The 72,089-nt window shown below is 37.7% G+C and overlaps 3 protein-coding genes and 2 long non-coding RNA genes across 6 annotated transcripts; 4 read left to right on the plus strand and 1 right to left on the minus strand.

Annotated features, from left to right (window-relative positions):
- Nucleotides 1-226: 226 nt before the first annotated feature.
- arhgap19 (Rho GTPase activating protein 19) lies at nt 227-9,740 on the minus strand. Of its 2 annotated transcripts, none has more exons than XM_067585478.1 (12): nt 9,669-9,740; nt 8,430-8,704; nt 7,507-7,587; nt 7,029-7,238; nt 6,548-6,774; nt 6,190-6,276; nt 5,991-6,056; nt 5,004-5,210; nt 4,765-4,872; nt 4,379-4,492; nt 4,056-4,157; nt 227-3,547 (listed from the first exon to the last, which is right to left on the minus strand). In XM_067585478.1, the coding sequence occupies exons 1-12, from the start codon at nt 9,710-9,712 to the stop codon at nt 3,491-3,493; spliced, it is 1,578 nt and encodes a 525-aa protein (XP_067441579.1). In that variant the 5' UTR covers nt 9,713-9,740; the 3' UTR covers nt 227-3,490. The 2 variants fall into 2 exon arrangements, with proteins under 2 accessions (XP_067441579.1, XP_067441580.1); XM_067585479.1 differs by having other exon boundaries at nt 227-3,550.
- Nucleotides 9,741-14,777: 5,037 nt separating this feature from the next.
- LOC137180192 (B-cell receptor CD22-like) lies at nt 14,778-22,303 on the plus strand. The gene is made up of 12 exons (XM_067585480.1): nt 14,778-15,128; nt 15,245-15,466; nt 16,180-16,533; nt 16,752-16,985; nt 17,157-17,426; nt 17,762-18,022; nt 18,783-19,052; nt 19,755-20,015; nt 20,764-21,024; nt 21,147-21,234; nt 21,352-21,409; nt 21,799-22,303. The coding sequence occupies exons 4-12, from the start codon at nt 16,886-16,888 to the stop codon at nt 21,877-21,879; spliced, it is 1,650 nt and encodes a 549-aa protein (XP_067441581.1). The 5' UTR covers nt 14,778-15,128; nt 15,245-15,466; nt 16,180-16,533; nt 16,752-16,885; the 3' UTR covers nt 21,880-22,303.
- A 1,300-nt stretch (nt 22,304-23,603) lies between these two features.
- LOC137180485 (B-cell receptor CD22-like) lies at nt 23,604-30,930 on the plus strand. The gene is made up of 8 exons (XM_067585876.1): nt 23,604-23,661; nt 26,642-26,998; nt 27,115-27,336; nt 28,042-28,395; nt 28,615-28,845; nt 29,026-29,295; nt 29,632-29,892; nt 30,653-30,930. The coding sequence occupies exons 1-8, from the start codon at nt 23,604-23,606 to the stop codon at nt 30,928-30,930; spliced, it is 2,031 nt and encodes a 676-aa protein (XP_067441977.1).
- A 6,111-nt stretch (nt 30,931-37,041) lies between these two features.
- LOC137180603 (uncharacterized) lies at nt 37,042-38,146 on the plus strand. The gene is made up of 3 exons (XR_010928019.1): nt 37,042-37,125; nt 37,243-37,300; nt 37,701-38,146. It is a non-coding gene; the product is annotated as an uncharacterized lncRNA (long non-coding RNA).
- Nucleotides 38,147-52,987: 14,841 nt separating this feature from the next.
- On the plus strand, nt 52,988-54,725 carry LOC137180193 (uncharacterized). The gene is made up of 3 exons (XR_010927923.1): nt 52,988-53,525; nt 54,180-54,449; nt 54,653-54,725. It is a non-coding gene; the product is annotated as an uncharacterized lncRNA (long non-coding RNA).
- Nucleotides 54,726-72,089: the final 17,364 nt, after the last annotated feature.

Consider the following 72,089-nt stretch of genomic DNA (forward strand, 5'->3'; position numbering starts at 1 on the left):
ATGCTTATCATCAGTCAGATCGTACCAGCTGCACACACACCTCTCATTAATCATATACCGCCCTCTAGTGAACAAACACAAGCACTACATTGATGTGTCAGTTACAGTATACGGCTGCTGATTGGCAATTAATTCCTCCTACTGACTACATACTGTACTGTAAACAATGGGGGAAAAAATGTAAACATTCATTAAAACACGACAACAGGCTTTCTGTAAGAAACATAAGAAAGTTTTAATCCAAAGCGGACAGTTCGCCAAGGAATCCAATGTACAGGGTTAACTTATTTTACACTAAAATACAAAAAAAAAAAAACAAAACGAACAAGTTACCACAGTTTAAACCAGATGATACAACAGATGAGTTCACCGTCACACTGGAAAAGCGTGTTCTGAGAAGGAGTTAAGACGTTTTAATACATCATCTTAAAATAATAAAAATTCAGTGTAAAAGCATTTCTCATTGACCTTCAGTAACAAAAAGATAAGGTGCAACCAACCATTTTCAGATAAGTTTAAAAGGGACTGAAATTCCCATCAACTGGTCGTATTTAACTTTATGTTTCTGTCATTCTCACAGTGTCCAGAAGAACTCATCAGTGACCATGCATAGAGAAAATAGAGATCAGTAACAAAATGTTTCACATGTAACATGAGAATACAAATGAAAGAAAACAGAAGTGCAACAAATAAAACAATAAGGGTCTTTTAACGGGCTTTTTTGTGTTTCAAATATTCAGACATGCTTTCATTTGAATCACAAAAGTAAACCTCAAAAAAAATAAATAAATAAATGTACCTTAAATTTAGCTCAGTTTGACATTTTTGTAACCAATTTTTGCAGCCGCTAACCAGCAATAAATAAAACAGAATCCAATTTAGCTCCCCCTTAAAAACAATTAAAAAAAAAAGTCCCATGTGGTCCATTGTACAAAATGACCTTTAAAATATGAGTATACATCAAAAGGAGGTAAGGTCATTTACTGTCCATGTCAGTCATGTTCAACATATCACGTCCCACAAACCCGTCAACAACATCCACAATACTTTCAAAACACGATACACCGAGAGCAGATTCCCAACAACAGGCTGAAGCAAGAGAAACATAGAAGGTCTCCCAAAACCAAATGTTGTGCATCATAAATAAAAGTATCTAGTAGAGAGCTAGTTTGAGTTAAAGCCCTTATTGGTGAGCGAGGCGGTGGATCCACCCAGCAGGGGGATTAATCAAGTATATCGCTGCCCATGTCTTAGATTTGTTCAGTGATTTAAACAAATTAATGAATCAAGTGAAACAAAAACGGCAATTCAGACCGATTATCAGGCTAAGTCAACAGTCAACACTGTTTGAGATGAGCCTAGACACTTGGTATCTGACAATAATAATTTAGTTGTCAGTACTGAACATTGGGAAACTGGTACTGGTGCATCTCTTCTTTCTACACAACAAGTTGAGCAGACGTCAGTTCAGTCAGGCCGTAAAGAACTGTGTGAGAAAAAGGAACAAATCCACAGTAATTCACAGTCCAAGTCTTTAAGCTAGCTTGTGGAATTTACATGTCAAACAAAATATTGTTTTGAAAAGGTATGATATTGGTGTGTAACCTCTTCATTAGATGTTTTGATTGGTGCTCTATCAGAAACCGGTTGATATTTACTGGTTCCTTTAATTTACACTCATCTTTCATCGTATCTGTATGGCTGGTTTGGAACAATGCACATTAAATCCAACTTACATAACAGATTTATGTCATTGAACCGACAGCTGAAGGCAGAACAGGTTACATTGTCTGAGTTGTGACCATGTTAAGTTCCTTTGTTACTTCAACTCAAACACGTCTTACCAAGAGGACATCCGTACGTACACACCGTTATGAGAAGAGAGGACCTGACTGTAAGACAAAACTGCTCATCGCCACCTGACAAAACATACATAAATACACTCCTTCAACTTTCATTTAAACCATCAACATAAAGTCTCTCAACCACTTTGAAAAAAATAATAAAGAGAAACGACCCTTCTCTTGTCCAGTTGAAGAAAAAAAAAAAAAAAAAAAAATCAAATCCCATTGAGCATCTGGGACTGTCATTTCACATTTGACAGATTCACAAATATGGATCCAACTAGTTGATGGTTTCATTATGACAAAGACTGTGAGAAAAGTAAAGGCGGTTTAAAATTAAAATCATATTTTTCACATCAGGATGAGAAATGTTCACCCAGCTATCATCCAGTACACAAAGTTACCAACGTAACGTACCAAAAAACCACACATCACCGTTCCCAATTAGACCAAAACACACACACACAAACACACACATACATACTGTACAACATGTATACTGTAAGCTCGTCTAGCTAGTGGTCATAAATTCTGATACAGTAGCTAACAAAACATGTTTCAAGTGATAACTGGCACACAAGCGGGTCAGAGTCAGCGCAACCGAACCAAAGCAAAGACCCTGATCAACTGTTTTGATTATCATTAGAGGTAGAGCTAGGTAATAAGTTTAGACAGTGTTTATTCAAAACAGAGCACCATGCAACATGATGAGTATTAATGCTTACGCGTGAATAGTTTAGCATGTTTTAAAACATGATCTTTAAGCAGATCATGTCATGCAGACTTGTGGTTGTGCCAGATGTGGGAGTTTTTCCTCACTTTTATTCAAATATCTCAACCTTAAACTTTATCAAGGTAAACGCATGAAATTCTTATGATTTTGGTCATTTCTGAATACCGAAACAAAACAAACATAAATAAATTTTAAAAAAATATATAGTCTCAGCTTACCTGAATCAGTCAGATTCAATCCCAAAGTACTGTTGCACCAATCTGTTGGCCATTAGTGGTGCATTGTGTGGTCTAAAAATAAAATTTAATAGATTTCAAAGAGTTTTAAAGAGTTAAAAGAGTAAAAATGGAACGCAGACTTCATTTGGTCCCAAAGATTTCCATACTTGTACAAACCCAATGTCTGTGGGGCCCGTTGAAGTCAAGTGTGGCTGATCAATAATGCAATATTTTTCATATTTTGCAGCATAAGCGAATCATGCTACGCTTCATACACAGTTTCATCATCTAAATGTTAAAATGTGTAAAATCACTAATGAAGACAACTGAAAGAAATTAGGGATTTTTTTAAAACTGTTAATGAAATTATAACGTGATTTTTTTGTGTGTTTTATCAGATATATATTGAATTAAAAATGCATTTTGTATGATTTTAATTAGATTTATTTTTATCACCGTCACGCAAAGCTACAGCGGAGCATTTTATTTAATTGTCAGTCCAGCAGTGGACAGAAGACAGAGGTCCTGGCTTTGGTTTGGCTGGTCTGACTGAGGCTAAAGCAGCTGTATATTAGTCACAGTTAAAATAACGGTAGACTTACTACGATGATAACACAATGATAAAAAAAAAACAAGGAATAATAATATTAATACTGCCTCAAGTCCTGTCCGAGACGAGGAGGAGGTGTCAGGTTCTACACCGAGACGTCCTGAGCAGGAGAGAAACACATCCTGGAGATGGAGGGAGTGTCCTACTGAGAGACGGATGGAGGGATAGATGGATGGATGGAGAGAGGTATTCATAAATTACAACACTGACAGCACGGATATTTGTCCAGAATATCATGCAATTAAAAAAAAATTATAAAAATCATTCAAAAATACAAATAAATGATATAAATGACCAAACACTACAACCCAAAATTTCCCATTTGACTTGATTTGCATGTTTATGTAATTTAATAAACTATGGAGTACATGCAATGTGAGCTTATGTCCTATGCAAGAAAAATTGTGGTCTACAGGTTTCCAAAACTCTCTTCAATTAAAAAAAGAAAAAAAAAAGCAACTTGTGAGTCACTGTGGATTCTGTTTTTAAGTCTTGATTTGCTTGCAAAGAGTCAATTTACAGAACTGCAATGCAAAAAATATGTTTTTTCACATTGGTTGGAACTGTTGTGTTAAAATGTACTGTTGTGTGTGTGTTTGCCTCTAAATGTATGAATAGCTTTGGACAGTGATTTTTCCGGTGTGTCATACCTTGGACACCTTCAGAGCTTTGTTCTCATTAAAAGAGAAATCTGGGTTTTTTACTACCAGCCCCGCCTTCCCCATCACGGGACCATTCAATGGGCTATTCACCTGTGTACACACACACACACACACACACACACACACACACACACCAAAATTATATTATTTTTGACATCAAGCTCAAACAGAAATTGTCAGTTATCAGGTAATTTTGTGAAATAGACATTACACAAAGCCAAAAAAGGTGTGCAGTCACTCAGTCGCAAAACAAAATATATGAAGTACATTAGATATTATTTGTCTAAAAATCAGTGATAAAAACAGCTAACCTGCTGCAGGATGATGTTCTCTTTGCCAGGTTTTCTTCCTGTCCTGGTGACGGTATCCGGTGAGACGTGCCTAAGTCGCCTCTCTGCTGTCAGCTGCTCGCCACGAGCCTTGCGCTGGTACCAGAGCATTAAGTGGACAAACAAGTTGAGAAAGGCCAGTTTAACTCAGATTATGTAGGATTGGGTGAAAATATTCATCAAAATATCAATGTGAAATCTTGATCTTGATGAAACGTCCTGTTTAAACAAACCCTAACTAACAAAATTAGGGCCACTAGGGACGTCCTGGTGGCCTTAGTCCAGTTGGGGACCTTTGCTACATATCATCTTTAATCTCACTTCACTCATTTCTTGTCAGACAATATGTGTGTATATCGTTTCTGTACCTTGATGAGTCCACCAAAGGAGCGTGAACGGAGATGTTTCTTGCTGGGACCTGGGGGGACTTGGCAGCGCTCATTGGTAGGCGTGCCTGAGGTGGTCTGTTTGACTAACTGCATGTAGGAAACAGAGGACAACCCTTACATTGTATATTTAAGATATTTAACACACCAAGTGTTTTGCACTCGGGACGTTCAACAGTAGAAATGAGCTCAGCTCCTAGAGTTATGTGTTCAAAACGAACCTGTCGGACAAGTTTCTTCTTCTTGGCGGAGTCCGGCATGTTGTGGTGGACGTGTCTGAAGAGCTCCTTCAGGGCCTCCTCTGTGTATTGTTGAGCTGGTGACTGGCACTGGTCCTGAGAGCTGGGGCCCAGAACAGCCGTCCTCTTCTGGGGCAACACCGTCCGCTGAGCAGGAGAGCCGTTTACTGGCAGCAGCTCAAGATCATCCTGTCAGAGTAAAGGACGAGTTAGGCTGCCTGTTTACTTTAAAGAGGTCATATTACGCCCCTTTCCAGTCGTGGTCTGTTTACAAAATTTTTTTTTTATTGTCAAAAAGGACCGAGTTACAGCTATACAAGCCACAGATGCCCTGAAACGAGCTGCATCTTTTCACTGCCCCTCTCTTCTGATTGGCTGACTGTTTCCTGAGAGACGCATACCCAGGCCAACCACAGGTAAAGGATTGTGAAACACAGAGAGCAGAGCAGAGGAGATAAACTAGCGCTGCCATAAATGACAGCAAAACACACTAGAAACTCTCACACTGAGTTGAAACAAGTGCATATAAATTAGGTAAATAGCATTAATAAACATATTTTGTTTCTTTCAGGAAGGGCAGGCGGCCGCTCCAAGGCAATGGTTGGGGAAACGCTGAGTGTATAGTTGTGACATCACAACCTTACAGAGGTCCAAACGGCTCGTTTAAAAGGCACAGTTTCTGAATACAGGCTGTGTGCGTTTCTCCATGGACTGAGCGTTTTGATACTTTCACAGTATTTATATAGCACCTAGATCTGCTTTATAATGAAAAAGAAATGGAAATGTCCCTTTCTGCAATATGTCCCCTTTAAATGGCAACAATGTCACAAATGACAGATTATGCTAGCACCACATTTGGGTTTGATCTTCACATTATTTGCTGTTGTTTAATTTATTGATTTATTTATTTCATTTAGATCTCTAAAGCAGGAAAAAATGGGTAACCTAATGTGAACTCCCTCCACTAACCTTGGTCTGCAGAGCTTTGGACCCAGTGAAGTGCACTCTGGCATATTCCCGCAGGTAGACTGGAGCCTGAATAACACACAACACACACAAAACCTTTTGCATATTATGTGGATAGAGCTCACTTTGTTTATGTGCTTGAAACTTACTAGATTATCAACCAAGGTTCAATTTATAATTGTTTGATTGTTCGTTTGCGTACCCTGAAGAGTTTCTGTGAGTGTTTGATGAGGAAGGCCATGCTGTTGTTCAGTTTCTTCAGATTGTCTTTCAGGTCACCGGCTGTCATCTGGAGCAAGACACAACACAAGTCACTTAATTAACTCTAACACCTGAAGCTGAAAATATTTGTATTACACTTCTACACATAGTGTAATGTGTGAGCAGTTTCTGGCAATTTAAAAATTTCAACTGCAATTAAACTATTATTTCCTCAAAAGGTGGATGACTATTTGCGGTAATTCGCTCACAAATTAAACAAAATTATCTTGATTCATGACTTTAGCTGTACTCATGCAGCCTCTGGTCCTTGAACCTCTGTTATACGGTACAAATCTTACGTGTCTAGGCCAGAGAACATGCGGGGCAAACATGAGAGCCAGGTTAAAGGCAGACATCTTGTTCTTGTCCTGCTGTTTAGCGGTGTGGTAGAGCAGGTCCAGCAACAGTTTGAGCAGTGAGCGGTTGGCTTGAGGTAACAGCAGGAAGAGAAGCTGCAGGGCTTCGATTTGACGCTCCTTGTTGGGTATCGCAGTTTTGTTGCCGTGTTCATCAAACAGAGTCATGTCTGGGAAAAGGATGAGGGTGAAGGGATGAAATCCACAAATATATTTATTCTGTATTAGCCTGGAAATTCAGCATTTTTTTTTTTTACAGACACTCATTTCATGAATGAATATGAGGCGTTGTAGCCGCCTGTGTTCAAGTAGAAATATGACAGAATAATCAAGTATCACAAAAAGTTTGTATTGTCCAATATTTATGTCCTAAAATGAGAAGATAAAGTGTAGTATTTAAAAGTATGAGTGCGTGTGTCCCTACCAGCTATCTTCAGGTGTGCGTGGAAGTGTTTATGTGTGAGCAAGGGCTCGGGCAGCTCTCCCAGGAAAGTCTTGAGCAGCGTGGCAACGTCGTTGGGGTGGAAGTCTCCCGAGTCCAGGTCAACATCCACTCCACTGTTGAGGAGCTCCTTAAGGGCCTGCTGCCGAATACTATTCCCCGGCACCCGAAACAGACCCTCCACATGCAGATCTGAGCAGAGCATAGCAGGCGGGGATGAGATGGTGAAAACTCTTGTTTGTGTGTGCGCTCACTAATTCTTGACATTTATCTTACAAATAGTAAAAAAATCTGCAAATAATTTAAATTTTGCAAATTTACTTGCATTCCCAGAGAAAATGCCATCGATATTATTCTAATTTAAAAGAGCAAGAAGCTGTTAGCTTCTGAAAGGCAGAGCGGTGAGGATGTCAAATCAACTGTGAAGGAGGGATCTGTTCATTTTATTTAGATGACTTACTTTTGCTGAGGTACTCAATGAGCTGGTAGATCTGTGCAATGCTGCTCTCGGTCAGCGGAGTCCCAAACACAACACCTTTATCTGTGAAAGTAATGGGAAGGATGACTGTGTGTGACAATCTCAAGACAAACGAGCAGGTAAACATGGGTTGGCAGCTGAATTAACATTAAAGGCCAAAACATACTCTCTCAGACATCCTATTCAACACATCAAAGAACACATTAGCACATGAGATGAATAAACAGGCGACAGGAAATTAAAATGCATTAACGGGTAGTTATCGGTGTGTGTTTAATGCCAGCTGTTAAATTCCATTGTGATTTAAAAATGTGAAGTGGAGGAATAGATGGAGCCCCTCTATCAGCAGAACCTAGCAGATCTGTCTGAGCCGTTGTTCCCAATGTTATTCGCACTTGTCCTGTTTCTATTCTCTGACAGCACAATGCATCCCTCGCTTACAAAAGTGATCTCTGTGGTTCATCAGAGCACACTGACAATGAAGAAATTAGGAATGTGGTGAAACAGGATCTTGGAAAGGGCTCGAAAGCTCACACAAAGACCTGAAGATTCTTTTACTCACTTACCACAGCGACTGTTGGACTGCAAAATTAGCGACTAGCCATGTATTTACTTTTATGACACGCTGATTTTACAATAAAACTAATCCTACAAACAATTATTAGTTTACAGCCGCATATCTGGAGGGAATTTTTTTGTAAAACACTATCTCATACATTAACTCACACACACATATGGTCAACTGTTCACAGGGATGATTGCTGCCCAATGTTCGGTCTAAATCATGAATGACGGACAGTACTGCTGCTCTGCCAAATGTTTTTAATGTCAATGTAGAGAATGACATTCACTGTAGCTATTGCTGAGGGTAATTTCTAAATGATGTCACTAAGTTGACCTCTCACCTTTGCGTTTGAGGAAGTTGAAAGAGCGAAAGAAGCCTCCGTTTCCACCTGTTGGGGTCTTAGGACCCTCCTCACCCAGGAGCTGGGAAAACTCTGTCCCAGGAAGATCAATAAGGCGAGTGATGTTACTTAACACCAGCTCCAGAAAAACGTCAGGGTTCTCATGGCGGAGTTTCTCCACAAAAAAGTCCGGGTTGAAGATGACGGGTGGTCGGCCGGCACGTGAGCCCCCCGGAGATTCGTCACGATTGGTCACCATACTGCTCACTGTACCTCTGAGGGGGGAGAGACAGGAATATAGTAAACCAGCTCTATCTTTGTATGCGAGAGGGCATCAAACTCAGGTTATGATTAGGAAAAAAAACACAAGTTGATAAGTGCTGCTTAATGGATTTACATATGCTTTAAACACTAGAAAAACTACTGTGTTTGTTTGGGTACTGTGGCTGCTCAGTGCTCCTATATAGTTAACATTAGCCAAAGAGGGAAATATTGTACTTTCTACTCCACTACATTTATTTGACAGCTTAAGCTAAGTTAAGCCCGACCCCTAGGTTAGGAACCACTGGACTAAACTAGCTAATTGTATATAAAGTAGATCAAACTAGCTTCACCTCCAGCAGCTACAACAATAACATGCTGCTCTAACACTGATGCTTCAGTATTAATAATCTAATGATGTCATATATAATAATATATCAGTGAGAAGCACCACACCACTACTTTTACTGCAATACTCCAAGTACATCAAGCTGATAATACTTATGTACTTTTAGTACATGGTGGGATTTTTCATGCAGGACTTTTACTTGCAACGGAGTATTTATACATCGTTGTGTTGATACTTTTACTTAATACTTCTTCCACCACTGAGCTTGCTTAATGGGCAGTTAGCCCAAACAAATAGCAACACAAGACCCCTCAGCTAGCAATTCTAACATTAGCAAATGCAAGCTAAGGATTCCCACTATTACCTCCGAAATAAACATTTAAATTGTTTCCAACAATGTCAATTCATTAAATTATAACCGGTAAGTTAACTACAGTTACGGAAACGTTATTGTTAAACAGCTAACGCTAACGTAACTACGTCGTTGTCACTCAGTTTTATCAACGTACCTCGTGATTTTAACCAGTTTAAAGTCTCACAAGTTTAGCTTTAGCCGTAAGTATTACTAACTCTACGTCTGTGTAAATACCAATGAAAACATATCGATGTTAGACTCAAGTCATTCTTACCTTTTATTTTGTGTGTTTTCATCGACATCTTTACCCGCAGCCATGTTCAGTTTGAATCCTCCGCTGTTCTCCTCCAAGCCCCGCCTACCTCGTCAACCATTGGTGGTTTGTCAAAGGTGGGTGTGACATAGTGACGCTGATTTGCATGTCCCTCACTGTGATTGGTCGGTTTGAATTCCCCAGCTTTGTCAAGAGGAAAACAACCTCTATGCGGAGTTGTAGGTAGATTGCATACATTTCTACAGTATATACTACAAATACAGTATTTCAGTTTGGTTGTATTGACATGATATACAGTGTATGCAACTGATTAGCTTGTAAGGATCATTTTTATTGATCAGTAAGCCACAACAGGCTGTGTTGTATGTCTACTTTTCATATAGATTGTTTTGTATACATAGTGTAGCTTGCTCTCTGTTAACCTACCTAGTGCCTCTGGTCAGGCATTTCTTACATACCACCTATGAGTTCAACAGCCATAACAAAACAAGGAAGTAAAACAGAGGCTATTTGCATTTAAGGAACAGAAAAAATCAACTCCTCTTTCTTCTATCAGTATAACTGAAAGAAGAAAGAGGAGTAGATGAACTGACTATATGGTAACAGCATATGGAGCATATTTCTGTGTAATAATCAAATGGACCCAGATATCAGTGTTCATCCACAAAAGTTGTTGATGTGAATTTCACCAGAGAGATGACTTTACCGTACTGTCAACTCAGCAAATTCAATCCTCTCTTTAAAAGTGTCTGCATCTAATCTAATCTAATTTTTTCAGTGTTAAAACTATAACTTGGTATGTTTTGTAACATTGTTAGCACATACCTTTATTAAATTGGAAACAGAAAAACCCACCAGCCCACTTAACTTTGCTGAAAGATGTGATGAAGCAGTTATAGTTAGAAAAAAGTTAATTTTCTCTGAGAAGGAATGTTAATAGGTTCTATTTGATTTTGGTAACCTGTCATAGACTATTTTAATAAGACAAACCCATCATTGGTATCTGAGAGAGAGACCTTATTGACAAAACTTACCCTATAATACGGTTATGATTTTTTTAGCTTATAAGTTCAAAAGAACACATTTTATTATCAATATGAAATCATAAAGTGAATTTAAATGTAAAGAACAACTTGCTGAGTAGAAGTCAGTAATGTTTTAGGCCTTAAAGGTCAACACAGAATTTAGTCTGAAGCATTTTTATTAAAAATATTTTAAAAATGTCTAACTCTATGTAAATTGCATTAATGAGGTTCATTGAGTCTTATATTGTCATCTCTCTCCATCAGTTGGACTCTTCTGTGTATGAGAACGTCTCAGACTTGCAGGTCGTCGCTGCAGCACAAACAGAAGACACAGAGGAGCAGGAAGATGTGGAGTAAAGTCCAGTCAGGTTGGAGCATCATGAAAGGAAAAAAAACAGGCCAACATCAGTTTCATAGTTACAGTTATGAGAAGTAACTCATCGAAATGTCATGTGATTTTGTTGTGATGCAGTTGAAGCAGAGGCTGGACTCACCTGATGGAAGCAGAAAGTGAAATATGACAGTGGAGAGAGAGGCTGTAGAGGATGATGTGGACGTTTTCATGTTCAGTTTTCAGCAGCAGCAGCAGGTAGAAGTGAGCAGCACAGACAGTCAGTAACAGCATGTAGCAGAAGGTTTGAGAGGAACGTGCTGATGGCAGCTTGAACTGAATCATGTCGAAGTTAGAGCTGTTATTTGAAATGTTATTTTAAATGTAAAAATGCTGTAATTAATCCTGATTATCTTCTTGTGCAGTATACTGTATATTTGCACACATGAAACATGATCTCAGTTCTATCACACTTTGTTGAATGTCACATTATCCAGATATTGCAGTGGCTGATTCACAATAAACAGACAGCTTCCACAACAACTCTGTAGTTGGAAACATGATTCCAGTTCCCTCTCACGGCTGCAGAGGGCGACAGCGTGCAGAAAGTTTCAGCTTAAAACAAAAAACAAATCGTTTATGTTTATTTTTCAGAATATGAATGTATTTACCAGCAATGAAGACAAATAAAAATCAAATCTCTTATTTTAGGCTCACTAATTTCTAACTTTCTCTCTATTTTAGGATGAAATTTATCACAGTGTAATCCTTTATTATGATTAAGGATGTTGCTAAAATGAAGATGCACAAACACAGTTTGTATTGAAGGAGACCTTAATTGTCATGTGAGCTGTTTATATCTGAAACTGAAGCTCTAACTGTAATGTTTAATGAATTTAATGTCAAGCGTAAACAGATTAAGATGCAACTCAATCATAAAAAGTGAAAAGTACTAAAAGTAATTTTAAATGTGTGTAAACAATCAGTGATTGATGGTAAAATGTTGTTTCAGGGTTGTGATTCAGTATCTTTGATGTTTCACTGTCCTCTAGTGGTGAAGGTTCAGTGTTGCAGATTCAGGCTTCATCACTGATGATGTGCTCTGTGTTACAGTCAGAATGATGGTGAATGAGTGAGTTTCCAACTGCAGATGTAAAACATTTTGTCATCTGATTTACACATAGATTTCTGTATCATGTTTTGATGTACTTTGCTTTTTTACTTGTTTCTTAATACTTACAATAAACATTGTGCTCAGCATGTGACTTCTTACATCCCATACTGATGCAGTACATCTCTTTGAACTCATGGTGGCGTATTCAGTGTCTTAACATGCACTAGAAGTGTGAAGAGATGCATCAAACCAAATGTCACACATCTGTCACGTGTCATGTTTTTTCTTTAGACACTGAACTGTGCCCACACTTAATAAGGGTAAGTAAAAATGAACTGCAGTGACACTTACACTTGACTTCAATGAGGAGAGAGACAAATCTCAATATAGTATTGTTACACTTTCTTTAACGCTCAGAGCATGACACACTCACACTCGATACAGACATACGAGCTGCTGTAGAGGAGTGAGACCTGAAGAGTGGGGTGAATACTTCTTAATCTGTATCACACCAACCTGTAGGAGTTGTTGTGATGACTCTATGCATGATTAAACCCAGACAGACATGGCAGGATGTGTTTCAGAATAAGTAGATGTTCTTTATTTCTCTTTAACACAGGGACAAACTGTTTTCATGCACAAACATGATTTCTATGACTGTCACTAAGCATTCTAACCTTTCACAAGTTCATACAAACATTTATACATATTCATACAATAATTTCCACGCAGTGCTCAAACATAAAAAGAGTAAGTAAAAAATAAAAATGTCCCACTATTTCTCTCCTCTATTACTAATATGCCAGAACACTGGTCTGTTATTCTCTCTAACATAGATTATATTAAGTCTTTAGAAAACAGTAAAACTTGTATTTATCTTATGTGTTTACTGTCATTTGGCTCCTCACGCATATTCATAAAATAACAAAGAGGAAGTAAAACAAGTCTTTTAACATCCTGATATCTGACTTCTGCTCACAGATCACAGAGGACGAGTATCTTAACAGACAACGTCCTTCTCTGTTGTAAGTAGAATAGTTTACTGATATGATTATTACATGTTTTGTACATTATTTGATGTATTTTATTGTCTCTGAAGCCTCACAGAGAGATGAGAGGAGCAGCTATGACTTTAACAGCAGCAGCGAGTGGATTTGTTGTCTTCCTTCTCTCCGTGTCAGGTACTGTATATCTACATTTACATTGTAGGACATTTAGCTCACTTATTCAGAGCAGCATGAAGTCATTTTAAGAAAGTAAATATAAAATATCCTAGATCAGCACTTTTCTAGGTTTGATGTATGTGTGATACAGTACGATGAATGACTTTTAAACTCTACAACACCAAACATTCATTTCTGTTTATTTCTGTGTAAACTATAGCTGTTGAATGAAGGCAAAATGGTAAAAAATAATAACATCAATATTTACTGCTGAACACTTTAATGAAATGATATTAAGATGTTCAGCTGTGTCTGCGTCATGGGTGGTGGTGGTGGGGGTGTCTAGCTAATAAGGTTTGTCCACCCTCCCTCCATGGATTGTAAGAATCATATATTTTTATACATGCATATGCATATATACATAGTTCTATGATGGTACAGCAATGCACTGAGAATTTCATCTCATCATGATTTTTTAAATCTGCTTGGTAATTTCTGCACTCTCTACTGCAAAACTGGACAACTGTTTTAGCTGTTACAGTTATAACAGTTGCCCCTTCCTGTGAAAACTTATTGTCAGCTATTTTATTTTAGCTGCTTTCAATAGTTTCCCTCACTTCATGTTCTGCATTTCTCTGTGGTTTTCATACTTACCTCAGCTGCAACTTGACCAAAGAACTAACAGAGAGGAAACTAACCAAGACAACCACAGACTTTCTAATGTTTCATTTCCTTCTTCTCATCCTGTTCAGTAAAACTGCATTAATGTTCACATGTTCAATACATTCTTGTTTCTTCACTGCACCTTCAGACTGTACGATGTTCTGTCTCAGTGCACAGAGAGATTAACTGTAAACTGCATCTAAAACTGTTTCTTTATACTGTCAATTCAAAGTATGTATAAATATCTTAGGACTTTTAGACTTTTCTATACCTGTGTTCACCCAGGCATAATTTAGAAATAACATAATGAAAGCTGGTTCTACTTGAGGTTTCTTCCCGTTAAAGGGGAGTTTTTCCTTGCTGTTATCGCCAAGTGGTGAGTTTAATGAAATGAAAACAACATTCATGTACCACTGATCTGCTGCTCCACTCAAAAAACATTAGTTAAATGTCTTTTTACTCATTTCATGTTTGAAGGACTTGTTTGATAACACATTAGAGACACATTTCAGGTGTTCAGCTTTAACTTTTTTAAAACTATGACAAACAAGCAGAATAACAGTACAAACTTGCAGAATGAATGGACTAAAGCTGAAACACTCAGCAGTAACAAATGATAGAATATGATAAACTGATAAAATACTGTATTCCAGTTCAGTTCTAGTTAGATTGATGCACGATGAGGAGCTTTGAATGACAATGACTGCAGATAAAATCATATTGGTACCATGATCGACTTTGTATTATTCACTGATACTGAACTTGTTATGAATCTGATTGTGGTTTCTGATGTGCTCTGTGTTACAGTGGTACAGGGTCAGAATGACTGGGGAGTGACTTACACTTCTACTCAGATCTGTGTCTTAAAAGGATCAACAGTGGACATAAACTGCACCTACAGATACCCATCCAGAATAAATGACCATGATACTGAAGTCGAGAGAACATTCTGGTTCACTAAATTGAGTAATAATGAACCTGTGGATCTGAGAACAGACTCAGAGTATGCAGGTCGTGTTCAGTATCACTGTGATAAGAACAACTGCACTCTGAGAATCACAGACCTGAGAGAGAGCGACTCAGCTGAATACAAGTTCAGGTTCATAACAAACCAACCGGGAGGGAGATTTACTGGTTCACCTGGAGTCACTTTGACTGTCACAGGTAACATTTTCATCTGAAGACTTATGTGAATTTCAAATGATTAATATCTTGGAATTGTCAATGTTTGTGTGTGTATGAGCATAAATAATATTTCTGTTCTTTCTTCACATATACAGATTTCCAGGTGCAGGTGAGCGGATCAGTATTCTATCCTACCTGGAGAGAGCTGGCGTGTCACAGCAGTTGTCATCTACTTGATGGTTCTTCCTACATCTGGTACACAAATGGACAGGAAATTCAGAATGCAACATCTTCTACTTATAAAAAGTACTTTTCTCCTGAAGACAGCTATTCCTGTGCGTTAAAAGGATTTGAGCATCATCCCGCTCCTTCAGTGTGTGAGTTTACAACACAGTCTCTGTTCAACCACGTCTAGTGGAGCCTTTAACCTCTTGTACTATAGCTTGTATGTACATGTTTGTGTACCCACCTAGAGCCCGGTTCTACTTGAGGTTTCTTCCCATTAAAGAGGAGTTTTTCCTTGCCGTTGTCGCCAAGTGCTTGCTCATGGGGGAATTGTTGGGTCTCTGTAAATTAACAGAGTACAGTCTTGACCTGCTCTATGTGGAAAGTGCCCCGAGATAACTTTTGCTGTGATTTGGTGCTATATAAATAAAATTGAATTGAGTGTTTTGTGGTGCAGCATGTCATACAAACATTGCATAGACGTGGATCAAAACCAAACTACAGCCCCATGAGATTTTAGACATGTTGTTGTCATGAAAATAGCAGAAGGTGGACCCAAATGCAGAATGCTGGAGGCAGCAGTTACTCGAGAAAACTCTTTATTCCAAACACTATAGCTGGCAAAACACAACTGAAACTGAACAGACCGGAATAAAACAGAGAAAAACTGAAAAATGAATCCACATATATCTTCATGTATAGACACCACAAATAAGAGAGAAAATTGGGTTTTTTTGGGTGAACCAACATTATGCATGTGAAAAACAAGATTTCCTGTTGAGCCTTGTATAGGATTATTACTAAAACAATAGGTACAATAGTACTTTAATCATAGTACTGTTTTGAACTAATTTTTATCTTTCAGGTATCTTTCCTGAGTCCTGCCACAGAGTGACTTATACTGAAAGAAGCATCTGTGCCTTCAGAGGCTCATCAGTGGACATTTCCTGCACATATAGCAGTTATGAATCTATCACATCAACATTCTGGTTCAGTCCTGAACGTAGTCATCAGTGGCAGAATTACTCACAGCCTGAGGACCTTAGTGAAGACTCCCAGTATGCAGGTCGTGTTCAGTTCCTTGAAACAGAGGGAGGACGCTCCACTCTGAGAATCTCTGACCTGAGAGAGAGCGATTCAGCCCAGTATCACTTCACATTCAAAACACAAAGCTTTGAATGGAGGAGTAGTTTACCTGGAACAACTCTGAATGTCACAGGTACTGATGAAAACAAACTGATGACTAGTGAAAGTGGTGAATAGTTATTGTTGAAGAGTTTCACATAAAATTCTTTGGATTATATTGAGTACTTTCCCCCATTTACACTTTTGATTGGATGATCCCAAATTATTTTACCCACAAGAACTACAAAGGTTATTTTGACTTCATGTGTGTATTTTACTGGTAACAAATGCCATTTTGATCCTTCCTCAAAGATCTAGCTCTCCAGGTGCAGGTGATCACAATAACAGTCCATCAGTCTTATACAGAGGCAAAGCTGAAATGTCTCAGCAGCTGCAGTCTAGCAGGTCGTATTTCTTACGTCTGGTTCAAGAACGGACAGAAAGTTATGAAGGAGGAAACTTCTCTTTATTCAGGGCAGTTTAATCCTGGTGACAACGTCTCCTGTGCTTTGAAAGGACATGAGGATTACAGCTCTCCTTCAGTGTGTGAGTTTACCTAAATATGTCACGAACACAATGTCAAAATGTAACCGACAGTTGATTTTAATATGAGCAGCAACAAGGGAATCAACTTTCACTCCTCACTTTGTGTCTAACATTTGCTTCTTACATTGTGTCAGTTATTCAACTGTTGAATAACTATGTTTTCTCCTCCAGATGCTCCAATGCCTCCCTCTGTGTCAATGAGTCCATCTGGTGAAATCACTGAGGGCAGTTCAGTGACTCTGAACTGTAGCAGTGATGCTAACATAGCAGCTAAACACACCTGGTACAAGAAGAATATAAATCCAGACCTTCAACCTATCAGTAAAGAACCACAGCTTGTCTTCAGCTCCATCCAGTCCTCTGACTCTGGAGAGTATTACTGTACAGCTGAGAATCAGCTTGGGAAGAGGACATCTGAATACATTGTTATTGATGTGAAATGTGAGTGAAACAGCTTATTTAAAGGATTATACCAGTGGTTTATATATAATTTATAGTAAATTGACTAAAACTGCAATATTATTGTACAGCACTTTGCAAGCCATGCTGCATTTTTTCTTTTTTGTTTGAATATGTTTTACTACCATCCAGGCAGCCATTGTTTTTTCTATTCATTTCAGTTTTGTTAAATGTTAACATTTGGGTTTTAGAATGGAACTGTCAGACATCCAGTTTGACATGCTGCGCCATTTAACTACTTACAACTAAATATTTACCTACAATATGTGTTACTGTTGTAATACACCCCAATTTGTTCTGTGTAAATACATTTCCAGATGCGCCAAAGCTTCCCTCTGTGTCAGTGAGTCCCTCCGGTGAGATAGTGGAAGGCAGTTCAGTGAATCTGACCTGTAGCAGTGATGCTAACCCACCAACTAATTATACCTGGTACAAGGAGAACCAAACAGTGCTTCAGGGGCAACAAGGAAGTTTTCATTTCACCTCCATCAGCTCTGAGGACAGAGGGATCTACTACTGCAAGTCTGAGAATCAATATGGGCAGATCAACTCTTCATTTCTATTTATTGATGTCCAGTGTAAGTACAAAACATCGACACATCTTTTAAGCAAAGGGTGGATTTACAAGTTGCTAGGAGTAGGATGATTTGAGCTAAAGGGGACATTCAACCAACTACTGTATGGTTTCTAGGAAAGCAAAGACAAGATTGGTCATGTGACCATAAATAGCAACAACAGGCAGGTTTACTAACACTACGATGGCAAGAAAATTATAGTTTAGAAAGCTACAGGTTCAACACACAGTAGACTGACTTTAGCTGTAAATTGATTTGTGATGCAAGTTGTTGGAAATGATAAGACATAGTTGAGTTGAACCTCTCACCACAGCTGTGGTTTGTTTGCAACAATGGAGCGAGCATCAGTAATAACAATAGTTAAACCTTAATATTTTACAGAGGGTAATGAATGAAAGCCACTTCATTTTCTAAAAAGCCTCAATGTGCAACATGTGGATTTTTTCTTTCTTTCTTACTGTGTATGTTAAATGTTGAACCCACACTGCAAAGCATTTTCCATCTGGGATAATAATGATAAAGTTGGTTTGTTATATGACTTTTGCACCTCCTGCTGGTAGTTCAAAAGAATGTGGCAGACATCAATTTGTCAACAATTTCAACAAAAACGTGTGTCACCAGAGTTATTTGAAAGATGCTATGATCACATTAAAAGCATCTTCACATACACAACACATTTTTCTACGTAGTTTTCTTCATTATTCCTCCAACATTATGCATAATAATATTAATGAGATGCATCTCCATACATATTGTCCTCCAGATGGTCCAAAGCTTCCCTCTGTGTCAGTGAGTCCCTCTGGTGAGATACTGGAGGGCAGCTCAGTGAATCTGACCTGTAGCAGTGATGCTAACCCAGCATCTAATTACACCTGGTACAAGAAGAATGTAAATCCAGACCTTCAATCTCTCAGTAAAGAACCACAGCTTGTCTTCAGCTCCATCCAGTCCTCTGACTCTGGAGAGTATTACTGTACAGCTGAGAACCAGCTGGGGAAGAGGACATCTGAATACATCTTTATTGATGTGAAATGTGAGTGAAACCGCTTACTTAAAGGATCATACAAGTGGTTTATATATAATTTGTAGTAAAATGACTAAAACTTACATATTGTTGCACAGCACTTTCCAAATCATGCTGCATACTTTCTTTTTTGTTTGAATATGTTTTATTACCACCCAGGCAGCCATTCTTTTTCTATTCATTTCATTACAGAAAAAAATCAGCCTCTGTCCATTAAACTATTAAAAAAACTGATTTGTGGAAAAACAAACCAGTGGACTTCCTTCCACAGCATTTCTTCTGCAGCTCATGAAGCCACATACGAGGAAATGTGGAAACTTCATTTGTTTCCGTGTAATGCATCGTAATATATATACTGATGAATTGAATAGTTAACTATAGAATCCATAAATATACATCAAAGTGTCTTGATTTCAAAATGGAGTATTGCAGGTCAAATCCAGTGAATCCTACTTTCTCTTCAAAAGGTTCATTGGCTTCTACCAGTAATTTGGGATTGAAATCCGAGTCTTTCCCTTTTCCAAACATTTATGCTGAAGAACCTGTAATGAATTGTTTTGTTAAATGTTAACATTTGGGTTTTGCAATGTAACTGTCAGACATCCAGTTTGACATGCTGCCCCATTTAACTACTAACAACTAAATATTTACCTACAATATGTGTTACTGTTGTAATACACCCCAATTTGTTCTGTGTAAATACATCTCCAGATGCTCCAAAGCTTCCCTCTGTGTCAGTGAGTCCCTGTGGTGAGATAGTGGAGGGCAGTTCAGTGAATCTGACCTGTAGCGGTGATGCTAACCCACCAGCTAATTATACCTGGTACAATGAGGACCAAACAGTGCTTCAAGGGCAAGGAGGACGTTCTCATTTCACCTCCATCAGCTCTGAGGACAGAGGGGACTACTACTGCACATCTGAGAATCAATATGGACAGATCAGCTCTTCATTTCTATTCATTAATGTCCAGTGTAAGTACAAAACATCAACACATCTTTTAGTTAAAGGGCGGATTTACAAGTTGCTTAGAGTAGGATGATTTGAGCCAAATGGGACATTCAACCAATTACTGTATTGTTTCTGAGAAAGCAAAGACAAAATTGGTCATGTGACCATAAATAGCAACAACAGGCAGGTTTACTAACACTACGATGGCAAGAAAATTATAGTTTAGAAGGCTACAGGTTCAACATACAGTAGACTGACTTTAGCTCTAAATTGGTTTGTGATGCAAGTTGTTGGAAATGATAAGACATAGTTGAGTTGAACCTCTCACCACAGCTGTGGTTTGTTTGCAACAATGGAGCAAGCATCAGTTAACAATAGTTAAAATTTATATTTTACAGAGGATAATGAATGAAAGTCACACCATTTTCTAAAAAGCCTCAATGTGCAACATGTGTCTTTTTTCTTTCTTTCTTACTGTGTATGCTAAATGTTGAACCCACACTGCAAAGCATTTTCCTTCTGGGATAATAATGATAAAGTTGGTTTGTTATACATGGGTTTGGCACCTCCTGCTGGTAGTTCAAAAGAATGTGGCAGACATCAATTTGTCAACAATTTCAACAAAAACGTGTGCCACCAGAGTTATTTGAAAGATGCTATGATCACATTAAAAGCATCTACACATAGACAACACAGTTTTCTTCATTATTCCTCCAACATTATTCATAAAATATAATAAAAAGATCCATCTCTATACATATTGTCCTCCAGATGCTCCAAAGCTTCCCTCTGTGTCAGTGATTCCCACTGGTGAGATAGTGGAGGGCAGTTCAGTGACTCTGACCTGTAGCAGTGATGCTAACCCAGCAGCTAATTATACCTGGTACAAGGAGAATGAAGACTCACCAAAAGCATCAGGACAGATCTTCACCATCCATGATGTCAGACCTGAACACAGTGGGAATTATTACTGTGAAGCCCAGAACAGAAGAGGACGTCATAACTCCACCTTAAATCTGACTGTTGTAGCAGGTAAGTTATGTTCATTGACCTTCACACACACACACACACACACACAGACACGCCCATACACATACCTGTATACTACATTTATTGATAAGCCATATCTTATTACTGTCAGTCTCAATTTTTAGGGAAATCAGTAATTACAATTAATATCATCGTGGTGATTCTGGTGGTCCTGATGCTGATTCCTCTGCTTCTCTTGAGTCTGTGTATAAGGTAAAACAATAAAGGAAACATCCCTTCTTTTATTTTCTAATTAAAACATTTTCATGATTTTTAAGTCAGGAATTCTATTTAGTTAAGTATTTCTTGATTTTGTTGTATTCAATCCAGGAAGAAGAAAACTCTGAGCTCCACCACTGAACTGAATGAACCTGTAGAGACTATAGAGGTGAGAGAGAGACCTTATCGACAGAACTTACCCTAAAATACAGTTATGATAATTTGGCTTATAAATGCACGAGAACACATTTTATTATTAACATGAAGCTGTAAAGTGAATTTAAATGTAAATGTAAATGTAAATGTTTTAGGCCTTAAAGGTCAGCATAGCATTGAGTCTAAAGCAATAATTTTAAATATATCAATAATTCAACAATTATTGATTAATAATTATTGTAAAAAAAGGCTGATATCAGGGGAGCCTCACACGGGGCACCAATCTGTTGGGACTGAGGAATGAGGCCGCATTATTATTAAAAATATTTTGAAATTTCTAACAGTATGCAAATTGCATGAATGAGGCTCATTGAGTCTTATATTGTCATCTCTATCCATCAGCTGGACTCTTCTCTTGTGTGTGAGAACGTCTCAGACTTGCAGGTCGTCGCAGTTGCAGATGGAAGACACAGAGGAGCATGAAGACGTGGAGTAAAGTCCAGTCAGGTTGGAGCCTCCTGAAACGGGAAAAAACAGGCCAACATCAGATTCATAGTTACAGTTATGAGAAGTAACTCATCTAAATTTCATGTGATTTTGTTGTGATGCAGTAGAACCAGAGGCTGGACTCACCTGATGGATGCAGAAAGTAGTACAACAGTGAAATATGACAGTGGAGAGAGAGGCTCTAGAGGATGATGTGGACGTTTTCATGTTCAGTTTTCAGTAGCAGCAGGTGTGTGTGACTCATAACTGTGTTTATGTATATTGAGTGTTCTGTCTGAGGTAATGCAGGCTATATTATTGTACTTTACACCTTTATCCTTTCCCATATTACTGACATTTAGGATTAGAGCTGTTATGTTAAATGTTATTTTAATTGTATACATAATAAATCACTTTTGAAGAATCCTGATTGGCTTCCTGGTTTGCACCTGTCCTGGTTCACAAAGCTCATTAAGTCTGTTCAGAACAGAGGTATCAAACTAGAAGCATCACATTCACACCATGTGCAGTATACTGTATATTTTCACACATCAAATTCAAACATAATCTCGGTTCGATTACATTTTGCTGAATGACACGTTATCCAGGTATCGCTGTGGCTGAATAAACAGCCAGTTTCCACAAAAACTGTAATTAGAAACTTAATTTCAGTTCCCTTTCACTGCTGCAGAGGGCGACAGTGTGAACAAAGTTTCAGCTTTAAAGGGCAGGTTCACATTTTTTCAAGTCTGTCTTAAAACAACAGTCAGATGCCTATATGAACATTGAAACAGGTGTTGCTCACTGTAATCATTATTCCTGTTCATACTGACCATTAGAAGATCTCGTCCTAATGCTCTTACAATGTAAGTGATGGGGGACAAAATCCAGTCTTCATTTTGACCAAAAATATTTAAAAGTTCATATGAAGATAATATGAGGCTTCAAACATCTGAGTCAGTCCAAAAAAAGTGGATATGTTTTCCTGTTCAGCTGCAGTGGAGGTATTGTAAGAAAAAGAGGAAACTTGGCACTAAAACACAATAACAAAGATATTGACTCAATATGACTAGTTTGGATGGCTGAAGCTTCATAATGGCTTCAAATAAACTTTTAAATACATTTTTTCACAGAAAGAGGACTGTGGATTTTATCCTCTATAAGTTACAGTGAACGTGCATTATGAAGGGATCTTTATGGTTGATATGAACAGGATGAATGATTACAGCAAGAAAATGATGATTTGGGATGTTGCTAAAAAATTCAAACATAATCTCGGTTCTATCACACTTTACTGAATGTCACATTATCCAGGTATCGCTGTGGCTGAATAAACAGCCAGTTTCCACAAAAAATGTAATTAGAAACTTAATTTCAGTTCTCTGTCACTGCTGCAGAGGGCGACAGTATGCAGAAAGTTTCAGCTTTATAGGACAAGTTCACATTTTTTCAAGTCTGTCTTAAAACAGCAGTCAGGTGCCCATATGAACAGTGAAACAGGTGTTGCTCGCTGTAATCATTCTTCCCGTTCATACTGACCATTAGAAGATCTCGTCCTAATGCTCTTACAATGTAAGTGATGGGGGACAAAATCCACAGTCCTCGTTTTGACCAAAAATATATTTAAAAGTTTATCTGAAGATAATATGAGGCTTCAGACATCTGAGTTAGTCCAAAAAAAGTGGATATAATCTACACTTACAGTTTTTTTTTAGTGAGAAATGTCCGCTTTGTGTCTAGATGGACAGTGTTTCCCTGTTCAGCTGCAGTGGAGGGATCGTAAGAAAAAGAGGAAATTTTACACTAAAACACAATAACAAAAGATATTGACTCAATATGACTAGTTTGGATGGCTGAAGCTTCATAATGGCTTCAAATAAACTTATAAATACATTTTTTCACAGAAGGAGGACTGTGGATTTTGTCCCCCATCACTTACATTGTGAGTGCATTATGAAGGAATCTTTATGGTTAATATGAACAGGATGAATGATTACAGCAAGAAAATGATGATCTGGGATGTTGCTAAAATGAAGATGTACAGACACAGTTTGTATTAAAGAAGACCTTAATTGTCATGTGAGCTGTTTCTCTCCTTTTCAGTCCATTTAAACTCTTTGGGGTCACTCAGGGAAGCAGAATGTGTGGCAGTTTACTGAGTATGAAGCCTTTTCAGTATAACAGTCCATATTTGTTAGTGACAACTGTAGATCACTGAATCATTTTCATACTTAGACACCTCAACTGTGAGTGTTTGTTCAACTACTGAACAACAAAGTCACCAATGTGAACAAATAAACACTTCTGAAACTGAACCTCTAACTGTAATGTTTAATGAATTCAATTGCAAGAGTAAACAGATTAAGATGCAACTCAATCATAAAAAGTGAAAAGTACTAAAAGTACATTTAAATGTGTGTAAACAATCAGTGATTGATGGTAAAATGTTGTTTCAGGGTTGTGATTCAGTATCTCTGATGTTTCACTGTCCTCTAGTGGTGAAGCTTCAGTGTTGCAGATTCAGGCTTCATCACTGATATGCTCTGTGTTACAGTCAGAATGATTGTGAATGAGTGAGTTTCCAACTGCAGATGTAAAACATTTTGTCATCTGATTTACACATACATTTCTGTATCATGTTTTGATGTACTTTGCTTTTTACTTGTTTCTTAATACTTACAATAAACATTGTGCTCAGCATGTGACTTCTTACATCCCATACTGATACAGTACATCTCTTTGAACTCATGGTGGTGTATTCAGTGTCTTAACATGCACTAGAAGTGTGAGGAGATGCATCAAACCAAATGTCACACATCCATCACCTGTCATCTTTTTTTTCTTTAGACACTGAACTGTGTCCACACTTAATAAGAGTAAGATAATGACAATGTCTCATTATTTCTTTTTTCTGTTTAAATTACTAACAGGTCAGAACACTGGTCTATTATTCTCTCTAACATAGATTATATTAAGTCTTTAGAAAACAGTAAAACTCGGTTTTAACTTATGTGTTCACTGTCATTTGGCTCCTCATACATATTCATAATACTAAGAAAGAGGAAGTTAATCAAGTTATTTAACATCCTGATATCTGACTTCTGCTCACAGATCACAGAGGACGAGCACCTTAACAGACGTCCTTCTCTGTTGTAAGTAGAATAGTTTACCGATATGACTATTACATGTTGTTTACATTATTTGATGTATTTTATTGTCTCTGAAGCCTCACAGAGAGATGAGAGGAGCAGCTATGAGTTTAACAACAGCAGCGAGTGGATTTGTTGTCTTCCTTCTCTCTGTGTCAGGTACTGTATATCTACATTTACATTGTAGGACATTTAGCTCACTTATTCAGAGCAGCATGAAGTCATTTTAAGAAAGTAAATATAAAATATCCCAGATCAGCACTTTTCTAAGTTTGATGTATGTGTGATGCAGTATGATGAATAACTTTTAAACTCTACAACACCAAACATTCACTTCTGTTTATTTCTGTGTAAACTATAGCTGTTGAATGAAGGCAAAATGGTAAAAATAATAACATCAATATTCACTGCTGAACACTTTAATAATATGATATTAAGATGTTCAGCTGTGTCTGCGTCATGGGTGGTGGGGGTGGAGGTGTCTAGCTAATAAGGTTTGTCCACTCTCCCTCCATGGATTGTAAGAATCATATATTTTGATACATGCATATGCATATATACATAGTTCTATGATGGTACAGCAATGCACTGAGAATGTCATCTCAACATGATGTTTTAAATCTATTTGGTAATTTTTGCACTCTGTACTGCAGAGCTGGACAACTGTTTTAGCTGTTACAGTTATAACAGTTGCCCCTCCCTGTGAAAACTTATTGTCAGCTATTTTATTTTAGCTGCTTTCAATAGTTTCCCTCACTTCATGTTCTGCATTTCTCTGTGATTTTCACACTTACCTCAGCTGCAACTTAACCAAAGAACTAACAGAGATGAAACTAACCTAGAAAAGCACAGACTCTCTAATGTTTCATTTCCTTCTTTTCATCCTGTTCAGTAAAACTGCATTAATGTTCACAGGTTCAATACATTCTTGTTCCTTCATTGCACCTTCAGACTGTACGATGTTCTGTGTCAGTGCACAGAGAGATTAACTGTGAACAGCATCTAAAACTGTTTCTTTGTACTATGAATTCAAAGTATGTATAAATATCTTAGGACTTTTAGACTTTTCTATACCTGTGTTCACCCAGGCATAATTTAGAAATAACAATGAAAGCCGGTTCTACTTGAGTTTTCTTCCCGTTAAAGGGGAGTTTTTCCTTGCTGTTGTCGCCAAGTGGTGAGTTTCAATGAAGTGAAAACAACATTGCTGTACCACTGATCTGCTGCTCCACTCAAAAAAGTTAGTTAAATGTCTTTTTACTCATTTCATGTTTGAAGGACTTGTTTGATAACACGTAAGAGACACATTTCAGGTATTCAGCTTTAACTTTTTAAAAACTACAACAAACAAGGGGAACAAAAGTAAAAACTTGCAGAATGAATGGACTAAAGCTGAAACACTCAGCAGTAACAAATGATAGAATATGATAAAAACTGATAAAATACTGTATTCCAGTTCAGTTCTGGTTAGATTGATGCAAGATGAGGAGCTTTGAATGACAATGACTGCAGATAAAATCATATTGATGCCATGATCCACTTTGTCTTATTAATTGATTCTTAACTTGTTATGAATCTGATTGTGGTTTCTGATGTGCTCTGTGTTACAGTGGTACAGGGTCAGAATGACTGGAGAGTGATTTACACTTCTACTCAGATCTGTACCTTAAAAGGATCAACAGTGGACATAAACTGCACCTACAGATACCCATCCAGAATAAATGACAATAATACTGAAGTTAAGGGAACATTCTGGTATACTAAATTGAGTAATAATGAACCTGTGGATCTGGGAACAGACTCAGAGTATGCAGATCGTGTGCAGTATCACTGTGATAAGAACGACTGCACTCTGAGAATCACAGACCTGAGAGAGAGCGACTCAGCTGAGTACAAGTTCAGGTTCATAACAAACCAACCAGGAGGGAGATTTACTGGTTCACCTGGAGTCACTTTGACTGTCACAGGTAACATTTTCATCTGAAGACTTATGTGAATTTCAAATGGTTAATATCTTGGAAATGTCAATGTTTGTGTGTGTATGAGCATAAATAACATTTCTATTCTTTCTTCACATATACAGATTTCCAGGTGCAGGTGAGCGGATCAGTATTCTATCCTACCTGGAGAGAGCTGACGTGTCACAGCAGTTGTCATCTACTCGATGGTTCTTCCTACATCTGGTACACGAATGGACAGGAAATTCAGAATGCAACATCTTCTACTTATAAAAAGTACTTTTCTCCTGAAGACAGCTATTCCTGTGCGTTAAAAGGATTTGAGCATCATCCCGCTCCTTCAGTGTGTGAGTTTACAACACAGTCTCTGTTCAACCACGTCTAGTGGAGCCTTTAACCTCTTGTACTATAGCTTGTATGTACATGTTTGTGTACCCACCTGGAGCCCGGTTCTACTTGAGGTTTCTTCCTGTTAAAGGGGAGTTTTTCCTTGCCGTTGTCGTCAAGTGCTTGCTCATGGGGGAATTGTTGGGTCTCTGTAAACTAACAGAGTACAGTCTTGAACTGCTCTATGTAGAAAGTGCCCCGAAATAACTTTTGCTGTGATTTGGTGCTATATAAATAAAATTGAATTGAATGTGGGGCAGCATGTCATACAAACACTGCATAGACGTGGATCAAAACCAAACCACAGTCCCATGAGATTTTAGACATGTTGTCATGAAAGGAGCAGAAGGTGGACCCAAATGCAGAATGCTGGAGGCAGCAGGTACTCGAGAAAACTCTTTATTCCAAACACTATAGCTGGCAAAACACAACTGAAACTGAACAGACCGGAATAAAACAGAGAAAAACTGAAAAATGAATCCACATATATCTTCATGTATAGACACCACAAATAAGAGAGAAAATTGGGTTTTTTTGGGTGAACCAACATTATGCATGTGAAAAACAAGATTTCCTGTTGAGCCTTGTATAGGATTATTACTAAAACAATAGGTACAATAGTACTTTAATCATAGTACTGTTTTGAACTAATTTTTATCTTTCAGGTATCTTTCCTGAGTCCTGCCACAGAGTGACTTATACTGAAAGAAGCATCTGTGCCTTCAGAGGCTCATCAGTGGACATTTCCTGCACATACAGCAGTTATGAATCTATCACATCAACATTCTGGTTCAGTCCTGAACGTAGTCATCAGTGGCAGAATTACTCACAGCCTGAGGACCTTAGTGAAGACTCCCAGTATGCAGGTCGTGTTCAGTTCCTTGAAACAGAGAGAGGACGCTCCACTCTGAGAATCTCTGACCTGAGAGAGAGTGATTCAGCCCAGTATCACTTCACATTCAAAACACAAAGCTTTGAATGGAGGAGTAGTTTACCTGGAACAACTCTGACTGTCACAGGTACTGATGAAAACAAACTGATGACTAGTGAAAGTGGTGAATAGTTATTGTTGAAGAGTTTCACATAAAATTTATTGGATTATATTGAGTACTTTCCCCCATTTACACTTTTGATTGGATGATCTTAAATTATTTTACCCACAAGAACTATAGAGGTTATTTTGACTGTATGTGTGTATTTTACTGGTAACAAATGCCATTTTTGATACTTCCTCAAAGATCCAGCTCTCCAGGTGCAGGTGATCACAATAACAGTCCATCAGTCTTATACCGAGGCAAAGCTGAAATGTCTCAGCAGCTGCAGTCCAGCAGGTCGTATTTCTTACGTCTGGTTCAAGAACGGACAGAAAGTTATGAAGGAGGAAACTTCTCTTTATTCAGGGCAGTTTAATCCTGGTGACAACGTCTCCTGTGCTTTGAAAGGACACGAGGACAGCTCTCCTTCAGTGTGTGAGTTTACCTAACTATGTCACTAACACAATGTCAAAATGTATCCAAGGTAACAGATAGTTGATTTTAATATGAGCAGCAACAAGGGAATCAACTTTCACTCCTCACTTTGTGTCTAACATATGCTTCTTACATTGTGTCAGTTATTCAACTGTTGAATAACTATGTTTTCTCCTCCAGATGCTCCAATGCCTCCCTCTGTGTCAATGAGTCCATCTGGTGAAATCACTGAGGGCAGTTCAGTGACTCTGAACTGTAGCAGTGATGCTAACATAGCAGCTAAACACACCTGGTACAAGAAGAATATAGATCCAGACCTTCAACCTGTCAGTAAAGAACCACAGCTTGTCTTCAGCTCCATCCAGTCCTCTGACTCTGGAGAGTATTACTGTACAGCTGAGAATCAGCTTGGGAAGAGGACATCTGAATACATTGTTATTGATGTGAAATGTGAGTGAAACAGCTTATTTAAAGGATTATACCAGTGGTTTATATATAATTTATAGTAAATTGACTAAAACTGCAATATTATTGTACAGCACTTTGCAAGCCATGCTGCATTTTTTTCTTTTTTGTTTGAATATGTTTTACTACCATCCAGGCAGCCATTGTTTTTTCTATTCATTTCAGTTTTGTTAAATGTTAACATTTGGGTTTTAGAATGGAACTGTCAGACATCCAGTTTGACATACTGCCCCATTTAACTATTTAGAACTAAATATTTACCTACAATATATGTTACTGTTGTAATACACCCCAATTTGTTCTGTGTAAATACATCTCCAGATGCTCCAAAGCTTCCCTCTGTGTCAGTGAGTCCCTCTGGTGAAATAGTTGAGGGCAGTTCAGTGACTCTGACCTGTGGCAGTAATGCTAAACCAGCAGCTACTTATACCTGGTACAAAGAGGACCAAACAGTGCTTCAAGGGCAACAAGGAAGTTTTCATTTCACCTCCATCAGCTCTGAGGACAGAGGGATCTACTACTGCAAGTCTGAGAATCAATATGGACAGATCAACTCTTCATTTCTATTCATTGACGTCCAGTGTAAGTACAAAACATCGACTCATCTTTTAAGCAAAGGGTGGATTTACAAGGTGCTTAGAGTAGGATGGTTTGAGCCAAATGGGACATTCAACCAATTACCATATTGTTTCTGGGAAAGCAAAGACAAGATTGGTCATGTGACCATAAATAGCAACAACAGGCAGGTTTACTAACACTATGATGGCAAGAAAATTATAGTTTAGAAGGCTACAGGTTCAACATACAGTAGACTGACTTTAGCTCTAAACTGGTTTATAATGCAAATTGTTGGAAATGATAAGACATAGTTGAGTTGAACCTCTCACCACAGCTGTGGTTTGTTTGCAACAATGGAGCGAGCATCAGTAATAACAATAGTTAAACCTTAATATCTTACAGTTGGTAATGAATGAAAGTCACACCGTTTTCTAAAAAGCCTCAATGTGCAACATGTGGATTTTTGATTTCTTTCTTACTGTGTATGTGAAATGTTGAACCCACACTACTAAGCATTTTCCCTCTGGGATAATAATGATAAAGTTGGTTTGTTATATGACTTTTGCACCTCCTGCTGGTAGTTCAAAAGAATGTGGCAGACACCAATTTGTCAACAATTTAGACAAAAACATGTGTCACCAGAGTTATTTGAAAGATGCTATGATCACCTTAAAAGCATCTTCACATAGACAACACAGTTTTCTACGTAGTTTTCTTCATTATTCCTCCAACATTATGCATAAAAATATTAATGAGATGCATCTCCATACATATTGTCCTCCAGATGGTCCAAAGCTTCCCTCTGTGTCAGTGAGTCCCTCTGGTGAGATACTGGAGGGCAGTTCAGTGACTCTGACCTGTAGCAGTGATGCTAACCCAGCAGCTAATTATACCTGGTACAAGAAGAATGTAAATCCAGACCTTCAACCTCTCAGTAAAGAATCACAGTTTGTCTTCAGCTCCATCCAGTCCTCTGACTCTGGAGAGTATTACTGTACAGCTGAGAACCAGCTGGGCAAGAGGACATCTGAATACATCTCTATTGATGTGAAATGTGAGTGAAACAGCTTATTTAAAGGTTCATACCGGTGGTTTATATATAATTTGTAGTAAAATGACTAAAATGTACATATCGTTGCACAGCACTTTCCAAATCATGCTGCATACTTTCTTTTTTGTTTGAATATGTTTTATTATCATCTAGGCAGCCATTGTTTTTCTATTCATTTCATAACAGAAAGAAAATCAGCTTCTGTCCATTAAACTATTAAAATAACTCTGATTTGTGGAAAAACGAACCAGTGGACTTCCTTCCACAGTGTTTCTTCTGCAGCTCCTAAAGCCACATATGAGGAAATGTGGAACCTTCATTTGTTTCTGTGTAATGCACAGAAATATATATATTGATGAACTAAATAGTTAACTTAGAATCAATAAATATACATCAAAGTGTCTTGATTTCAAAATGGAGTATTGCAGGTCAAATCAAGTGAATCCTACTTTCTCTTCAAAAGGTTCATTGGCCTCTACCAGTAATTTGGGATTGTAATCCGAGTCTTTCCCTTTTCCAGACATTTATGCTGAAGAACCTGTAATGAATTGTTTTGTTAAATGTTAACATTTGGGTTTTGGAATGTAACTGTCAGACATCCAGTTTGACATGCTGCCCCATTTAACTACTTAGATCTAAATATTTACCTACAATATGTGTTACTGTTGTAATACACCCCAATTTGTTCTGTGTAAATACATCTCCAGATGCTCCAAAGCTTCCCTCTGTGTCAGTTAGTCCCTCTGGTGAGATAGTGGAGGGCAGTTCAGTGAATCTGACCTGTAGCAGTGATGCTAACCCACCAGCTAATTATACCTGGTACAAGGAGGACCAAACAGTGCTTCAAGGGCAAGGAGGACGTTCTCATTTCACCTCCATCAGCTCTGAGGACAGAGGGATCTACTACTGCAAGTCTGAGAATCAATATGGACAGATCAGTTCTTCATTTCTATTCATTAATGTCCAGTGTAAGTACAAAACATCGACACATCTTTTACACAAAGGGTGGATTTACAAGTTGCTTAGAGTAGGACGATTTGAGCCAAATGGGACTTTCAACCAATTACTGTATTGTTTCTAGGAAAGCAAAGACAAGATTGGTCATGTGACCATAAATAGCAACAACAGGCAGGTTTACTAACACTACGATGGCAAGAAAATTATAGTTTAGAAAGCTACAGGTTCAACATACAGTAGACTGACTTTAGCTCTAAACTGGTTTATGATGCAAGTTGTTGGAAATAAGACATAGTTGAGTTGAACCTCTCACCACAGCTGTGGTTTGTTTGCAACAATGGAGCGAGCATCAGTAATAACAATAGTTAAACCTTAATATTTTACAGTTGGTAATGAATGAAAGTCACACCGTTTTCTAAAATGCCTCAATGTGCAACATGTGGATTTTTGATTTCTTTCTTACTGTGTATGTTAAATGTTGAACCCACAATGCAAAGCATTTTCCCTCTGGGATAATAATGATAAAGTTGGTTTGTTATATGACTTTGGCACCTCCTGCTGGTAGTTCAAAAGAATGTGGCAGACATCAATATGTCAACAATTTAGACAAAAACGTGTGTCACCAGAGTTATTTGAAAGATTTTATAATGACATTAAAAGCATCTTCACATACATAACAGTTTTCTACATAATTTTCTTCATTATTCCTCCAACATTATGCATAAAAATATTAATGAGATGCATCTCCATACATATTGTCCTCCAGATGGTCCAAAGCTTCCCTCTGTGTCAGTGAGTCCCTCTGGTGAGATACTGGAGGGCAGTTCAGTGACTCTGAACTGTAGCAGTGATGCTAACCCAGCATCTAATTACACCTGGTACAAGAAGAATGTAAATCCAGACCTTCAACCTCTCAGTAAAGAACCACAGCTTGTCTTCAGCTCCATCCAGTCCTCTGACTCTGGAGAGTATTACTGTACAGCTGAGAACCGACTGGGGAAGAGGACATCTGAATACATCTCTATTGATGTGAAATGTGAGTGAAACAGCTTATTTAAAGGTTCATACTGGTGGTTTATATATAATTTGTAGTAAAATTACTAAAACTTACATATTGTTGCACAGCACTTTCCAAATCATGCTGCATACTTTCTTTTTAGTTTGAATATGTTTTATTACCACCCAGGCAGCCATTGTTTTTCTATTCATTTCATAACAGAAAGAAAATCAGCTTCTGTCCATTAAACTATTAAAATAACTCTGATTTGTGGAAAAACGAACCAGTGGACTTCCTTCCACAGTGTTTCTTCTGCAGCTCATGAAGCCACATATGAGGAAATGTGGAACTTTCATTTGTTTCTGTGTAATGCATCGTAATATATATATTGATGAACTAAATAGTTAACTTAGAATCAATAAATATACATCAAAGTGTCTTGATTTCAAATTGGAGTATTGCAGGTCAAATCCAGTGAATCCTACTTTCTCTTCAAAAGGTTCATTGGCCTCTACCAGTAATTTGGGATTGTAATCCGAGTCTTTCCCTTTTCCAGACATTTATGCTGAAGAACCTGTGATGAATTGTTTTGTTAAATGTAAACATTTGTCTTTTGGAATGTAACTGTCAGACATCCAGTTTGACATGCTGCCCCATTTAACTACTTAGAACTAAATATTTACCTACAATATGTGTTACTGTTGTAATACACGCCAATTTATTCTGTGTAAATACATCTCCAGATGCGCCAAAGCTTCCCTCTGTGTCAGTGAGTCCCTCTGGTGAAATAGTTGAGGGCAGTTCAGTGACTCTGACCTGTAGCAGTGATGCTAACCCACCAGCTAATTATACCTGGTACAAGGAGAACCAATCAGTGCTTCAAGGGCAAGGAGGAAGTTTTCATTTCACCTCCATCAGCTCTGAGGACAGAGGGATCTACTACTGCAAGTCTGAGAATCAATATGGACAGATCAGCTCTTCATTTCTATTCATTGATGTCAAGTGTAAGTACAAAACATCGACACATCTTTTACGCAAAGGGTGGATTTACAAGTTGCTTAGAGTAGGATGGTTTGAGCCAAATGGGACTTTCAACCAATTACTGTATGGTTTCTAGGAAAGCAAAGACAAAATTGGTTATGTGACCATAAATAGCAACAACAGGCAGGTTTACTAACACTACGATGGCAAGAAAATTATAGTTTAGAAAGCTACAGGTTCAACATACAGTAGACTGACTTTAGCTCTAAATTGGTTTATGCTGCAAGTTGTTGGAAATGATAAGACTTAGTTGAGTTGAACCTCCCACCACAGCTGTGGTTTGTTTGCAACAATGGAGCGAGCATCAGTAATAACAATAGTTAAACCTTAATATTTTACAGAGGGTAATGAATGAAAGCCACTTCGTTTTCTAAAAAGCCTCAATGTGCAACATGTGTCTTTTTTCTTTCTTTCTTACTGTGTATGTGAAATGTTGAACCCACAATGCAAAGCATTTCCCTTCTGGGAAAATAATGATAAAGTTGGTTCGTTATATGACTTTGGCACCTCCTGCTGGTAGTTCAAAAGAATGTGGCAGACATCAATTTGTCAACAATTTCAACAAAACCGTGTGCCACCAGTTTTATTTGAAAGATGCTATGTTCACGTTAAAAGCATCTTCACACACACAACACAGTTTTCTACACAATTTTCTTCATTATTCCTCCAACATTATGCATAAAAATATTAATGAGATGCATCTCCATACATATTGTCCTCCAGATGGTCCAAAGCTTCCCTCTGTGTCAGTGAGTCCCTCTGGTGAGATACTGGAGGGCAGTTCAGTGAATCTGAACTGTAGCAGTGATGCTAATCCAGCAGCTAATTATACCTGGTACAAGAAGAATGTAAATCCAGACCTTCAACCTCTCAGTAAAGAACCACAGCTTGTCTTCAGCTCCATCCAGTCCTCTGACTCTGGAGAGTATTACTGTACAGCTGAGAACCAGCTGGGGAAGAGGACATCTGAATACATCTTTATTGATGTGAAATGTGAGTGAAACAGCTTATTCAAAGGATCATACTGGTGGTTTATATATAATTTGTAGTAAATTGACTAAAACTTACATATTGTTGCATAGCACTTTCCAAACCATGCCGCATTTTTTTCTTTTTTGTTTGAATATATTTTATTACCACCCAGGCAGCCATTGTTTTTCTATTCACTTCATAACAGAAAGAAAATCAGCTTCTGTCCATTAAACTATTAAAATAACTCTGATCTGTGACAAAATGAACCAGTGGACTTCCTTCCACAGCATTTCTTCTGCAGCTCATGAAGCCACATACGAAGAAATGTGGAAACTTCATTTGTTTCCGTGTAATGCATCGTAATATATATACTGATGAATTGAATAGTTAACTATAGAATCCATAAATATACATCAAAGTGTCTTGATTTCAAAATGGAGTATTGCAGGTCAAATCAAGTGAATCCTACTTTCTCTTCAAAAGGTTGAGTTGCTTCTACCAGTAATTTGGTATTGTAATCTGAGTCTTTCCCTTTTCCAGACATTCATGCTGAAGAACCTGTAATGAATTGTTTTGTTAAATGTTAACATTTGGGTTTTGGAATGTAACTGTCAGACATCCAGTTTGACATGCTGCCCCATTTAACTACTAACAACTAAATATTTACCTACAATATGTGTTACTGTTGTAATACACGCCAATTTATTCTGTGTAAATACATCTCCAGATGCTCCAAAGCTTCCCTCTGTGTCAGTGAGTCCCTCCGGTGAGATAGTGGAGGGCAGTTCAGTGAATCTGACCTGTGGCAGTGATGCTAAACCAGCAGCTACCTATACCTGGTACAAGGAGAACCAAACAGTGCTTCAGGGGCAACAAGGAAGTTTTCATTTCACCTCCATCAGCTCTGAGGACAGAGGGATCTACTACTGCAAGTCTGAGAATCAATATGGACAGATCAACTCTTCATTTCTATTCATTGATGTCCAGTGTAAGTACAAAACATCAACACATCTTTTAGGCAAAGGGTGGATTTACAAGTTGCTTAGAGTAGGATGATTTGACCTAAAGGGGACATTCAACCAACTACTGTATGGTTTCTAGGAAAGCAAAGACAAAATTGGTTATGTGACCATAAATAGCAACAACAGGCAGGTTTACTAACACTACGATGGCAAGAAAATTATAGGTTAGAAAGCTACAGGTTCAACATACAGTAGACTGACTTTAGCTCTAAATTGGTTTATGCTGCAAGTTGTTGGAAATGATAAGACTTAGTTGAGTTGAACCTCCCACCACAGCTGTGGTTTGTTTGCAACAATGGAGCGAGCATAAGTAATAACAATAGTTTAACCTTAATAATTTACAGTTGGTAATGAATGAAAGCCACTTCGTTTTCTAAAAAGCCTCAATGTGCAACATGTGTCTTTTTTCTTTCTTTCTTACTGTGTATGTTAAATGCTGAACCCACACTGCAAAGCATTTTCCTTCTGGGATAATAATGATAAAGTTGGTTTGTTATATATGAGTTTGGCACCTCCTGCTGGTAGTTCGAAAGAATGTGGCAGACACCAATTTGTCAACAATTTCAACAAAAACGTGTGCCACCAGAGTTATTTGAAAGATGCTATGATCACATTAAAAGCATCTACACATAGACAACACCATTTTTTTCATTATTCCTCCAACATTATTCATAAAATATAATAAAAAGATCCATCTCTATACACATTGTCCTCCAGATGATCCAAAGCTTCCCTCTGTGTCAATGATTCCCACTGGTGAGATAGTGGAGGGCAGTTCAGTGACTCTGACCTGTAGCAGTGATGCTAACCCAGCAGCTAATTATACCTGGTACAAGGAGAATGAAGACTCACCAAATGCATCAGGACAGATCTTCACCATCACTGATGTCAGACCTGAACACAGTGGGAATTATTACTGTGAAGCCCAGAACAGAAGAGGACGTCATAACTCCACCTTATATCTGACTGTTGTGGCAGGTAAGTTATGTTCATTGACCTTCACACACACACACACACACACACACACACACACACACACACACACACACACACAGACACACCCATACACATACCTGTATACTACAGTTATGATAAGCCATATCTTATTACTGTCGGTCTCAATTTTTAGGGAAATCAGTAATTACAATTAATATCATCGTGGTGATTCTGGTGGTCCTGATGCTGATTCCTCTGCTTCTCTTGTGTCTGTGTATAAGGTAAAACAATAAAGGAAACATCCCTTCTTTTATTTTCTAATTAAAACATTTTCATGATTTTTAAGTCAGGAATTCTGTTTAGTTAAATATTTCTTGATTTTGTTGTATTCAATCCAGGAAGAAGAAAACTCTGAACTCCACCACTGAACTGAATGAACCTGTAGAGACTATAGAGGTGAGAGAGAGACCTTATTGACAGAACTTACCCTAAAATACAGTTATGATGATTTGGCTTATAAATGCACGAGAACACATTTTATTATTAACATAAAGCTGTAAAGTGAATTTAAATGTAAATGTAAATGTAAATGTTTCAGGCCTTAAAGGTCAGCATAGCATTGAGTCTAAAGCAATAATTTTAAATATATTAATAATTCAACAAATATTGATTAATAATTATTGTAAAAAAGGCTGATATCAGGGGAGCCTCACACGGGGCACCAATCTGTTGGGACTGAGGAATGAGGCCCAACAGTCTGAAGCATTATTATTAAAAATATTTTGAAATTTCTAACAGTATGGAAATTGCATGAATGAGGCTCATTGAGTCTTATATTGTCATCTCTATCCATCAGCTGGACTCTCCTCTTGTGTGTGAGAACGTCTCAGACTTGCAGGTCGTCGCTGTTGCAGATGGAAGACACAGAGGAGCATGAAGACGTGGAGTAAAGTCCAGTCAGGTTGGAGCCTCCTGAAACGGGAAAAAACAGGCAGACATCAAATTCATAGTTACAGTTATGAGAAGTAACTCATCTAAATTTCATGTGATTTTGTTGTGATGCAGTAGAACCAGAGGCTGGACTCACCTGATGGACTCAGAAAGTACTACAACAGTGAAATATGACAGTGGAGAGAGGCTGTAGAGGATGATGTGGACGTTTTCATGTTCAGTTTTCAGTAGCAGCAGGTGTGTGTAACTCATAATTGTGTTAATGTATATTGAGTGGTCTGTCTGAGGTAATGCATATATTATATATATATTATTGTACTTTACGCCTTTGTCCTTTTCCATATTACTGATACTTAGGATTAGAGCTATTATGTTAAATGTTATTTTAATTGTATACATAATAAATCACTTTTGAAGAATCCTGATTGCCTGATTGCACCTGTCCTGGCTCACAAAGCTCATTAAGTCTGTTCAGAACAGAGACATCAAACTGGATGCATCACATTCACACCATGTGCAGTATACTGTATATTTTCACACATCAAAATCAAATATAATCTCAATTCTATCACATTTTGCTGAATGTCACATTATCCAGGTATCGCTGTGGCTGAATAAACAGCCAGTTTCCACAAAAAATGTAAATGGAAACTTAATTTCAGTTCCCTTTCACTGCTGCAGAGTGTGACCGTGTGAAGAAAGTTTAAAGGGCAGGTTCACATTTTTTCAAGTCTGTCTTAAAACAACAGTCAGGTGCCCATATGAACATTGAAACAGGTGTTGCTCATTATTCTTGTTCATACTGACCATTAGAAGATCACATCCTAATGCTCTTACAATGTAAGTGATGGGGGACAAAATCCAGTCTTCATTTTGACCAAAAATATATTGAAAAGTTTATATAAACATAATATGAGGCTTCAGACATCTGAGTCAGTCCAAAAAAAGTGGATATATTCTACAATTACAGTCTTTTTAGTAAGAAATGTCGTCTTTGTGTCTCGATGGACAGTGTTTTCCTGTTCAGCTGCAGTGGAGGGGTCGTAAGAAAAAGAGGAAATTTGATACTAAAACACAATAAAAAAAAGACATTGACTCAATATGACTAGTTTGAAGCTTCATAATGGCTTCAAATAAACTTTTAAATACATTTTTTCACAGAAGGAGGACTGTGGATTTTATCCTCTATCACTTACAGTGAGAGTGCATTATGAAGGGATCTTTATGGTTGATATGAACAGGATGAATGATTGCAGCAAGAAAATGATGATTTGGGATGTTGCTAAAATGAAGATGCACAGACACAGTTTGTATTGAAGAAGACCTTAATTATCATGAGAGCTGTCTATCACCTTTTCGGTCCATTTAAACTCTTTGGGGTCACTCAGGGAAGCAGAATGTGTGGCAGTTTACTGAGTATGAAGCCTTTTCAGTATAACAGTCCATATTTGTTAATCACAACTGTAGATCACTGAATCATTTTCATACTTAGACACCTCAACTGTGAGTGTTTGTTCAACTACTGAACAACAAAGTCACCAATGTGAATAATCAACACTTCTGAAAATGAACCTCTAACTGTAATGTTTAATGAATTTAATGTCAAGACTAAACAGATTAAGATGCAACTCAATCATAAAAAGTGAAAATTACTAAAAGTAAATTGAAATGTGTGTAAACAATCAGTGATTGATGGTAAAATGTTGTTTCAGGGTTGTGATTCAGTATCTCTGATGTTTCACTGTCCTCTAGTGGTGAAGCTTCAGTGTTGCAGATTCAGGCTTCATCACTGATGATGTGCTCTGTGTTAAAGTCAGAATGATTGTGAATGAGTGAGTTTCCAACTGCAGATGTAAAACATTTTGTCATCTGATTTACACATAGATTTCTGTATAATTTTTTGATCTACTTTGCTTTTTACTTGTTTCTTAATAGTTACAGTAAACATTGTGCTCAGCATGTGTTTTCTTACATCCCATACTGATGCAGTACATCTCTTTGAACTCATGGTGGTGTATTCAGTGTCTTAACATGCACTAGAAGTGTGAAGAGATGCATCAAACCAAATGTCACACATCCGTCACGTGTCATGTTTTTTCTTTAGACACTGAACTGTGCCCACACTTAATAAGACTAAGATAATGACAATGTCTCATTATTTCTTTTTTCTGTTTAAATTACTAACAGGTCAGAACACTGGTCTATTATTCTCTCTAACATAGATTATACTAAGTCTTTAGAAAACAGTAAAAATCGGTTTTAACTTATGTGTTCACTGTCATTTAGCTCCTCATGCATATTCATAATAATAAGAAAGGAAGTTAATCAAGTCTTTTAACATCCTGATGTCTGACTTCTGCTCACAGATCACAGAGGATGAGCATCTTAAGAGACAACGTCCCTCTCTGTTGTAAGTAGAATAGTTTACTGATATGACTATTACATGTTATGAACATTATTTGATGTATTTCATTGTCTCTTAAGCCTCACAGAGAGATGAGAGGAGCAGCTATTACTTTAACAGCAGCAGCGAGTGGATTTGTTGTCTTCCTTCTCTCTGTGTAGGTGAAAACTTGTTGTCACCTATTTTATTTTAGCCGCTTTCAACAGTTCTCATCACGTCATGTTCTGCATTTCTCCCTGGTTTCCTCACTTAACTGAGCAGCAACGTGACCAAAGAACTAACAGAGAGGAAACTAATCAAGACAACCACAGACTCTTTAATGATTCATTTTCTTCTTCTCATCCTGTTCAGTAAAACTGCATTGATGTTCACAGGTTCAATACATTCTTGTTCCTTCACTGCACCTTCAGACTGTACTATGTTCTGTCTCAGTGCACAGAGAGATTAACTGTAAACAGCATCTAAAACTGTTTCTTTGTATTGTAAATAATTGTAAATAATTGTAAAAATATTTTCAAAGAGAATTATAGAGTAAATTATGAAGTAAATGAATATAAGATAAAATAATGTGAATAGTGAATATAAGATGTGTAAGAAACACACTTCAGGCGTTCAACTTTAGCTTTTTTAGACTACCACAAACAAGCAGAGCAACAGTAAAAGCTTGCAGAATGATAGGCCTAAAGCTGAAACACTCAGCAGTAAGAAATGACAAAATACTGTATTCCAGTTCAGTTCCAGTTAGATTGATGCACGATGAGGAGCTTTGAATGACAATGACTGCACCTACAGATACCCATCCAGAATAAATGACCATGATACTGAAGTTGAGAGAACATTCTGGTTTAGTAAATGGAGTAATTATGCACCTGTGGATATGAAAACGGACTCAGAGTACGCAGGTTGTCTGCAGTATCACTATGATAAGAACAACTGCACTCTGAGAATCACAAACCTGAGAGAGAGCGATTCAGCTGAGTACAAATTCAGATTCATAACAAAACAAGGAGGGAGATATACTGGTTTTCCTGGAGTCACTTTGACTGTCACAGGTAACGTTTGTCACATAACGCCTACCGTCAGTTGCACCGGGTTGCAAGTTATTTACAACCAATCTAATGTCACTTTAGTAAATTTATAGTTACCTGTACCGGCTTGCCTTTTACTAATACAACTAATCTAATGTAACTTCAGTAAATTCTATCGTTACTTGCACCAGTTGCAAGCTACTAATCGAACTAATCTAACATACCATCAGTAAGTTCTATCGATACATGCACCTGGTTAAAACTGATCTATCCTCACCTTAGTAATGTCTACCGTCACTAGCACCAGGCCGCAAGTTACTACTATAACTAATATAACATCACTTTAGTAACATCCATAGTTACCGGCACTGGGTTGCAAGTTACTAATTCAACTATAATGTCACTTTAGTAACATCTAGCTACTGGCACCAGGTTGCCAGATACTAATTTATGTCATCTCTGTAAGCTCTATCGTTACGTGCATCAGGTTGCTAGTTACTATACAACTAATCTAAAGTCACTTCAGTAACGCCCACCATTACACACACTGGGTTGCCAAATAGTATTACAACTACTCTAACATAACATCAGTAATCATCTATCGTTATGTGCACAGGGTTCCAAGTTAATAATACAACTAAATCAAACGTCATTTCAGTAACGTCTGCCGTTACATGTACTGGATTGCAAGTTCCTAATAGAACAAATCTAACATCACTTTTTGTAGCTTCTATCATTATGCACACCTGGTTGCCAATTACTAATACAACTAATCTAACGTCACTTCAGTATCATCTGCTGTTATGTGCAGCCAGCTTTAGCCGGGGCATTTGGCACCGGGATGCCTGCGCCCCCTGCTGCCCACTCCCAGCAACCACAGGAGACACAGACCCAGACAACATCAGCTCTACATAGACGCTGTTCTTTCTGCTGGTTTTTGGGGTTTCCATGGTGGATGATGGTTCTCCCTCCAAATGGCCAACCGAGATCACGCAGTTGCAGAAAATTCTTTGAAACATCTTCATGAGATCTACCCAGCCCTCATTGCTTCATGACAAACGCAGCATGACCTCCCGTCATTCGATCTCATCATTATGACAGTTTCATTACCTATGCCCCTTCTGTGATGGCCATCAAAACACATACCATCCATTCTGTCCAGCTCTGTCCTCGGCTCGGATGCAGACATTGGCCATTCTCGCATGGTTGGCAAAAATCACGGCGAGCTGGCTCTCAGCGGCGTGGCGGAGAAAACAGCAGTCGACTTGGTGAAGAAGAGCAGGGCAGAGAAGTTCCACGTCTTCCTGAAGAAACTCTGTTTCTTCCTTCTCGAGGGAATTTGAGGACGCTTGTTGCAGCAGCGGTCTCTCTCGGATCCAGGAATGTGTTCGGGTGAACACGGGTGAAGTCTCGTCTCGTCCGGCAAGGGGAGTCTTTGGTGAGGGGAAAACATGTGCGTGGGGTACCCCCTTTAGTCACTCACAGAGGGACAGAAGTTACTCCTGGCTCAGCGACATGGGAAAGGCATGTTCTTCAGGGCACATTCAGTTTTAAAGGGGTGATGATGTCATGGCTGTGTCATCAGGACACTCCGCTGTGCAGGAGCGTCTCCGCCAATGAGAGACTGTATGTTGACTGTTCCCTGCTGAGGTGTGAAAATCGCAAAGCATCACTGGAAATGGAGTTCGCAATGGACTCCCATTGTCTGTAAGCATCATTTTGGCACTATTCCTTTGTCTCTGGGGAAACAAAGGAAAAAGCACCTCGTGGTCAAGCCTCAGCGGGTACATGTAGGACTTCTCTGTGTGACCTTGTGGTTTGATGAAAAAACTGTTCATCAAACAACTGTTCTGACAAACAACTTTTCATCTCTGCCTTACGTGTGTTCAAAGGGACAGAGACATTAAAGAAATTTGCAATCAAGAACAAATCTGCTTTTGTGCATCTATCCAACTTATCAAGGGCGGGATCTTGTGCAAAATCGTCCATATCGAATGAAAGTTGAGACATGGTATACCCCAACACACAAAGAAAAACTGCCAACCAAAAACATGAAATAACCAACCTCCCCAGTTCTCGTGAGCACTGGAAAAAAGACCAGACGAGTCACCAATTTATGTTACTCCCAGGTCTAGGGGCATGAGAGTGCAACATAAAGACAAAGAAGCGGAGGGCGATGAATGCAAAAAAGAAGCAATTTATTGCTACCACAAGTGAGCAGTATGACAAAATGACAAATGACTGGGTTCCTCCTGGAATGACTTAATTTTCAATTAATGAAATGGGGCTTCAGGGTGAATCAAGGTCAAAATAACAGAACCAACTATCTATCTTCAATTCATCTCTCATGAAAAGGTGTTGTTAGTTAATGTTGCCAATGAGATATACCACAACATGCTGCAAAATGAGAATTGAGTGGGTGAGCTCCATGGGCATTTGGCTCATCATGCATATTGATGATGTCTTTTTAACAACCTGATCTGCCTGCTGCTTATGTACTGACCACAGTGGAAAATTACCTTTCAGTGTAACTTCTGTTCTAGCAGAGTGCAGTGGTTAATTGGTGTGGCTGCTGTACTTCCTGTTTACATTGCAGACAGGTTTTAACATATCTGAAGTCACACAGAGAGAGATGAGAGGAGCAGCTTTGAGTTTAACAGCAGCAGCAAGTGGATTTGTTGTCTTCCTTTTCTCTGTGTCAGGTACTGTATATCTACATTTACATTGTAGGACAATTAGCACACTTATTCAGAGCAGCATGAATTTATTTTAAGAAAGTAAATAAGTACCCCAGATTACTCTCTAGGTTTTGATGTATGGTGTGAAGCAGTATGCCTTTAAAGGCACTAAATATATATACAACACCAAATATTAACTTAATCTTCTTGCAGTTTATAAGTGAAAGTTTTCTTTATCACCTATTCAAGACTCAATTGTGGTGATAAGTGAAGTCCTCAGTTTTATGTTTTCATACATCTCTCTGTATCTCTCCTTTTACCTGAACACTGTAGACAGATTGGACTTCTGTGTGCTGTTAGCAACAGCAGGATAGCATGGCTGAAATCAGTTAATTCCTATAAATGAATGCTTTTCACTTGAATAACTCAGAAAGTCTTGTGTTATGGATCACTCATGTCTGTCTGCAACTTTTTTTATCTCAGTGAAGTCATGTTTTAGGGAGGGATATTGGTCCACACAGTGGACTTTTATTACTGCCTTCACTGTTGTGCCTCACTTTAAAAACAGTTGCACTGATGCTGTTAAAGGACAAGAATGTCCGCATCAAAAAACTACCAAAGAATTTAATATATTAATATTATTTTCCACTTTCACTGACTTCAGTCCTGATTGTCACTATCAGAATTTCAGAATTTTAATACTTTAAATGCCAGTTTGTTTACATAATGCCACTGATGTTTTTTTTTATGAAAAAAATATTATTATTGGCTTATCATACATATTGATGATGTCTTTTTAACAACCTGATCTGCCTGCTGCTTATGTTCTGACCGCAGTGGAAAGTTATCTTTCAGTGTAACTTCTATCTCTATTCTAGCAGAATACAGTGGTTAATTGATGTGGCTGCTATACTTCCTGTGTACATTGCAAACAGGTTTTATCATATCTGGGGTCACACAGAGAGACGAGAGGAGCAGCTTTGAGTTTAACAGCAGCAGCGAGTGGATTTGTTGTCTTCCTTCTCTCTGTGTCAGGTACTGTATATCTACATTTACGTTGTAGAACATTTAGCACACTTATTCAGAGCAGCATGAAGTCATTTTAAGAAAGTAAATAAGTACCCCAGATTACCCTCTAGATTTTGATGTAATTATCACAGTCTGCAATATGTCAGTGATTAGCAACAACATTGATTTTGATGCATTATTATTATTATTTTGTGCAGTGTCAGATTTTAAAAATAAATCACATTTGTTAGCTTAGAGGACAAAAATGTATCCTTCCTAAAACTGCTATAAAAATACTATATGTAGGGGACACTGTGTGTGATAGTCACTGGAATGCTACAAACTGATATTCCTGGCCTCTGTCAGAAGTGTGGCTGGTTGAAGCTCAACGAGGGCCTTGGCCTAACTCGTGTACGTTAGCTTGAGGAGGAAAAACTTCCACAGGACTCCGATGTAAAAATGATAAAACAAGTATTTATTCCACAGTTTGTAGTATCTTCTTACAGGAGTATTCAAAGCCAAGCTCTCCTAATCAGCAAACAGTACTATGGTAAGAAAACCGTGTGGCTCGGTCCTTACTAGAGCCTAAACTCTTCAAAACCACAGGCTCACCCTAGCAAAACAAAAGGGACCTATATCTCTTAAAGTGACAGTAACCTACTTCACTGTTTTAACAGAAAGCTTAAATAGTGTTGCCTTACATCAACATCAATTTAATCAAATAATTATTTGCTGAACTTTAACAAATTACTATTAATTACCTTATTCAATGACTTATATGTAATTTCAATTTACATTAAATGTTTAACAAAATGTAGACTCCACTTATTTAATGAACTAAACATACATAAACGTAACTTGGCTCCCACAAGAAGGCTTAGGCAACTTATTCGATGAAGAAAGAGCTTCCACAGATTGTTTGTTCTCATTGTCAGAATACTTTACTGAAGGGCTCTTTGTGGAATATCATCAACATGTACAATGTGTGGTATATCTGAAATAAACAATGGAAAAAATATAATGAAATATAATCTCCAGGAAACTACTTCCCTTTATATACATGAGGGCATGGAATACATATGCTGGATAATCCAAAATGAAACAATAATGCCCTCTAGTGGCCAAACGCACTAGGATGACACGTACCAGTTGAACCATCCACTACACAATCAATGGTAATAAATGGTGTTAAATGCCATGAAAATAAGTAGATAATTAGTAGTAGATGTAAGTAATATTACAATATTCAGGCTAGTATAACATAAAGAGCAGTAACAATAACATAAATTAACATATCAATAAGAAATAATTAACTAAAGGCTTGCAACAATATAGGGTAGCCAGATGCTTCTTCAACCTTGTGTACGCAAAGCTACGGGATATGAACGTCGCCACATGTACAACAGATTGAACATATTTAACAACATAATACATTAATTATTTCCTTGATTAGTCTGTATGAACCCAGCAAAAACCAATGAAGCTACGTATCATAGCATCATCCATCTGCTCCTGCTAACATTACCCTCTTTCCATCACAGAATGTCACAGAGCAGAATGCAGCTTACATGCTCATAAACGCACACACATGTCCACAAACAAAGCGAACAGTAAGTCCATGGATGAAGGAAAGAACTCAGTACACAACTGGACTGAATATGTCCGGATGTTTTCTTTGCGGATCTAGTCCATATTCCCCGCCCCCTATTGTCAGTAATGTCATGGGTGAGCACAAGTTGTAACAACAGAGGGGTTGGAAAACTATATATTAATATTATTTTCCATTTTCACTGAGTTAAATTTTTTAACCAACGCCAGTCCTGATTAAGAAATTCAGAGTTTAAGAATAACCGAGATTATACTAGTTTTATCCAATATAAGAGTTTACGCAACGAAGAACAGAGGTTGATCAATAATGCTAAAAAAAAAAATCTTCTCCAAAGAAAAAAATTATTGAACATAAAAAGGATCCCAAAAGCTTTTGAAGGCTCTTAAGGATTTGGGTTATAGTGAAAATATAAAAACCAGGACTGCTAGGCTCAGCTTGGAGGTGAAGAGTAAGTTACCTCAGACAAAACTGCAGTGGCTGACTATTTAAATACCTATTTTACTACAATAGCTAAAAATATTATAGCTAACTCAGATGTATTCAATGAGGAGCAGGCACAGAGGCACGACTGGCAATACAGTACATACAATTTTTTTTTAGTAAAATGAGTGACAGTAAGGTCCTGAAGAGACTTCAGGAACTCAATACTAGTACAACTGCAGATCTGGATAAAATTCAAGCCAGGTCTCTCAGAGATGCTGCAGATATTATTTCTCCAACTGTTACCCATATAATAAATATGTCAATAGAACAGAGTACAACAGAGCTCAAGAGTGCTCGAGTTCTCCCCCTTTATAAGAAGGGTAGTAACATAGATGGGGACAACTATAGACCAGTTTTTATTTTATGTGTGGTGTCAAAAATAAGGGAAAAAATAAGTCATGAACAGATTGAGGAGTACATCAAAAACGATAATATTTTATTTCAGTTTCAGTCAGGATTTAGGAAATCTCACTCTACTGAATCCTGTCTGTTGTTTCTGGGTTTTAATGATATGGTCATTAGTGGGTTAAATCCTATCTTACAGATAGATATCAAAGTGTTGATGTCAATGGGAAGTTATCCAGGTGTTTTAGGGCAGTTATTGTTTTTATTATATATCAGTGACCTTAATTCAGCTTGTTCTTGTGATATGTTTTTATCCACTGACGATGCTGCATTACTAGTATCCCAAAAGGAGAAAAGCAGTTGTGGAAGATACCTTGAGCGCAGAGATTCAAAATGTTTTGAGGTGACTCTCAGAAAAACAATCTTTCTCTTCATGTAGGAAAGACAGACCCTCTTTGGGTCATGAATTAAATTGAGAAATTCACCGTATTTCATTGTAAAGATTGGTCAGACATCAGTCTCTTCAAAATCTTCTGTAAATTACCTTGGATATGTTCTGGATAATCTTTTATCAGGGGAAGATACATGGCTTTAAAAGCTCTTAACAAAATTGCCAATAAAACAAAATTCCTGGCTAGAAAAGCCGAATTGTTGGATATATCAACCTTAAAAACTCTAGCTGGAGCATTGATGTCATGCCACTTTGATTATGCTGCCACCACTGCACAAAATAGGTCAATAAGAGTTGTTTTAAAGCTGTCCCCCCACACACATCTTGGTGTGGTTCATTTTTAAAAAAATAAACCTTGTCAATGTGGATAAAAGGGTGGTGCAAATTAAGATGGATATTTCCCACAAGATTGTGTAAAAATCTGCACCTCCCATATTTCCAACCATCACTATCTTGTAAAAATCAACCACTCCCACAACACTAGAAGCAGCCAAAGAAATTTTATACCTATAAGATTTAAAACATGTTTTGGGAAAAATACATCCATTATCACTTCCAAATATTCATTCATTTTTCAGAATTTCAACCCTTTAAATGCCAGTTTTTGACATGATGCCACTTTTTTTATGGGGGAAAAAAGCAAAAACTGACTAAAATTTTTTTTTAATTTTATTTAATTTTATTTTTTTCAGTGTCAGATTTTAAAAAAGAGGAGGAGAAAGAGGAGAAATATGACACCTTCCTAAAACTACTATAAAAGTACTTTATATTAATATTATTTTCCACTTACACTGAGTAAAATTTTTTAACCAACATCAGTCCCTTGATCATATCGTTGACATAGTCACTCACACTAAGCCAACTTCTTGTCCTCTGGATATTGTCTCACCATGCCTCTTAAAAGAAGTGTTTGACACGGTTGGTCCCACAATATTACGCATCCTAAACAGTAGTCTAGAAACTGGCTCTGTTCTGTCCAGCCTTAAACATGCAATAGTACATCCCATTATTAAAAAGCCCAACCTCGATTTAACCGTTCTAGATAACTATCTCAAAACTGCAATTTCTATCAAAAGTCTTGGAAAAAAATTGTCTACTCACAGCTTCTGTCCTTCTTAGAAAATAACGATATCATGGAGAAATTTCAGTCAGGTTTCAGGGCCCATCACAGCACAGAGACAGCTCTGCTGAAATGTGCCATCCTGATTCTTCTGGACCTTAGCTCCGCTTTTGACACAGTCGACCACACTATCCTCCTGCACCGTCTTGAGCATCAAGTTGGTATTCAGTGGTTTGCCTCCTACCTAGCAGACAGGTCATTCTCTGTCAAAATTGGAAACCTCTTCTCTTCGTCTGCTCTCATCACCTGCGGAGTCCCTCAAGGCTCCATTTTACATGCTCCCTCTTGGCTCCATCTTCAATAAGCACAATATCTCCTATCATTGCTATGCAGATGATACACAGCTATACCTCCCATTAGAACCTGATGATGACAATGATAATGCAGTTAGGTCCCTTCTTGACTGTGTCCTGGATATACAAAATTGGATGGCAAAAAACTATCTTCAGTTAAATGCTAGTAAGACTGAAGTGGTTTTATTCGGTCCCTCTGACTCCAGTGGGGGTATAGCTAATCTCTCAGGGCCCCTGGCCCCTTACCTTCATTCTCATGCCAGAAATCTCGGTGTTATTTTTGATTCGGCTCTAAAATTTGATAAACAAATTAATTCTGTTGTCAAACGTTGTTATTTCCACCTACGAAACATTGCCAAATTGAAACCACTCCTCTCAGTGACTTGAAGACTGTCACAACCGCTCTGATTTCTTCCCATCTGGACTATTGCAATGCCCTTTATTTAGGTGTTAGCCAGTCTTCCCTGTCTTGCTTGCCTCCCTGCATTGGTTACCAGTCAAGTATAGGACTGAGTTTAAGGTACTTTTATTTGTTTTTAAGGCTCTACATGGCCTGGCGCCCCAGTACATCTCGGAGCTCATCTGCCCCCTTCACAACACCAGATCTCTTAGATCCTCTGGCCAACTGTTACTTGTTGTCCCTCGATTGCGGCTGAGGGGTAAAGGTGACCGTGCATTTGCTGTAGCTGCCCCAAAACTTTGGAACAGCTTATCTCTTGGAATTAAGTGTTCCCCTTCCCTAGACACTTTCAATGCCAAACTTAAGACTCACTTGTTGGCTCGGGCCTTTGACTGTTGTTAAAACCCAGTGTCTTACTATTATTTGTTTTCTATTTGTTCTTGTTTCTTGTTTGCTGTTACCTTGTTGTGTTGTTTTAATTTATTCCTGATATCTTATTGTACAGCACTTTGTTCAACTGTGGTTATTTTTAAATGTGCTTTATAAATAAATTTGATTTGATTTGATTTATCATGATCAAATATTAATTCATTTTCAGAATTTTAACATTTTAAATGCCACACACACGCACACACACACATACACACTAATTTTTCTATGAACACACACACACATCACTCTTCGATATCCATATCATATCATATCTATATCATAATACAGCAGCAATGCTCCTAGTGGATACCAGGAAAATAGCATTTATTTGCCCCATAGGGCAACATCAGAAAATAGCTCAAACTGCTGGAAAAGAGTAAAAACCACAATTTTGAAGCCAGGGCTCTAGATTGAAAGCCTGATACAATAGAATACATGATTTTATGCTGTAATGGCCTTTGGATCAAAAATTACAGTTTTAATGGGGATATTTTTGTCCTTAAAGAGCTGAGTGTCTTTATTTTGATTACACAGTTTATACAGACCTATTACAGGAAATGAGGTTGAACTTTCAAAATTGCACAAAAAAATCTACACACTGGTCAAATTTAATGCAGTATGCATTAACACAGCCATAATGATCGCAAAATCACAAATTTAAAAGCCAAATATGTTCCTAGCGAGGCACAAAGGACTCAGTTTGATATTCCCTTGCCGTGAATGATCAGCAGTAGTCTGTGAATACTCCCCCCCACCATCAAAGTCCATCTTTTGTCTCATCTTGTTACATTCCCTACACTGATACATAAAACTACATTTATTTTCACAGGTTTGGTGTATTCCTGTTCTTTCAATGCATGTTCAGACTGTATGAAGTCCTGCCCTAGTGAACATAGTCAATGGAAATTAAATGTGGAAAGGACGTTTACACTTTTCAACATTCCTTTTACCGTAAATCAGTAAAACTGAGGAAATATCTTGTGTTTAGATTTCTCCCTGTCTGACTTTACCCAGGTCTAATTCCAAAAATATAAGTTGTATATAAGTTATTATGAGTTGTAAAACTTTTTAACATCAGTTAAAAAGTGCCTACACACATAAGGACATGGGTTAAAAGACTGATTCAGTCTGATCTGGGAATTATACATTGATATACCTCTTTTCTTCTGCATGACCACTGAAAAAGTGTGTGGAATGTCTTTTCCTAAATTTTCTGTCTTAGAATGACTGGGGAGTTAATTACAAATCTACTAAGATCTGTGCCTTAAACGGATTATTGAACTCATAGTGGTGTAAAGGCAACTATTCAGTGTCTAAACATGCTCTAGAAGTGTGAGGAGATGCATCAAACCAACTATCACACATCCATCACATATGTAATTTTTTTTTAGACACTAACATGATAAAAATGTCTCATTATTTCTTTTCCCTCTTTAAATTACTAACAGGTCAAAACACTGGTCTGTTATTCTCTGTAACATAGATTATATTAAGTCTTTGGAAAACAGTAAAACTTGTTTTTAACTTATGTGTTTACTATCATTTGGCTCCTCGTGCATATTCATAATAATAAGAAACAGGAAGTAAATCAAGTCTTTTAACATCCTGATATCTGACTTCTGCTCACAGATCACAGAGGACGAGCATCTTAACAGACAACGTCCTTCTCTGTTGTAAGTAGAATAGTTTACTGATATGACTATTACATGTTGTTTACATTATTTGATGTATTTTATTGTCTCTGAAGCCTCACAGAGATGAGAGGAGCAGCTATGAGTTTAACAGCAGCAGCGAGTGGATTTGTTGTCTTCCTTCTCTCTGTGTCAGGTACTGTATATGTCACAGTGAGTAGCAGGACTGGACTCAAATGCAGAGACCGGAATGCAGGGTTGACAAAAACCTTCTTTATGCTTGAGATGGTCAAGGATAGGTCAAGGATCCAACAAAGACTGACTCCCAAACCAAGACTTAAACACTAACTGAACTAATAAGGGAATGAGGAACAAGTGGGGAAGAACACTGAGACAAGGGCAGGGCTAACAAGGGTGAATGCAGGGCAGGTGTGAGGAGGAGTACACAAGGGAAACACAGAGCAACAGAAAACCAAAACCCAGAAAACACAACACTCTCAATACAACCCAGCACACCAAAGAGCAAAACCATGTGACCAAAAAGCAACCAACCTTTTCTATTCCTGTGTTCACCCAAGCTGAATTTAGAAATAAAAGTCAAAGTAAAAGAAATATTTTAACATGAATTATAAAATAAAATTCTAAAGAAAATTAACATAAGAAAATGATCCACTTTTTCTTATTCACTGAGTCTTAACTTGTTATGAATGTGATTGTGGTTTCTGATGTGCTCTGTGTTACAGTGGTACAGGGTCAGAATGGCTGGGGAGTGACTTATACTTCTACTCAGATCTGTGCCTTAAAAGGATCAACAGTGGACATGAACTGCACCTACAGATACCCATCCTGGATAGAGGGCACTTATACAAGAGTTCAAGAAACATTCTGGTTTACTAAGATAAAAGGTGTTGAATATGTGGATCTGAGAACAGACTCAGAGTATTCAGGTCGTGTTCAGTATCACTGTGATAAGAACAACTGCACTCTGACAATCACAGACCTGAGAGAGAGCGACTCAGCTGTGTACAAGTTCAGGTTCATAACAAACCAACCAGGAGGGAGATATACTGGTTCAACTGGAGTCACTTTGACTGTCACAGGTAACATTTTCATTTGAAATGGAGCAAAACATTAGTTCAGGCAGAGCACAAAGCTTTACCAGCTGCTTGGTTACCAGCTGACTAATCACGGTCATCATATTGATAGAAGTGGACAGTGCTTCCATTATAACCCGACACTTCTTACTATTACTTTGCTTACATGCTAATGCTGACACCATCTGCTGCCCCAATCTCCTCATTATGTGCTATGCTTTTGGTATTCTTTATTTCTCTCAAATCTAATGTTCATCTATGTGATTATTAAGGTTAGTTAGTAGAATCTTCATTACTGCTTGGATTCTCTGAGAGCTCCCTTAAAGAGCAGGTTCCTTTCCACCAAATCTAACTTTATAATCATTTGCTATAAATAGTCGATTCCTTGCTGTTGTGATCAGTCAGTTTCAGATGTTTCAGATCATTTAGGAAATGTTACTGTGAGCATGTGAATATTTGCTTGTATGTGCTGTATGTTGACAGTTAATTCTGAAATTACATTTCTGTTTGTTGTTCACAGATCCAGACTTCCAAGTGAATGTTAGAAAATCTTCCCCCAACCAGCATCCCACCTGGACAGAGCTGACATGTCACAGCAATTGTCAGCTGCCTGTTGATCCTTCTTACATCTGGTACAAGAATGGCCACCCAACGGAGGGAAAAGATATATATTTTCATCTGGACCCAATTAATTCTGAGGACCAGTATTCTTGTGCTCTATCAGGATATGAGTCTTTCCCCTCTCCTTCAGTGTGTGAGTTTTCTCTACAATGTTCCACTAACACATCAAGTGCAAACTTTGACCCACATAGTCTACAACAAGTTTTACCTCTTACATGTTTTCATTTATACTTTGTACTTTTATCAACATAACTATTTTACTCAGACCAAAATGTGATGTCAATTGTTTTTTGTTTTTTTTTTGTTTTTTTTTATATAACTTGCTGGGTTGTGCTAATGTGTGTAAGTGTAGTCAAGTGCAGGGACACCATACCAAGCAATGTAATGACCTCAGAAGGTTTGTAGAGACAGCAAGATTTATAGAAGAAAACAAAAAAGATATGTGACAGTGAGGCAGATAGAGTTATCTGAAACTAGGAAGAGGAAAAACAACTATAGGAAAGGACAACTGATTAAAGACTAGTGATTAGCAATCTGCTCCCACCAGCGGGAGTCTAAATCTGCTTGCATGAAAGGCAGTGAGTAACTGAGACAGTACACTGATCAGTGGTGATAATCAAACATTAAAAAGAAAATCGAAAATGTATTCTCTTATACGTTCTTTTATTTAATCCTGCCTCCATTATTGTCATTAGAGTATACATTATCAGCAAATGAAACAGACTTTGTTTTCTGATAATATTCACAACTTAAATTTAATATGTGTTCATATCATATCATCTTACAGATCCTCCAAAGCTTCCCTCTGTGTCAGTGAGTCCCTCTGATGATATCATGGAGGGCAGTTCAGTGACTCTGACCTGTAGCAGTGATGCTAACCCAGCAGCTAAATACACCTGGTACAAGAAGAATGTAAATCCAGACCTTCAACCTCTCAGTAAACAACCACAGCTTGTCTTCAGCTCCATCCAGTCCTCTGACTCTGGAGAGTATTACTGTACAACTGAGAACCAGCTGGGGAAGAGGACATCTGAATACATCTTTATTGATGTGAAATGTGAGTGAAACAGCTTATTTAAAAAGAAACATACAGCTGATGGACTTGTCAACTTCATTAAGTCTGATCATGTCTGTTTTCTTCAGCTCTGCCTGCTTCACACTCAGTCTGCTGCTGTAGTTCACTGAGCAGCTCCAATACAACATGTTGTACTAATGCAACCCTTCCTCATTTTATGATTAATTTTGATACATCTCCTCCAGATGCTCCAAAGCTTCCCTCTGTGTCAGTGAGTCCCTCTGGTGAGATAGTGGAGGGCGGTTCAGTGACTCTGACCTGTAGCAGTGATGCTAACCCAGCAGCTAATTATACCTGGTACAAGGAGAATGAAGACTCACCAAAAGCATCAGGACAGATCTTCACCATCACTGATGTCAGACCTGAACACAGTGGGAAATATTACTGTGAAGCCCAGAACAGAAGAGGACGTCATAACTCCACCTTATATCTGACTGATGTGGCAGGTAAGTTATGTTCATTGACCTTCACACACACACACACAGACACACTCACACACTTGTAAACTGCATTTGTTGATAAGCCATATCTCCTTTCTGTTGGTCTTAATTTTTAGGGAAATCAGTATTTATAATGAATATCATCAAGTTGATTCTGGTGGTCCTGATGCTGATTACTGTGATTCTGTTGAGTCTGTGGAAGAGGTAAAACAACATAAAAACATCCCTTCTTTTATTATCTTTTAAAAACATTTTCAAAGTTTTTAAGTCATGATTTTTTTTTTTTTCATTTTGTTAAAGTTCTTGTTCTTGTTGGATTCAATACAGGAAGAAGAAAACTCGGAGCTCCACCACTGAACTGAATGAACCTGTAGAGACTATAGAGGTGAGAGAGAGACCTTATTGACAGAACTTACCCTAAAATACAGTTATGATGATTTTGGCTTATAAATGCACTAGAACACATTTTATTATCAACATGAAATCATAAAGTGAATTTAAATGTAAAGAACAACTTGCTGAGTAGACATCAGTAATGTTTTAGGCCTTAAAGGTCAACACAGAATTGAGTCTGAAGCATTATTATTAAAAATATTTAAAAGATTCTAACAATATGCACACTGCATGAATGAGGTTCATTGAGTCTTATATTGTCATCTCTCCCCATCAGCTGGACTCTTCTCTTATGTATGAGAACGTCTCAGACTTGCAGGTCGTCGCTGCAATACAGACAGAAGACACAGAGGAGCAGGAAGATGTGGAGTAAAGTCCAGTCAGGCTGGAGCATCATGAAAAAAAGAGGCCTATATCAGATTCATAGTTACAGTTATGAGAAGTAACTCACCTAATTTTCATGTGATTTTGTTGTGATGCAGTTGAACCAGAGGCTGGACTCACCTGATGGAAGCAGAAAGTAGTACAACAGTGAAATATGACAGTGGAGAGAGAGGCTGTAGAGGATGATGTGGATGTTTTCATGTTCAGTTTTCAGTAGTAAATTGTGTTTATGTATATTGAGTGTTCTGTCTGAGGTAATGCAGGCTATATTATTGTACTTTACTCCTTTGTCCATTTCTGTATAACAGATATTTAGGATTAAAGCTGTTATGTTAAATGATATTTTAATTGTACACATAATAAATTGCTTTTGAAGAATCCTGATTGGCTTCCTGGTTTGCACCCGTCCTGGTTCACAAAGCTCATTAAGTCTGTTCAGAGCAAAGACATCAAACTGGAAGCATCACATTCACACCATGTGCAGTAAACTGTATATTTTCACACAGAAAATTCAAACATAATCTCGGTTCTATCACACTTTGCTGAATGTCACATTATCCAGGTATCACTGTGGCTGAATAAACAGCCATTTTCCAGAAAAAATGTAATTAGAAACTTAATTTCAGTTCTCTTTCACTGCTGCAGAGGGCGACAGTGTGCAGAAAGTTTTTCAAGTCTGTCTTAAGACAAAAGTCAGGTGCCCATATGAACATTGAAACAGGTGTTGCTCACTGTGATCATTCTTCCCGTTCATACTGACCATTAGAAGATCTCGTCCTAATGCTCTTACAATGTAAGTGATGGGGGACAAAATCCACAGTCCTCGTTTTGACCAAAAATATATTTAAAAGATTATCCAAATGTAATATGAGGCTTCAGACATCTGAGTTAGTCCAAAAAAGTGGATATATTATACAATTACAGTATTTTTAGTGAGAAATGTCGTCTTGCATGCATTTTTGCCCAGAAGAAGGACTGTGGATTTTGTCCCCCATTACTTACATTGTGAGTGCATTATGAAAGGATCTTTATGGTTAATATGAACAGGATGAATGATTACAGCAAGAAAATGATGATTTGGGATGTTGCTAAAATGAAGATGCACAGACACACTTTGTATTGAAGAAGACCTCATTTGTCATGTCAGCTGTTAACTCCTTTTCAGTCCATTAAATCTCTTTGGGGTCACTCAGGGAAGCAGAATGTGTGGCAGTTGACTGAGTATGAAGCCTTTTCAGTATAACAGTCCATATTTGTAAGTGACAACTGTAGATCACTGACTGAATCATTTTCATACTTAGACACCTCGACTATGAGCGTTTGTTCAACTACTGTACAACAAGGTCACCAATGTGAACAATCAACACTTCTGAAACTGAAGCTCTAATTGTAATGTTTAATGAATTTAATGTCAAGAGTAAACAGATTAAGATGCAACTCAATCATAAAAAGTGAAAAGTACTAAAAGTAATTTTAAATGTGTCTAAACAATCAGTGATTGATGGTAAAATGTTGTTTCAGGGTTGTGATTCAGTATTTCTGTTGTTTCACTGTCCTCTAGTGGTGAAGCTTCAGTGTTGCAGATTCAGGCTTCATCACTGATGATGTGCTCTGTGTTACAGTCAGAATTATTGTGAATGAGTGAGTTTCCAACTGCAGATGTAAAACATTTTGTCATCTGATTTACACATAGATTTCTGTATCATGTTTTGATGTACTTTGCTTTTTACTTGTTTCTTAATAGTTACAATAAACATTGTGCTCATCATGTGACTTCTTACATCCCATACTGATACAGTACATCTCTTTGAACTCATGGTGGTGTATTCAGTGTCTTAACATGCACTAGAAGTGTGAAGAGATGCATCAAACCAAATGTCACACATCTGTCACGTGTCATGTTTTTTCTTTAGACACTGAACTGTGCGCACACTTAATAAGAGTAAGTAAAAAATAACTGCGCTGACACTGAACTGTGCTGCAATTTACCTCTTGCACTTGACTTCAATGAGGAAAGAGACAAATCTCAATATAGTATTGTTACACTTTCTTTAACGCTCAGAGCATGACACACTCACACTCGATACAGACATACGAGCTGCTGTAGAGGAGTGAGACCTGAAGAGTGGGGTGAATACTTCTTAATCTGTATCACATCAACCTGTAGGAGTTGTTGTGATGACTCTATGCATGATTAAACCCAGACAGACATGGCAGGATGTGTTTCGGAATAAGTAGATGTTCTTTCTTTTTCTTTCACACAGGAACAAACTGTTTTCATGCACAAACATGATTTCTATGACTGTCACTAAGCATTTTAACCTTTCACAAGTTCACACAAGCATTTCTACATATTCATACAGTAATTTAGTGCCAAAACTTAAAAAGAGGAAGTAAAAACTAAAAATGTCTCATTATTTCTCTCCTCTCTTTATAATACTAATATGCCAGAACACTTGTCTGTTATTCTCTCTAACATAGATTATATTAAGTCTTTAGAAAACAGTAAAACTTGGTTTTAACTTATGTGTTTCCTGGCATTTGGCTCCTCATGCATACTCATAATTCTAACAAAGAGGATGTCAATCAAGTGTTTTAACATCCTGATATCTGACTTCTGCTCACAGATCACAGAGGACGAGCATCTTAACAGACAACGTCCTTCTCTGTTGTAAGTAGAATAGTTTACTGATATGACTATTACATGTTGTTTACATTATTTGATGTATTTTATTGTCTCTGAGGCCTCACAGAGAGATGAGAGGAGCAGCTATGAGTTTAACAGCAGCAGCGAGTGGATTTGTTGTCTTCCTTCTCTCTGTGTCAGGTACTGTATATCTACATTTACATTGTAGGACATTTAGCTCACTTATTCAGAGCAGCATGAAGTCATTTTAAGAAAGTAAATCTAAAATATCCCAGATCAGCACTTTTCTAGGTTTGATGTATGTGTGATGCAGTATGATGAATAACTTTTAAACTCTACAACACCAAACATTCACTTCTGTTTATTTCTGTGTAAACTATAGCTGTTGAATGAAGACCAGATGGTAAAAATAACATCAATATTTACTGCTGAATACTTTAATAATATGATATTAAGATGTTCAGCTGTGTCTGCGTCATGGGTGGTGGGGGTGGGGGTGTCTAGCTAATAAGTTTTGTCCACCCTCCCTCCATGGATTGTAAGAATCATATATTTTTATACATGCATATGCATATATACATAGTTCTATGATGGTACAGCAATGCACTGAGAATTTCATCTCATCATGATGTTTTAAATCTGTTTGGTAATTTCTGCACTCTGTACTGTAGAGCTGGACAACTGTTTTAGCTGTTACAGTTATAAAAGTTGCTCCTCCCTGTGAAAACTTATTGTCAGCTATTTTATTTTAGCTGCTTTCAGAAGTTTCCCTCACTTCATGTTCTGCATTTCTTTGTGGTTTTCACACTTAATTGAGCAGCAACTTTTCCAAAGAACTAACAGAGAGGAAACTAACCAAGACAACCACAGACTCTCTAATGATTCATTTCCTCCTTCTCATCCTGTTCAGTAAAACTGCATTAATGTTCACAGATTCAATACATTCTTGTTCCTTCACTGCACCTTCAGACTGTACGATGTTCTGTCTCAGTGCACAGAGAGATTAACTGTAAACAGCAACTAAAAATGTTTCTTTATACTGTAAATTCAAAGAAAACAGTTTGTCTTTGGACTTTTATATTCCTGTGTTCACTCAGAGCTCATTCAGAAATAAAAGTCAAAGTAAAAATTATTTTTAACAAGAATTATGAAGAAAATTATAAAGAAAATGAACATAAGAGACACATTTCAGGTGTTCAGCTTTAGCTTTTTTAAAATTACGACAAACAAGCAGAACAACAGTAAAAACTTGCAGAATGAATGGACTAAAGCTGAAACACTCAGCAGTAACAAATGATAAAATATGATAAACAACTGATAAAATACTGTATTCCAGTTCAGTTCTAGTTAGATTGATGCACGATGAGGAGCTTTGAATGACAATGACTGCAGATAAAATCATATTGATGCTATGATCCACTTTGTCTTATTCACTGATTCTTAACTTGTTATGAATCTGATTGTGGTTTCTGATGTGCTCTGTGTTACAGTGGTACAGGGTCAGATTGACTGGAGCGTGAATTATACTTCTACTCAGATCTGTGCCTTAAAAGGATCAACAGTGGACATAAACTGCACCTACAGATACGCATCCAGAGTAAATGACAATGATACTACGGTTGAGAAAACATTCTGGTTTACAAAAGACAGTAATTATGTGTATGTGGATCTGAGAACAGACTCAGAGTATTCAGGTCGTGTTCAGTATCACTGTGATAAGAGCGACTGCACTCTGAGAATCACAGACCTGAGAGAGAACGACTCAGCTGAGTACAAGTTCAGGTTCATAACAAACCAACCAGGAGGGAGATTTACTGGTTCACCTGGAGTCACTTTGACTGTCACAGGTAACATTTTTATTTGAAGATTTAATAATTTAATTCCAAAAGGTGAACACAAGTGTATGTGTGTGTGTGTGTTCTTGTATGTGTGAATGTTGACAGTTAAGTTTAAAATCAAGTCTTCTTTTCTTTTCTTTTTTTCCTTCATTCGTATATGCAGATCTCCAGGTGCAGGTGAGCAGATTAACTATCAACCAGAATTATACCCGGGCAGAGCTGAAGTGTCAAAGCAGCTGTCATCTACCTGATGGTTCTTCTTACATCTGGAAGAAGAATGGACAGGACATTTCAGGACAAACATCTAATTCTTATTCAGGCAGCTTTGATTCTACAGACAGCTATTCCTGTGCTGTGAAAGGACATGAGAAGTTCTCCTCTCCTTCACTGTGTGAGTTTACTTCACAGTCTTTTACACCATCTAGTGGAGTGTTTTAGCTAATGTATCATAACTGAATGTGTCTTAAATATGGGTGACATCACTTCCCTCTTTGTACTGGTTCCATTAAGCACGTGGGATACTGATGCAAGTATCCCAACATCAATACAACCTTCAAAACACCACTGACATGCATATCTGATCATGTCTGACAGCTATAGGCTACATAGATAAAAACACATACAGGAACAGTCATGCACACATAATGCTTAATGTTGGAGACATCAAGCCTCAAGCTTTTTCAGCATTAGCATGTTCTGTTGTACCTGTCACCACATTAAACAGTGTTGTCACAGTGTACTGACACACCCTGGAGTGCACTTCTGCATCAGAGGTTAAACCACTGGAGGGCAGTAAAGACTAGGTTTCAGCTGGTGTTAAGTTGCTCTTAAAAGGAAAAAATGCACTGTGAAATGTATGTAGTTTAGTTCTATAATTTACTGAAGTGCATTCTTAACTGAAAGGAGTAATGCTAAATATTACATTTCCCAGAGAGCTATGAGATCACTTGAAACCCTACAGCATACATGGCTCCACATCTAATGATTATACATTTCCTTTATCAAACTGTATCTAGATTAATCATCAGTTTTTTCGAATGTGTTGATCCTCACATGAAATTAAATTAAAAACTTCAACATTGCATTATTAATTGCATTTTGTGGTACTCAAGTGTAAAACACTCTTTATGTTTGTTCTTGTGTTGGTGCCATAAGCTTCATAAATAAATCTCAGGTCCTTCTCTAAGGTGGTAAGAAGGAGGCCCATGCAGTATCTCAGCAGGTTTACATACTGAAGGACCTTCATGACAGATTAAAGTCTGTTCTCTGATGTTGTTATGAGTCTGGTTGTGTATTCTGCTGTGTTACAGCGGGTCACTGGGGAGTGACATACTCTTCTACTCAGATCGGTGCTGTCAATGGATCATCAGTGAAGATAAACTGCACCTACAGATACCCATCCAGAATAGATAACCTTGATAATACAGTTGACAAAACTTTATGGTTCACTAAAATGAATGGTGATCAATATGTGGATCTGAAAGAAGCCTCAGAGTACTCAGGTCGTGTTCAGTATCACTATGATAAGAACGACTGCACTCTGACAATCACAGACCTGAGAGAGAGCGACTCAGCTGAGTACAAGTTCAGGTTCACAACAAACCAAGGATGGAACCAGGATTTATAGAAGAAAACAAAAAAGATGTGTGACAGTGAGGCAGATAGTTATCTGAAACTACAGGGCCAATGACACTTAGTGTTATGAAACCCAGCACGCAGAATCTAAACACACACACACACACACACACACACACACACACACACACACACGCACAATCCGAGAGAGGAAAAACAAATACAGAAAAGGACAATTGATTAATGATTAATAATTAGCAATATGCCCCCACCAGCAGGAATCTAAATCTGCTTGCATGTAAGGCAGTGAGTAACTGAGACAGTACACTGGTCAGTGGTAATAATCAAACATTAAAGAGAAAATTGAAAATGTATTCTCTTATACTTTGTTTTATTTATTCCTGCCTCCATTATTGTCTTTACAGTATAAATTATCAGCAAATGAAACAGACTTTGTTTTATGATAATATTCACATCTTAAAGTTAATTTGTGTTCATATCATATCATCTTACAGATCCTCTAAAGCTTCCCTCTGTGTCAGTGAGTCCCTCTGGTGAGATAGTGGAGGGCAGTTCAGTGACTCTGACCTGTAGCAGTGATGCTAACCCAGCAGCTAACTATACCTGGTACAAGGAGAACCAAACACTGCTTCAAGGACCAGAAGGAATTTATAATTTTACCTCCATCAGCTCTGAAGACAGAGGGATCTACCACTGCAAGTCTGAGAATCAATATGGACAGAACTCTACATCTTTATTCATTGATGTCCAGTGTAAGTACAAAACAAATCTAATCTCTGACATACAAAGTGGGGTTTAAAAGTATGTTATCCACAATTTGAGTTTAGGCTGGTAGAAACATCATGCTCTAAAGTAGAAAGACTGAAAGGCAGATTCTAGCATGGCCGATTCTTCTTTGGTCCCCCCCTTGCTGGTTTTTATACAAATAAAAATGAGCCTGAAAAGAAATGCTAATTTGTTTGGTCTCTATACATATTGCCCCCCAGATGCTCCAAAGCTTCCCTCTGTGTCAGTGAGTCCCTCTGGTGAGATAGTGGAGGGCAATTCAGTGACTCTGACCTGTAGCAGTGATGCTAACCCAGCAGCTACTTATACCTGGTACAAGGAGAATGAAGACTCACCAAAAGCATCAGGACAGATCTTCACCATCACTGATGTCAGACCTGAACACAGTGGGAATTATTACTGTGAAGCCCAGAACAGAAGAGGACATCATAACTCCACCTTATATCTGACTGTTGTGGCAGGCAAGTTATGCTCAGTGATGTTCACACACACACACACACACACACACACACACACACACACACACACACACACACACACACACACACATACACACATGCACATACACATACTTGTATACTACATTATTGATAAGGCATATCTCCTTTCTGTCGGTCTCCATTTTTAGGGAAATCAGTAATTATAATTAATATCATCGTCGTGATTCTGGTGGTCCTGATGCTGATTCCTCTGCTTCTGTTGAGTCTGTGGATGTGGTAAAACAATAGAGAAAACATCCCTTCTTAAATTATCTTATTAAAACATTTTCAAAGTCATGAATTTCATTTTGTTAAAGTTCTCGTTCTTGTTGGATTCAATCCAGGAAGAAGAAAACTCTGAGCTCCACCACTGAACTGAATGAACCTGTAGAGACTATAGAGGTGAGAGAGAGACCTTATTGACAGAACTTACCCTAAAATACATTTAGGATGATTTGGCTTATACATGCACTAGAACACATTTTATTATCAATATGAAATCATAAAGTGAATTTAAATGTAAAGAAAAACTTGCTGAGTAGAAACCAGAAATGTTTTAGGCCTTAAAGGTAAACACAGAATTTAGTCTGAAGCATTAATATTAAAAATATTTTAATAATTCTAACAGTGTGCAAATTGCATGAATGAGGTTCATTGAGTCGTATATTGTCATCTCTCCCCATCAGCTGGACTCTTCTCTTGTGTGTGAGAACGTCTCAGACTTGCAGGTCGTCGCTGCAACACAGACAGAAGACACAGAGGAGCAGGAAGACGTGGAGTAAAGTCCAGTCAGGTTGGAGCATCATGAAAGGAAAAAAACAGGCCGACATTAGATTCATTATTACAGTTACAAGAAGTAACTCATCTAATTTTCATGTGATTTTGTTGTGATGCAGTTGAACCAGAGGCTGGACTCACCTGATGGAAGCAGAAAGTAGTACAACAGTGAAATATGACAGTGGAGAGAGAGACTGTAGAGGATGATGTGGACGTTTTCATGTTCAGTTTTCAGTAGTAAATTGTGTTTATGTATATTGAGTGTTCTGTCTGAGGTAATGCAGGCTATATTATTGTACTTTACTCCTTTGTCCATTTCTGTATAACAGATATTTAGGATTAAAGCTGTTATGTTAAATGATATTTCAATTGTATACATAATAAATCACTTTTGAAGAATCCTGATTGGCTTCCTGGTTTGCACCTGTCCTGGTTCACAAAGCTCATTAAGTCTGTTCAGAACAAAGACATCAAACTGGAAACATCACATTCACACCATGTGCAGTAAACTGTACACTTTCACACAGAAAATTCAAACATAATCTCGGTTCTATCACACTTTGCTGAATGTCACATTATCCAGGTATCACTGTGGCTGAATAAACAGCCAGTTTCCACAAAAAATGTAATTAGAAACTTAATTTCAGTTCCCTTTCACTGCTGCAGAGGGCGACAGTGTGCAGAAAGTTTCAGCTTTATAGGACAAGTTCACATTTTTTCAAGTCTGTCTTAAGACAACAGTCAGGTGCCCATATGAACAGTGAAACAGGTGTTGCTCGCTGTAATCATTCTTCCCGTTCATACTGACCATTAGAAGATCTCGTCCTAATGCTCTTACAATGTAAGTGATGGGGGACAAAATCCACAGTCCTCGTTTTGACCAAAAATATATTTAAAAGTTTATCTGAAGATAATATGAGGCTTCAGACATCTGAGTTAGTCCAAAAAAAGTGGATATATTCTACACTTACAGTTTTTTAGTGAGAAATGTCATCTTTGTGTGGATGGACAGTGTTTTCCTGTTCAGCTGCAATGGAGGGATCGTAACAAAATGAGGGAATTTGGGACTAAAACACAATAACAAAAGATATTGACTCAATATGACTAGTTTGGATGGCTGAAGCTTCATAATGGCTTCAAATAAACTTATAAATACATTTTTTCACAGAAGGAGGACTGTGGATTTTGTTCCCCATCACTTACAGTGAAAGTGCATTATGAAGGGATCTTTATGGTTAATATGAACAGGATGAATGATTACAACAAGAAAATGATGATTTGGGATGTTGCTAAACTGAAGACGCACAGACACAGTTTGTATTGAAGAAGATCTTAATTGTCATGTGAGCTGTTTATCACCTTTTCGGTCCATTTAATCTCTTTGGGGTCACTCAGGGAAGCAGAATGTGTGGCAGTTTACTGAGTATGAAGCCTTTCCAGTATAACAGTCCATATTTGTTAGTGACAACTGTAGATCACTGAATCATTTTCATACTTAAACACCTCGACTGTGAGCGTTCAACTACTGTACAACAAGGTCACCAATGTGAACAATCAACACTTCTGAAACTGAACTTCTAACTGTAATGTTTAATGAATTTAATGTCAAGAGTAAACAGATTAAAATGCAACTCAATCATAAAAAGTGAAAATTACTAAAAGTACATTTAAATGTGTCTAAACAATCAGTGATTGATGGTAAAATGTTGTTTCAGGGTTGTGATTCAGTATCTCTGATGTTTCACTGTCCTCTAGTGGTGAAGCTTCAGTGTTGCAGATTCAGGCTTCATCACTGATGATGTGCTCTGTGTTACAGTCAGAATGATTGTGAATAAGTGAGTTTCCAACTGCAGTTGTAAAACATTTTGTGATCTGATTTACACATACATTTCTGTATCATGTTTTGATGTACTTTGCTTTTTTCTTGTTTCTTAATAGTTACTACAAACACTGTGATCAGCATGTGACTTCTTACATCCCATACTGATGCAGTACATCTCTTTGAACTCATGGTGGTGTATTCAGTGTCTTAACATGCACTAGAAGTGTGAAGAGATGCATCAAACCAAATGTCACACATCCGTCACGTGTCATGTTTTTTCTTTAGACACTGAACTGTGCCCACACTTAAAAAGAGTAAGTAAAAAATAACTGCGCTGACACTGAACTGTGCTGCATTTTACGTCTTGCACTTGACTTCAATGAAGAAAGAGACAAATCTCAATATAGTATATTATATGTATCACACCAACCTGTAGGAATTGTTGTGATGACTCTATGCATGATTAAACCCAAACAGACATGGCAGGATGTATTTCAGAATAAGTGGATGTTCTTTTTTTTTTCTTTCACACAGGAACAAACTGTTTTCATGCACAAACATGATTTCTATGGCTGTCACTAAGCATTTTAACCTTTCACAAGTTCATACAAACATTTATACATATTCATACAGTAATTTAGTGCAAAACTTAAAAAGAGGAAGTAAAAACTAAAAATGTCTCATTACTTCTCTCCTATCTTTATATTACTAATATGCCAGAACACTTGTCTGTTATTCTCTCTAACATAGATTATATTAAGTCTTTGGAAAACAGTAAAACTTGTATTTAACTTATGTGTTTCCTTGCATTTGGCTCCTCATGCATATTCATAATACTAAGAAAGAGGAAGTCAATCAAGTGTTTTAACATCCTGATATCTGACTTCTGCTCACAGATCACAGAGGACGAGCACCTTAACAGACAACGTCCTTCTCTGTTGTAAGTAGAATAGTTTACTGATATGACTATTACATGTTGTTTACATTATTTGATGTATTTTATTGTCTCTGAAGCCTCACAGAGAGATGAGAGGAGCAGCTATGAGTTTAACAGCAGCAGCGAGTGGATTTGTTGTCTTCCTTCTCTCTGTGTCAGGTACTGTATATCTACATTTACATTGTAGGTCATTTAGCACACTTATTCATAGCAGTATGAAGTCATTTTAAGAAAGTAAATATAAAATATCCCAGATCAGCACTTTTCTAGGTTTGATGTATGTGTGATGCAGTATGATGAATAACTTTTAAACTCTACAACACCAAATATTCACTTCTGTTTATTTCTGTGTAAACTATAGCTGTTGAATGAAGGCAAAATGGTAAAAATAACATCAATATTTACTGCTGAACACTTTAATAATATTATATTAAGATGTTCAGCTGTGTCTGCGTCATGGGTGGTGGGGGTGGGGCCTGGCTAATAAGGTTTGTCCACCCTCCCTCCATGGATTGTAAGAATCATATATTTTTATACATGCATATGCATATATACATAGTTCTATGATGGTACAGCAATGCACTGAGAATTTCATCTCATCATAATGTTTTAAATGTGTTTGGTAATTTCTGCACTCTGTATTGTAGAGCTGGACAACTGTTTTAGCTGTTACGGTTATAGCAATTGCCCCTTCCTGTTGAAACTTATTGTCACACATTTTATTTTAGCTGCTTTCAGAAGTTTCCCTCACCTCATGTTCTGCATTTCTTTGTGGTTTTCACACTTAATTGAGCAGCAACTTTACCAAAGAACTAACAAAGAGGAAACTAACCAAGACAACCACAGACTCTCTAATGATTCATTTCCTTCTTCTTTTCCCTTTCAGTAAAACTGCATTAATGTTCACAGATTCAATACATTCTTGTTCCTTCACTGCACCTTCAGACTGTACGATGTTCTGTCTCAGTGCACAGAGAGATTAACTGTAAACAGCAACTAAAAATGTTTCTTTATACTGTAAATTCAAAGAAAACAGTTTGTCTTTGGACTTTTATATTCCTGTGTTCACTCAGAGCTCATTCAGAAATAAAAGTCAAAGTAAAAATTATTTTTAACAAGAATTATGAAGAAAATTATAAAGAAAATGAACATAAGAGACACATTTCAGGTGTCCAGCTTTAGCTTTTTTAAAATTACGACAAACAAGCAGAACAACAGTAAAAACTTGCAGAATGAATGGACTAAAGCTGAAACACTCAACAGTAACAAATGATAAAATATGATAAACAACTGATAAAATACTGTATTCCAGTTCAGTTCTAGTTAGATTGATGCATGATGAGGAGCTTTGAATGACAATGACTGCAGATAAAATCATATTGATGTCATGATCCACTTTGTCTTATTCACTGATTCTTAACTTGTTATGAATCTGATTGTGGTTTCTGATGTGCTCTGTGTTACAGTGGTACAGGGTCAGAATGACTGGAGCGTAAATTATACTTCTACTCAGATCTGTGCCTTAAAAGGATCAACAGTGGACATAAACTGCACCTACAGATACGCATCCAGAGTAAATGACAATGATACTACGGTTGAGAAAACATTCTGGTTCACAAAAGACAGTAATTATGTGTATGTGGATCTGAGAACAGACTCAGAGTATTCAGGTCGTGTTCAGTATCACTGTGATAAGAACGACTGCACTCTGAGAATCACAGACCTGAGAGAGAGCGACTCAGCTGAGTACAAGTTCAGGTTCATAACAAACCAACCAGGAGGGAAATATACTGGATCACCTGGAGTCACTTTGACTGTCACAGGTAACATTTTTATTTGAAGATTTAATAATTTAATTCCAAATGGTGAACACAAGTGTATGTGTGTGTGTGTGTTCTTGTATGTGTGAATGTTGACAGTTAAGTTTAAAATCAAGTCTTCTTTTCTTTTCTTTTTTTCCTTTATTCGTATATGCAGATCTCCAGGTGCAGGTGAGCAGATTAACTATCATCCAGAATTATACCCGGGCAGAGCTGAAGTGTCACAGCAGCTGTCATCTACCTGATGATTCTTCTTACATCTGGAAGAAAAATGGACAGGACATATCGGGACAAACATCTAATTCTTATTCAGGCAGCTTTGATTCTACAGACAGCTATTCCTGTGCTGTGAAAGGACATGAGAAGTTCCCCTCTCCTTCACTGTGTGAGTTTACTTCACAGTCTTTTACACCATCTAGTGGAGTGTTTTAGCTAATGTATCATAACTGAATGCGTCTTAAATATGGGTGACATCACTTCCCTCTTTGTACTGGTCCCATTAAGCACGTGGGATACTGATGCAAGTATCCCAACATCAATACAACCTTTAAAGCACCACTGACATGCATATCTGATCATGTCTGACAGCTATAGGCTACATAGATAAAAACACATACAGGAACAGTCATGCACACATAATGCTTAATGTTGGAGACATCAAGCCTCAAGCTTTTTCAGCATTAGCGTGTTCTGTTGCACCTGTCACCACATCAAACAGTGTTGTCACAGTGTACTGACACACCCTGGAGTGCACTTCTGCATCAGAGCTTAAACCACTGGAGGAAAGTAAAACAAGGCTTGAGCTGGTGTTAAGTTGCTCTTTGATGGGGAGAGAAATGCACTGTGAAATGTATGTAGTTTATTTCTATAGTTTATTCAAGAGCATTCTTAACTGAAAGGAGTAATGCTAAATACTACATTTCCCAGAGAGCTATGAGATCACTTGAAACCCTACAGTATACATGGCTCCACATCTAATGATTATACATTTCCTTTATCAAACTGTATCTAGATTAATCATCAGTTTTTTGAATGTATTGATCCACACCTGAACTTAAATGAAAAACTTCAACATTGCATTATTAATTGCATTTTCTGGTACTCAATTATAAAACACTCTTTATGTTTGTCCTTGTCCTTGGTGCCATAAGCTTCATAAATAAATCTCATATCCTCCTCTAAGGTGGTAAGAAGGAGGCCCATGCAGTATCTCAGCAGGTTTACATACAGAGAGACCTTCATGACAGAATACAGTCTGTTCTCTGATGTTGTTGTGAGTCTGGTTGTGGATTCTGTCGTGTTCTGTGTTACAGCGGGTCATTGGGGAGTGACGTACTCTTCTACTCAGATCTGTGCTGTCAATGGATCATCAGTGAAGATAAACTGCACCTACAGATACCCATCCAGAATAGATAACCTTGATAATACAGTTGACAAAACTTTATGGTTCACTAAAATGAATGGTGATCAATATGTGGATCTGAAAGAAGCCTCAGAGTACTCAGGTCGTGTTCAGTATCACTATGATAAGAACGACTGCACTCTGACAATCACAGACCTGAGAGAGAGCGACTCAGCTGAGTACAAGTTCAGGTTCACAACAAACCAAGGATGGAACCATACTGGTTCACCTGGAGTCACTTTGACTGTCACAGGTAACATTTTCATTTGAAATGGAGCAAAACATTAGTTCAGGCAGAGCACAGAGCTTTACCAGCTGCTTGGCTACCAGCTGACTAATAATGGTCATCATATTCATAGAAGTGGACAGTGCTTCCATTATAACCCGACACTTCTTACTATTACTTTGTTTACATGCTAATGCTGACACCATCTGCTGCCCCAGTCTCCTCATTATATGCTATGCTTTTGCTATTCTTTATTTCTCTCAAATCTAATGTTCATCTGTGATTATTAAGGTTAGTTAGTTGAATCTTCATTACTGCTTGGATTCTCTGAGAGCTCCCTCAAAGAGCAGGTTCTTTTCTACCAAATGTAACTTTATAACCATTTGTTATAAATGGTCGATTTCTTGCTGTTGTGATCAGTTAGTTTCAGATGTTTCAGATCATTGAGGAAATATTACTGTGAACATGTGAATATTTGTTTGTATGTGCTGTATGTTTACAATTAATTCTGAAATGATATTTGTGTCTTTTGTTCACAGATCCGGACTTCCAAGTGAATGTTAGAAAATCTTCCTCCAACCAGCATCCCAACTGGACAGAGCTGACATGTCACAGCAATTGTCAGCTGCCTGTTGATCCTTCCTACATCTGGTACAAGAATGGCCAGCAAATGGAGGGGAAAAAAGAGTATTTTCATCCGCACCCAATTAATCCTGAGGACAACTATTCTTGTGCTCTATCAGGATATGAGTCTTTCCCCTCTCCTTCAGTGTGTGAGTTTTCTCTGCAATGTTTCACTAACACATCAAGTGAAAACTTTGACCCACATAGTCTACAACAAGTCAGACCCAGTTTTACCTCTTACACCTTTCCATTTATACTTTGTACTTTTATTAACATAACTATTTTACTCAGACAAAAATATGATGTCAATTGTTTGTTTTTTTTTTGTTTGTTTTTTTTAATAACCTGCTGGCTTGTGCGAAGGTGTGTAAGTGTATTCAAGTGCAGGGACACCATACCGAGCAACGTAATGTCTTCAGAATGTTTGTAGAGACAGCAAGATTTATAGAAGAAAACAAAAAAGATGTGTGACAGTGAGGCAGATAGTTATCTGACACTACAGGGCCAATAACATTTAGTGTTATGAAACCCAGCACGCAGAATCTAAACACACACACACACACACACACACACACGCACAATCCGAGAGAGGAAAAACAAATACAGAAAAGGACAATTGATTAATGATTAATAATTAGCAATCTGCCCCCACCAGCAGGAGTCTAAATCTGCTTGCATGAAAGGCAGTGAATAACTGAGACAGTACACTGGTTAGTGGTAATAATCAAACATTAAAGAGAAAATTGAAAATGTATTCTCTTATACTTTATTTTATTTATTCCTGCCTATTTATTCCTAAGTATAAATTATCAGCAAATGAAACAGACTTTGTTTTATGATAATATTCACATCTTAAAGTTAATTTGTGTTCATATCACATCATCTTACAGATCCTCTAAAGCTTCCCTCTGTGTCAGTGAGTCCCTCTGATGAGATAGTGGAGGGCAGTTCAGTGACTCTGACCTGTAGCAGTGATGCTAACCCAGCAGCTAACTATACCTGGTACAAGGAGAACCAAACACTGCTTCAAGGACCAGAAGGAATTTATAATTTTACCTCCATCAGCTCTGAAGACAGAGGGATCTACCACTGCAAGTCTGAGAATCAATATGGAGATAACTCTACATCTCTATTCATTAACGTCCAGTGTAAGTAGAAAACAAATCGAATCTCTGACATACAAAGTGGGGCTTAACTAATGTTATGATTTATCTGCCATCGGAGTTTGGGCTGGTAGAAATATCATGTTCTAAAGTAGAAAGGCTGAAGGCAGATTTTAGCATGGCTGCTTTTTCTATGGTCCGCTCCTGCTGGTTTTGTATGCATATAAATGAACCCAAAGAAAAAATACTGATTTGTTTGGTCTCTATACATATTCCAGATGCTGCCACATGCATGATGCTGTTTTTAAATCATGTGCCACTGTAGTAATTATCACCCTAAAATAATCT

The sequence above is a fragment of the Thunnus thynnus genome, chromosome 3 (assembly GCF_963924715.1).
Source record: "Thunnus thynnus chromosome 3, fThuThy2.1, whole genome shotgun sequence".
NCBI classification, from domain to species: domain Eukaryota; kingdom Metazoa; phylum Chordata; class Actinopteri; order Scombriformes; family Scombridae; genus Thunnus; species Thunnus thynnus.

Bases quoted from the DNA above. Each gene is read 5' to 3' on its own strand.
- LOC137180192 (XM_067585480.1), top strand. From the start codon at position 16,886: ATGAAGGAGGAAACTTCTCTTTATTCAGGGCAGTTTAATCCTGGTGAC. The intron at 17,427-17,761 runs GTGAGTGAAACA...ATACATTTCCAG, and splicing joins CATTGTTATTGATGTGAAAT to ATGCGCCAAAGCTTCCCTCT. The intron at 21,410-21,798 runs GTGAGAGAGAGA...TCTATCCATCAG, and splicing joins AACCTGTAGAGACTATAGAG to CTGGACTCTTCTCTTGTGTG.
- arhgap19 (XM_067585478.1), bottom strand. From the start codon at position 9,712: ATGGCTGCGGGTAAAGATGTCGATGAAAACACACAAAATAAAAG. The intron at 7,239-7,506 runs GTAAGTCATCTA...TGCTCTGCTCAG, and splicing joins CATTGAGTACCTCAGCAAAA to ATCTGCATGTGGAGGGTCTG. The intron at 5,211-5,990 runs GTTAGTGGAGGG...TTACTCTGACAG, and splicing joins CCAAAGCTCTGCAGACCAAG to GATGATCTTGAGCTGCTGCC.
- LOC137180485 (XM_067585876.1), top strand. From the start codon at position 23,604: ATGTCCGCTTTGTGTCTAGATGGACAGTGTTTCCCTGTTCAGCTGCAG. The intron at 28,846-29,025 runs GTGAGTTTACCT...TTTCTCCTCCAG, and splicing joins GGACAGCTCTCCTTCAGTGT to ATGCTCCAATGCCTCCCTCT. The intron at 29,893-30,652 runs GTAAGTACAAAA...ATTGTCCTCCAG, and splicing joins TCTATTCATTGACGTCCAGT to ATGGTCCAAAGCTTCCCTCT.